Here is a 65,186-nt window from a genome sequence, read left to right on the forward strand (position 1 = left end):
AAAGTAGGTTTTTAGTGTAAAAATAGATGTGTAAAATACACATATTGATGTGAATGCTCTTACCAGATCCATTACTTCAAGTCGTTGCTGTTCACATTCTTCATTCTATCCCGCCAAATCATAATCAAAAACCCTCAATCTGTGAACTCAAAGGCCACATTTCTAAGAAATCTGCCCCACCATTTTTCCGTTTCTTCTTCTCCATCTTCATATTATTGTCCTGCATTAACATGGTCCTGCATTCTCTCTCAAAAACTTAATTAGCCGCTTGTGTTATCCAAGTTCCGTGCTTTCATTGTTTGTGAACCAAGAACCCTTTAGACAGCTCATATAATAGAACCATTCAATCATCTGAAGCCATATCATAGATCAAAGTCAAAGGTGTCAAGTGTGTAGTCGAATGATCTAAGAATGGAGAAGGAATGGCAGAAAGTGCAGTCAGCCTACTTATACAGAATTTGATCCCGTTGTTAGCCCAAGAAGTAAGATTGCTGGAGGGTATCCACGACAAAGTTGTTGACATCAAAGATGAACTTGAGAGCATTCAGTCCTTTCTCAAGGATGCAGATGCAAGGGCCGAGATGGGAGACATGAGCAACGTTGTAAAAACATGGGTCAAACAAGTAAGGGAAAAAGCTTATCACATAGAAGATGTTATTGATGAATACATACTTCATTTAGCAAAACATCACCGAGGGCAAAGGAAATGCTTTCATTTCCTTCTGAAAGTTTTTCAATTTACCTTAAAGCTAAAACCGAGACATGTGATAGCCTCCAAGATTCAAGATATCAACAAAAGTCTCAAGGTAATCAGAAAGAGAGGTGAAAGATATGGATTCAACACCATAGAGCAAGGAGGATCAACTAGTGACACTAGACGTGATACATGGCATGACCCTCGTGTGGAATCTCTTTTCATTGGGGAAGCTGAGCTTGTGGGCATTGAGTCTCATAGAGATGAATTGATTGGTCAATTGGTACATGGACCATCTAATCGTTTGGTGATTTCAGTGGTTGGCATTGGTGGGCTTGGCAAGACCACTTTAAGTAAACTAGTTGTTATATGAAAGGTTATCTAATTAGGAGCATAGTATTGGATATATATATATATATATATCTCGATGATTGAATGGTTTTTATTTGAATCTTTAAGATGTAGCAGTACTAAAAAGGGGACACACACCAAAAAAGAAAAGAAAAAAGAGAAAGAAAAAAGAAGAGCTTCTATTGCAAGTACGAAACCTTTGGTAATACCGTAAATCTAAATCTACTAATCTAGTACCTGTAATTTCTTGAAAGCTGTGCAGGACACTTTGCTTCTCCATTTCATGAATTATCTCTGAGAATTTCCAACAACTCTGGATCACCAAGCTTGTAGACTATGTAGTGTAACCCTTGAATCCTATACCTGAAAAACAGAAGGAACATGCTTGACTTTCCAAAAATCATGACCTTCATCTGGTTGCATCTACACACAACTTCCTTCGACAAATTAATAGCTTCTAGAGTTTTGAGCTTTTTAGATGGTAGATGCCAGAAGGCACCTCCTTCAGCAGTGGGGAGGGTCCAATTACAAGCTTTTCAAGAAGAGGCATGGCACCTTCATCTATTATCAACTTTTTCAATGTTCTAAAATTTCTAAGATTAATGACTTGAGTTTTTGAAAGCCGCCTCTTAAAATGTAATTGCTCACTTACATCCCTCATGAAGTAGAAGTTCCATCAAATTAGGCAAATCTTGGAGGACTTTAAAGGATCATCCATTAATCTTGACCAAAGTAAATAAATTCTAACTATACTCTTAAGTTTGGGAATCCATTCTGGTAACTTTTCTAGTCGCCCAAATAGGCAGAGAGATTGTAGGAGGGGCAAAGGAGAAGACATCGATTGTAATTCAAGAACTTCTTCTTCGCTTGTTGAACAGATTCTCAATGAACGAAGGAGACTCAATTTCTCTAGCGCAAGGCACAAAGCATCCCGTTTTCTCTCTTCAGTTTAGAGATTTCCAACTTCCTCAATTGCCTTAACCTTCCTAGTTCTGCAATAAGGGCACATTGTTGGCCTCCACTTTATGAAGCTTTTGTAAGGACCTAAATGCCCAATGCCACTTGGCACCTTTATCGATTGTCGAAAATCAATAGAAAATTCAGCATCATTGTTTTCGATGTAGGCCACAAGATATCGCAGCTTACGAAGCGCAATGATCTCCACTGGTAGTTCATACACAAGGGAACGTTTCAAATCCAAAGTCTCTAGGTTGTGCAGTTTACCTATGGACTTGGAAGCATCTGAACTTTTGTATCTCTCAAACTTAAATATTTTAGATGGAATAGGTTTCCCACCTCTTTAGGAATATAATTTATAGAAGCACCTTCAAAATCCATTATTTTCAAGAATTTGAAATTTGCAAAACAAGTAGTAAGAAAAGAAATGGACACTTCATCTACCCCCAAAATGAGAATGGAACGAGTTTGGGTACTAGTAATTGTCTCCAAAGGAGTAATTACATTATTTTGAATTGAAAGGCGTCGGGCTATCCAGTCAAAACTGGAGTAGTTTTGTAGTGAGACCAAACAAAAACTTAACTCTTCTGACCTAGAAAGAATGACCTCACGCATCATATCATGAACTCGATAGCTTCTAGTTTTTCCAGAAAAATCAATTGTTGCCACTTGAACCATGCTTCTATAAATGAGCTGGTTCAAGTAGTCTTGTGCAATATCTTCCAATGTTAGCCCTTGCTTTTCTTTTATAAATCCCTCGGCAATCCAAAGCCGTATTAGTCTTGCACTATTAAGAAAGTAATCCTCTGGAAACATGCCGAAATATAAGAAACAAGGTTTGAGGTTGTAAGGTAGATCAAAATAGCTGAGAGATAGAATTTTGGTGATATTTAAGAGACGAGGATTACTTTCTAGCTCCAAACTAAGGCTATCACGGAATTTGTGCCACTCAGAGCTAACCTTTTCTTTGGTTGATAAAAGACCTCCTATAGTTACAATTGCTAATGGCAACCCTTCACATCTCTGAATTATGTCGTGTGACAATTCAACCAACTCGACGGGACAATGCCCGCCTTCATGTTGGAACACCTTCTTGCAAAACAGTTCCCAANTTTTTTTTTTTTTTAAAAGTTTAAAACTAACCATTAATTTTATAGATATAATGTGACAAACAGGAAACATTGAAAAACAGCCATTATGGTTTTTTTTTTGGTGAATCAAAGTATCTTATATTAAAGGATTTATTCTCCACATGTAACATTATTGTGGGATTGACTTTATTTTTATTGCAACATTCTTGTTGCTTGTGTTTAGTTGTTTAAAGTTTATAATTTGCAAATAATTCTCTCTCTTCTTTTTTGTGGATTCTGGAGTTCTGACTTGTGGATTCAAGGAATCCTTATAGATTCAAGTAACCTATTGTGGATTCAAAAATTTATTCTTGAAATAGATGTATAATGTTTCTTGTGTTGACCAGCTGTGTCAAATTTGCCAAAGAGTGATGTTTCAGTCAAAATTTATTTGTTGTCTTCAGAATGGTTTAAAGTTTCTTTTCGATCGTCTTTTATAAAACAAACAACTCAATACCAACACAGAGAGCACGAGTATTCAAGAACAAGTGGCAGACAATACAAAGGAAAAGGAAGGAAGGAAGGAAGGAACCAAAATGATGTCATTCGACATGAAGTGGAACAATGAACTGCAGTCTGCAGGCGTACACGTATATGTGCCCATGTGAGGACCTGTGTTATTTGATTTCTGTTCAAACTTAAATTGTGGGAAATTCATGAATATTAGTAGTTAATATGACAAAAAGCAGTTTTGCTTTGCCTTTGTGCTACACAAGTTTTGTTGCTTGAGATTGATGATGGTTGCAATATTGCTCATCGTGGTATACTTAGATTACTGAAAGTGCATTGCTCATGATTTTCTAGCAGATTATGCTTGTTTTATTGTTGTAAGCACCGTAAATGACTTCATTGCTTTTTTGTTGCAGATTGTTAAAGCAGTGGGGGCAAGAAGTGTTTAAGATGATATTATTTCACAACTAAGTTTTGTTAGGCCCTGACAAGTAGTCAGGTATGCAATTGATGAGTGAGGATTTTTTGTATTCTAACTAAAAGTATGTTGACCGTAAAATTATAATACATTTATAGAAATTGTTGTTAGTTTCATTAGGGAAAAGCTCTCTAGAAATATGATGTCTTTCCTGGTTATGAACCGACACTTTTGTTAATTAATACATGTAACTTAATTGGCTTGATGATCTCTTAATTGATGTGAATAGAATGACAGATGGAAAAAAAAAAAAATACATATGGCCAACCTGGGTTAATATGTTAAGGATCTATAGCCAACCTCAATTGTTTTTTTTCACTAAAGATTGGTTGTTGTGTGAAACCCTTGAATGGTTGTAAGTCAATGATTATGTATGTGGCCTTTGGGCTCCATGTGACTTTCATTTTCCCATTAGAAAGGGGAGACATATCTCTATGAATATCATCATCCCAAAATTTTGAAGTTACAAACTTCCTACAAACTGCTGAATGTTCTGTTGAGAATGAATCTAATGTCTGTAGGGGTTTTCATATTGATAGACAATTCATAGTTAGCTTAATGGATGTAATATCCATCCTTTTTATTTTGAGGAAAAGTTTTGAAAAACCTTTAGTCAAGCCACATTTTTTTTTCTTTTTGGATAGTAGATGTAGATGCGGTGGAAGAAAGGTGATGACAATGTCCTTTGTATTCTTGCTGGCCTTTGAATAAGGTTTGATGTTAAGGGTTTACTTCCATAGTCCTAACATCTTAAAACTTAATACTCAGACCTTATTATATAGAGGGCACATGATTTTATTACCAAAGTCAGACTGGCAGAGATTAACTTCAAATTGAAACCCTCAACCGGAATGGCTCAAGATTATTTTTGCCCTTTAGTAAGGATTGAAGAGAATATCATCATCCCAAAATTTTGAAGTTACAAACTTCCTACAAACTGCTGAATGTTCTGTTGAGAATGAATCTAATGTCTGTAGGGGTTTTCATATTGATAGACAATTCATAGTTAGCTTAATGGATGTAATATCCATCCTTTTTATTTTGAGGAAAAGTTTTGAAAAACCTTTAGTCAAGCCACATTTTTTTTTCTTTTTGGATAGTAGATGTAGATGCGGTGGAAGAAAGGTGATGACAATGTCCTTTGTATTCTTGCTGGCCTTTGAATAAGGTTTGATGTTAAGGGTTTACTTCCATAGTCCTAACATCTTAAAACTTAATACTCAGACCTTATTATATAGAGGGCACATGATTTTATTACCAAAGTCAGACTGGCAGAGATTAACTTCAAATTGAAACCCTCAACCGGAATGGCTCAAGATTATTTTTGCCCTTTAGTAAGGATTGAAGTCAGGTTATTGTCTGCTTAGGGTTGTTTTTCAAGCCTAGCCAAGTTTATTATTGAATAGTCAAGCTCAATGGCAAGATTAACTAGATATTCAAACTTGCCTCAGCTCGTTCATAATGTTCAAACTCTAGCTTGTTAATAATCAATTGACTTGAACTCAGTTTGCTTCATTTCTCAAGTTGAGCACAAGCTCGATCCTGCAGAAAAGATTTATGCCAATGAATTTTGATTTTTGTTTTTTGGATCAAGTTAACGGGTTAAATATACTGCATTTAAAAAACTTTTAAATGGAAAAGTAACAATTTCCAAGTAATACTTAAATTTAGTACCAAAGTAATTAGTGCTATTAATCTTGATGAATTATTCTGAACTGTTTCACAGTCATCCATCCTTTTCCCATACAGGAACACCAAAAATTCAATAGAACACTAAATCATGGCTGTACTTCCAATGCATAAGTTCCTAGTGCTTTATTTTGCAATTCATTATTATACAGCCAAAAAGGACAATAGTTAACACTATTGCCTTAATCTGTATACCGAGTGTATATAGTAAAGAGCCCTAATTTATAAAATGAATAGGCTGAGGCAAAGGAAGGGGGCTAGTCAAGCATTCAACGAAGCTCACAAGTCACAATTGACAAGAGAAATAAAGCTAACTTGGAGCTCCTAACATGTCAATCTCATATTAGCATTAAATGCACTCCAAATCCAATCACCCTGAAGCATTACTTTTGATTTAACCAGGATTGAACCCCCTCAAGGTATGATGAAAAACTGGATTTACAAATGGGGGAAAGAAAGAGAAAGAGGGACCTAGTGTGTGTTTGGGAATCGTTGCTTTCTGTTTTTTGTCTCAACTTTTTAGCAAATAATCTAGTTTTAAGCTTTTTAACATATATATATATATATATATATATATACATATATGCTAGCTTGGAGCTTTTTGTAACACATAACATAAAAGTTATAAAAAAAATTATATCTTCTGATAAATACTATGCAAATAAGTTACTAAATATAAGCAATTTCCAAATTGACACCTATAAATAATCTCTCAACCCTCGCAACAAGAGGCAAGTATGTAAATCTAAACAAAGGAAACCTTGTATGTGTTTAAAAATAATTTAGTGACTTTACCATTGGAGTGGATTCTAGGATGACTTCAAACATTTTTGTGAACTTCTAGTGTGTAAGGATAATCTGTTTAATCCATGAAAATAAAAATGTTCAGAGAAATGAGCAGTTGGAGAGTTTATTTATTTTAAGGTCGTCCTTGACCTCTGAGAATACATTTTCGTTTCAGTTAACCGTTTTTTTTTTGGTTTGAGAAACTCGTTTTAGTTAACTAGTTAAGAGAACCAAGTACATGAAAATGTAGTACTACTTATATTAATTTTGATTTTGAATTTCATATGCCGGTGTTTCGAATTTTATGTACACTAGTCCAAACTCCATAGTTGACGCTCCATATACTGGTATACAGTCATTTTTTTCTGGTTCTGGAATGTGCATGAATGCCATGTCAAGGACAATGCAGTATGAGTCTTAGCTAACATCTTAATTTTCTTTACAAAAATTTTTAAAATTTCTGAAAAAAAAAAACATAATTTGTCAAAGATTTATCATTTTCCAATAATTATATATACCTTTGTGTATGTGTATAAATCACATGCACCTTGAAACATGTAAGCATATAACATATGCACACAGCAATGTAGGGTTTAGTAACGTTGATTCAAGGCATTTCAATATATATTATTCAGGTCTATCAGGTATACTACATTGGCTTAATAAATTAAATAGGAAATAACATCTACGTGGCCAGAAAAAAAATATTTTATAAACAAAAAACTCCACTACTAAGGCCTTCCACAGTGAGCACGCAAAGAATGTGTCCTTTCCAAGTTCTCCACCAATAGCATCAGTTGGCAAAGATGATCACATTTGAATCAGAACTTTGGCAGGACAGATGTTCAATGGTATACAAATGTCCATTATCTATCTGCAACTCGAAACAATGCACAAATTTGGATGGACAAAGTTAGGATCAACAAGAATAAGGGCTCCATATTCCAGAAACCGCCTCAGAAATTTTTATTCTCAACCAATTACCTAATCATTTCAGAATTGGGATCAATGATGTAACTGATAAAATAACAATAAAAACAACATGCCATTCATTCCGGGGATAAAAAATTATAGAAGTACCTCTACTCGGATGGAAGAAGTGCAATTTCAATTTCTTGGAGTGATTTTCCTTTTGTTTCCAAAACATTGCTCTTCACAAAAATCACCGCTAACACACAGAAGGCAGCAAAGATTGAATACAGCACTCCTGCCCCTATTTGCTCCAGCAGGGGCAAAAACAATAGACCAACAAAGAAATTTATAACCTGTTATGAACCCCAAAGTCAATTATCAAGATGGCACCAGAAGTTCCTGAGCTCAAAAGATGTGAAGATGATTGACCTTAAACTAGCCTATAGGCCATGGGATATTGTACAACCCAGTTCTTGTGTTTTTTAATTTAAAAAACTTTCAATAAAAAGAAATACTTAAGTGGATCTCCTGTCTAGAAGAATGCTTAATGGTGAGTCAGAAAAGTATTGAGTTCTCAGTTCAACAAAAAAGATTTTAAAAAAAAAACGGATAAAAATTATCTTCCAACAAAACCATAGAAGGAATGTTTGCAGAAAAAAATTACCCAGTGCACAGCCATGCAAACTGCCATTGCCTTAGCCCTAATCCGGCCAGGAAGAATTTCTGAAAGGAGTAGACCAGGGACTGGACCAGCACCAAGAGAAAATGTAAAGACAAATCTGCATTTTCAAATTGATATTTAGCATAACTACAAAGAATACCATAATATTTACATATCAATAGCTTCTAAATTTATATGCTTATTCTGTAAAACTTGCTTCATCAAAAAAAGATATAGGAGTTTTTTTAGAGGTACATTCACTGAGTCCAGCAACTTATGCTTGTGACCTTCTTAGAACTATGAATCAGATTAAAGAATTTTACACTATCAATCATGTCATACTGCACATGCCTCACCTACATCATGTTCCAATCTTCTATGGCTAGAACGAGATTTGGATCTAATACAAAATAGGACAGAATTTTCCTCCAAACCAGTTTGGAGAAAAAGTCCTCCAACTTACTATGTGGCAAGTCAAATGAATCCACACGTAGTTTTAGTCACATGACCTACTTAAGAATCATGTGACTTTTTAGTTGATTTAATGAATCATGCAATATAATACATGTGTATGGTCTTATAAACCACCACATAATGGACCTGGTTTGGAGGAAAAATTTTCCCATAAAATATTGGCTTATTCAAACACCTCCCTCTACATATTTCAATCATCACAGAATAACTGAAAGATACATTTCAGAAATCCAAAATATCAAGATGCCTTAGCAGCAAAGCTGCAGCTAATTCACTACTCACAGCAGCATGCCACCAACAGATAGATACAATGCTCCAGAGACTGATGCGAAAGAACTTGTTGCCATTATTTGAAGTGCCATCGACACTACCTAAAACCAAAGAAATGCGTAAAGCAAAGGTGAGATAATATGAAAATTTGTATACTACTTGATGCAAAACAGAGGTAAGAACCTAATAAACAACAAATCTGATATTTGGTAACACAGCACAACAATTGCAGAAGACACAAACTGACAATCAAATGGAACCCAACAAAGAAGATCTTGTTGAGTAGTGGTCATATTTCATCTTAAATTTGAGACTCTTGCAAATGCACAGGAGGCAGCAAAGCATAATTTACTATAGAAATCTATAACATCAGAAGTTTTGGAATTAGTACTCCCACAAAAGATTTTAAAAAGAAAAGAGCAATTTTGAGGGTGTCAGCCCTTTCACATGATTTTTTTAAAAATAAAAAAAAATAAAAATAAAAAAGAAAAAGAAAAAGAAACTACAAATAAAAAATAAAAAATAAAAAATAAAAAAAAATAAAAAGAAACTACAACTGGGGCCTGAATGAGTACTTTTAAGTCATCACAAAAGCTTAGTCACCTGTACTGACAAGATTTCATCAATTCAATTAGACAGTCATTTTTTGGACAATTTTCTTAGTTGGAAAATCATTGGTAGTTCTGCTTTACATGTATGCCCAGAGAAAACCAGTGTATTTTTAACATTCCAGCCCAAAATATCTTCCATCAAATTTCATATAAATGGAAGAGTTAGTCAGCAAAAGGAATTTATTTCATTTTACTTACCATGCCTGAAAAACTTCCAAGAAGAAGCACCTTTCTTCCAAGTTTATCCATCAACATTGTTGCAACTACTGACCCTAGTACAAAAAATACGGTAAAGAGGATGTTTGACCTTACTCTCAAGATATTCAAGTAAGATACTTGGGGATAGAGCAATCAGTACCAAATAAATTTGAGAATCCCACACATATGTTTGCAAGATCAGAAGGCACACCGAAGCTTTTAAAGACAGTGGTAGAGAAATAGAATATAGCATTTATGCCAGATAGCTGTTGTAAAGCAAAAAGGGTAGAGCCAATGAAAACCACTGCAAAATATGTATGTTATACGGAAATCCTTTAGAACAAAACATATTTATACCATGAAACTAAAAACTATGTGTAAATGAATTGCTATATCTACCTTTGAAATAGCGGCCATATAACAACTCAGATAATTTTACTGTATCCACCTCATCTCCTCTCTCTGACCTTGACAATTCTGCCATTGCAGATTTGACATGTAATCCTCCCAGAAGCCTCTCAAACTCGGCTTCGGCTTCGGCTCCTCTTCCTCTCTAAAACAAGTTCAGATAAATGTTAGTGTACACATTGCCAAATCACCTCCAATGGTTCGATGATTAACAAAAATGACAAACAATACATTGTGAAGGGTGGTGTAGACCTCCATGATAATTGCTCAGCTCTCCCTAAGGCTAAATTTTACTAAAAGTGGAGAAAATATTATTGCATTTACTTGAGGGTACTGGAGCAGGTCAGATGTAAAGAGGTGGAATACAAGATACAAGATAGAAGATAAATGTTCAATTACTAGAAATGAAGGAAAATGATGGCTAACATATATGCATAGATAGAACGGAAGCAAAAGATAGAATATGAAGGCACAATTCTGGATTTCTAGGCTGTTGCCTGACCAAATGCATCCTTATTTACGAGTGTACTCTGTCTATATCTTGGACCTTCATAGAAGATTGCACACAGTAGAAAATAAACTTCTTCAAAATATGAGAAAGTGAATTGGCTAAAAAAGTTACTATAACTATATAAAGAGTTACCAACAAAGCAGATGGTTTGGGGAGGTTGGAGAGACTGAGAAAAATAGGTCCATTGTGCTAAAAAAATAAGGCTCCAAAGTCCAAACAACTCAAATCAGAATTCAGTTCTAATTTACAATCAACCAAAAAAAGGGAATATTTAGTCAACTGTATATACACCAGGACAAAAAAGATTAATTGTATGTTTGGCTTGAATCCAGAACTACATTATGTGATATATGACCACTATTTAGATCAATTTAATTAAATTTAAATTCAAACTCAATTAAATGGGCTGAAGCTTTATATATTCAAGTAAAACACATTTACACTACTGACATATTCGTAGGATATTACATGCAACTTGTTTATCCAAAAAGACGATCACTATTTAAAATTGGTCCATGTAAGTTTGAGATATATCCAGATCTCTCAGACCTGCACTAACTCAAGAAATTTACAGCCCAGCTCAAAACAGGAAAAATGTTGAATCCAAACAAAATACTATTTAAGAGTAATGATTGACATATGACAGCAGATGACCTTGAAAAGCCAATGGGGACTCTCTGCACAGAACTCCATGCAAAGAGCAAGTAGTACAGCTGGAACAATAGATACCCAAAAACAAACCCTCCACCTGAGCACATCATCAATGTAAAATGTTATTCCTCAGATATCCAAATGGAAAATACAAAAAGTGCTTTAAAATGTTTAGATAAATTGAAATTCTTTTATAAAAATTATATATTTTCTAAAGTACTATTATTTCTCAACTTAAGATATCTTACCAATCAACTATTTCCTTGGCTGGGAGTCCAATAAAAAGAGCTCCCAAAAGTCCTAGACATGTAGCAATTTGAGTGAAGCTCCCATAAGTACCCCTTATAAAAGTCGGTGACACCTGATCATGTTTGATGAACCAGTCTTAAGAATTTAAGATTTTAAAAAAAAAAGAGACACTTATGGCATCCCTGGTCAAGTGGATGAAGCATACTTAAATGTTTAATAAAAAGTTATAAACAAAACTCTTACAGCAGAGACTGTACATAATAATCAGACTAAACCAATAACATTATTAATTAATATACCTCTGCCACATAGAGAGCTGCAACAGGTGGGCCAAGCCCCATCCCGGTTCCAACAAATAACCTCCCTAGAAGCATACCCCACAGACTATTTGTTGTTGCACTGCAAGATCGCGCTTGATTAGTTTTTATGCTTCATAACAGTTTGAATAAGTGCATAAAGATCACGTTAATCTTCAACCATATAGAAACCTTTCAGTAAGAAACATCTGGGGGAAGGAGGAGAAAATCAAACACAGATGGTTCAATAAAAATATGTGGTACTAGTTTTTCTTGTTTACATGGTGGTTATAGTGGTTAATTAATTCATCCCTTGTAATATGTTCTTCTCTATCCTTTACGCAATTATCAACATCAACAGAGAAAATGTTTCATATCTAAGAAAGAAATAATGGGCTCCCCTCAAAGCTCCTGGACTGGATGGGATGCCTCCACTCTTCTACCAAAGCTATTGGCATGTGATAGAAGAAAATCTCACTCAATCTATAATATCCAGCGTTAATTTGGGTAAGATCTTGGAATCAATCAACCACACTTTTATAACTTTAATACCAAAAGTTAAAAATCCTGAGAATGTGTCTGATTACCACCCTACAAGCTTATGCAATGTCATATATAAAATTATTAGTAAGGACCGTAAGGTGATCATAAACAGGCTTAAGAAAATTCTCCCCTCCATTATATCGGAGTCTCAAAGTGCTTTTGTCCCATTGTGGCTCATTACAGACAATATACTTGTAGCTTTTGAGTACTTACACCATATGAAATGCCAATCTAGGGGTGAGACAGGTTTCATGTCTATGAAACTTTATTTGAGCAAAGCCTATAACAGGGTAGAGTGGTCCTTTATGGGGAAAATCATGGCAAAAATGGGTTTCCATGATCAATGGATATCCCTTATCATGGAGTATTTTAGCATAGTTCCATATTCCATCCTTGTTAACAGTGAACCCCAAGGCTACATCCGTCCCACAAAAGGATTATGCCAAGGGGATCCACTCTCCCCTACCTTTTCTTGTTTTGTGCAGGGGGTTTCATGCTCTGATCTTTCAGGCTACCCACAGAGGGGACAATTGCGGGCTATCTATTTGTAGAAGTGGACCTAGAGTCTCTCATTTGTTCTTCGCAGATGATTGCTTGATCTTTTGTAGAGCTTTGAGCGGTGATTGCCAGAAGATTCAAGAAATCCTTAGCATATACAAGGCTGCTCTGGGTCAACAGGTTAACAGGAACAAAACAACTTTTTTTTAGCAATTCTACCCCTAGTGCCATCTAGGAAAAGGTGAAGGAAATGTTGGGATTCCCAATCATCCGTAAATAAGAAAATATCTTGGCTTACCATCCTTCATTGGGAGAGAAAAGTAGGTATGCTTCAATCAAATAAAGGAGAAAGTGTGGAATGTGTTGCAAGGATGGAAAGAGAAATTACTGTCTCAAGCCGGGAGGGAAGTGTTGATCAAAGCAATGATTCAGGTTATTCCCACTTATGCCATGGGATGCTTTAAACTGCCTATGGGATTATGTGATGAGATCAAAGGACTTATTAGAAGATTTTGGTGGGGGAATGGAGGGGATAAGCGAAAGGTACATTGGCTAAATTGGAAGAAAGTTTGGACCAAAAGGGAGAGGTGGTACAAGATTCAGAGAGCTAAGATATTTTAATGATGCTATGTTAGCCAAATAAGTTTGGCACCTTTGAACAACCATGATTCATTGTTCTTTAGAATCTTCAATGCGAATCTCCTTCCTCAAGCTCTATGTTGGATGCAAAAGAAAGCTCGAATGCTTCTTATGCATGGAAGGGCATCATTAGAACAAGGGATATCATTTGGAGGCTGGAATGTGGAGAGTAGGAGATGGGAAGCCAATTAACATATGGGGGGACAACTGGTTGCCATGTGATGAACCCAGAAAAGTCCTATTGGATTGTAAAGACCTGCCATGATCCTCCAAGGTGGCTAACTTAATAGATGAAGCCCAGCACACTTGGAGAAATGATGTGATTGATCATATTTTTCTCCCTCATGAAGCAAGGATGACTAAGAGCATTCCTTTAAGCTCTACCAATGTACCTGAAACTCTTGTATGGACGGGATCAAAGGATGGAAAACTCTCTGTCAAGTCAGCTTATCACATGCTAATGCAGGATTTTAACAACGATTTTCCTTACTGCTCAGGTGATTCCAGCAATAAAGCTTTGTGGATGAAGGTGTGGAGTCTACCTGAGCCAAATAAGATTCAAAACTTTATCTGGAAATCATCCTACTTGCCATAATTTATGGCATTGAAAAATCATATCCGATCCCCCATTGTGAAGGATGCAACTGTGAAGTAGAATCTACAGTGCATGCAATCTGGAGTTGTCAAGAAGTTTGAGGAGTATGGGAAGTTGTTGGTGATTATGAGACTCATAAATCCCATCATTTCCACCACTTTATTGATCTTATGGACCTGGTCTTGAAGGCTGAAGGTGCTGCTCTTGTTGCAGTAATATCTTGGTTCCTCTGGAATTGCAGAAACAAGCTTCGTTTATCAATTAATTGTGACTCACTGCAAGTATTACAACAGGAGCCATGATTATCTACAGGAGTACATGACTGAAAAGTCACCCAAGACAGCTCCAGTTGCGAACCAAAATCTGATGATTAAGTGGAAACCTCCAGATGCAGACTGCTACAAGGTAAACTTTGAAGGGGCAACCATTCAAGATATACATTGTGCAGGGCTTGGAGTAGTAATCAGAGATCACCATGGCCATCTGGTTGCTGTGCTAAGCCAGAAAATCCCTCTTCCTCATCTCACCAAAACTGTTGAAGCCTTAGCAGCATGACATGCCGCTCAACTTGTACTCAATATTGGGTTGGACCAAGTTCAGTTTGAAGGGGACGCTGCAATAATCATTAAGGAACTCCAGGCAGAAGACTCAAGTATCACAATTTATGGACATATAATTGAAGATACAAAGAGGCTTACATCCATGCTGCAGAATTTTTCATTCTCACATACAAGAAGACAAGAAAAATTCAGTTGCCCATGCCTTAGCAAGGCAGGCAAGAGTTATTGCTACCGAATATGTGTGGTTTGATACTATGCCATCTCATCACTTGAATGTACTAGTTTATGATTTATGATATAAGCCCTACTGAACTTTTTCTCAAAAAAAAATAATAATAATAATTCAACTCACACAGAATTACACAAACTACATGATGGTGAAACTATATGCATTATTGTGCAAGCAAACCACCAAAAGCTTCAATACTTAAGTGAAGAATAATAGTAAAGTAAAATGATTCAATGAGACAGCAAGTTCTCACTAGTAGGAGGTAAAATGGGACTAAAGCCTGCATACATTCATTTGAAAAACCCAGACAAGATGTTACATTAACACATTAGCATATGATTGATCCCCCCTTCCTCTTTTTCCCCTACTCTATGTGTGTGTGAGGTGGGGGTATGCATGTGCGGTCAGGGAGATTCACAAGAATATAAATATAAAAGCATTAGCATTTAAAAGTTCTGTAGTAATGACAAATAGAGTTTTATTTCTCTACAAAGATGTATGTCAAAGCAGAAAACATCTGAAAGTGCTAGACTTTGAGCAAAATGGATTCCCAGGAAAAATAAGTAAGATGTGCCTCTCAATGCAGTTACCTCATAGACGCACCAATTATCATTGGTAGGGCACAAAGTTGAAATGCCCTTCTCCGCCCAAGCCCATCTGAAACCCAGCCACTGAAAAGAGAACCAAAAAAGGCACCTCCTAAACATGTACTCACCACTAGACCTTCATTGACATAAGAGAACATATTAGACAAATTTGTTTCAAATGCATAAATTAGAAAGGTTCATCACATTAAGTACCTTCAGCAAAGGTATCCCCACTAAAGCCAAGGTCTATAGAGATGCTTTCTAGGGTCTCATTGACTACTCTGCATTAAGAAGCAAGAAAAATAATATATTATTTCAAAAAATATCAAAAGAAAGAAATAGAAATTATTATGATTTTCAAAGATTAGGGCAATACCCAAGATGGTAGCCATATAGGAATGAAGAGATAGTTGCCACTAGAATATGTGGCAAAGAGCGCTTCCATGAAGGGTTTCCGATATCTTTGCCATTCAGTAAATGTACTAACGCCAACATGAGAAATCAACCCAATTGTTAGTATCATGCACTGTAACATAAACTATTTTCATGAAAAAAAGAACAATGCTTCTAACATTTTCTCTCACATATGGTTTTTATCAACAGTCATTTTGGTTCATAGTGATAGGGACAAGTTGCATTCATTTGGGTAGGAAGTAGTCATTGCATCACCCTATAAATTAACGTTGTTATGTAAAATTTCGATAACCCAAAAAAAAAAAAAAAAAGGCAAATGCTTTATCACATGAAAGTTTTACTGAATTTAATGATCTCATTTTTTAGCTACACCAATTACTTCTATTCTATTGCTTCTTCCAACTTTCTTTCTTTCTTCTCTCATGCTATAAGATAGACAAAAAAAAAAAAACCTCAACCACTACATTATATGTTTACTTCAAAACTAATGATAGATCATATTAAATATAATAAAATTCCCAACTCTAGAGCATTTATAACATAATTTAAGAATCGATCCAAAAGGATTGAAATGAATCCCAACCTAAACACAAAAAAGGAAAAGCTGTAATTCAGTTTTGGTACCTAGCATTGAAATTTAGAATACAACAGTAAAGCTTTAGTCCCAATAATTGAAATTTAAAGAAAACATGAAAATGGTGATAGTAGAAATTTGAAAGTACCAGAACTTCCTTCTCTGTCAAAATCGTTTATATAGTCCTTCGATGGCCCACGTTTGTACATAAAGGAAGCATCAGAATGACGACCCCGCATAGCAAAATTATCAATACCTTCCCCTGAACTCGGAAGAGGATTTTCTACGAGCAACTGCAATGACAAATTAAACTCTAATCAATCAGATTGTCAATTAATTCCTAATTTACTTTCTACAAATACCTCAAAAATAATCAGTGAGAATCTGAGATTGGAATAGAAATTCAGTGATGAAAATTACATCTTAGATTGCATAAAACAGGACGTCACATTTCTAGTGTAATTTGAAGCTGAATTCATCATATTAGCAAATTACAAACACTCTTAGATCCATACATACACATATATATAATTCATGCGTGCGCGCCTTCACACACACACAGATTCATACAAAAATTCTGGTGAATGAGAAACAAAGAATTAATATACACACACATCTTAAAAATGATTCAATCAAAAATTAAAATTAAAAATTCCATTGATCGAATATTATGTTTTAGATCTAATATTAAAGAATTTCATATGATTATATAATAAAAAATAAAAAGCATTTCATATTGTGAAAAAAAAAATCGCAAATTTCAACTTATCACCGAGACTTCAAGTTGAATGCACAAATACATACACATATATATACACACATTTACACACACGAATGTATGCATGCATTGAAAAAGCACAGAGAGAGCAGAAAAAAGGACACCGTATGGAATATCAATATCATCTCCAAACTCACCATTTTGAGCTCGGTTTCAGAGACAAAACTCAGAAAACAGAGCCTCTCGCCACAGGCAAACGAATCCGAAATATTCACACACACAAAAGCACAAATACAAGGTTTAAATATCAGAATGCAGAGCTAATATATACATCATAAGAAAATGTAAATCTAGAAAGAGAAAATGACAATGCAGAGAGAGAGAGAGAGAGAGAGAAATGTGAAATTCAATTACCTTATTAATTTGAAAAGCTTTTCAGACGCAGACTTAGAAAACGATCCGATCCAATTTCAACAAAGGAGAAGAAGAGTACGCTAACGTGCGCAGGGAAAAGTCGGTGTCAGTTGGAAGGAAAAATGTTAACTGTTGTTGTCGTTGTTGTTGCGTTTGTGTTATTTGGAAGAAATGTGGGTTTGAAAGAAAGGAACGGAGGGCTAACGTGCGCATTTGCAATCTATAGTGACATTGAGAATTTGATATATATCTTTTTGAGAGTGGTGGTTGCGATTGTCTGTTAGAAGAGTTTGTTATATATATACGCTATTGTAGAGAGAAGAAGCAAAGGACGGAAGGAAGGAAGGGTGTAGTGTCTAGAGAGGTGTGTAGTAGTACTAAAGAAACCGTGGAGATGGCTACACTTGTGTTTATTCTATTGGGGTTAGCATTATCGGCTGATTTTAGCCTTTTTTAACCTTTCTTGCTCCCTCCCTCCTATTCTATTGGACTACATTTTGTTTTGGTCAAAAAAGAAAGATCTGGGCACATTCTTTTGCTTTGCATCTCAATTTAAAAAAAAAAAAATTAAGTAGTGATTTTTAAGTTCAAAATCGTAATTTTCAAATCACAAAAAATGGAATATGTATAAAACTCTCTATTCCATGCAACAACTTGTGTGTAATAAATATAACGTTTTTTTCACATTATAAAATATACATCAAAATTACACACTATCAACTCTAATCAATCAGATTGTCAATTAATTCCTAATTTACTTTCTACAAATACCTCAAAAATAATCAGTGAGAATCTGAGATTGGAATAGAAATTCAGTGATGAAAATTACATCTTAGATTGCATAAAACAGGACGTCACATTTCTAGTGTAGTTTGAGCCAAATTCATCATATTAGCAAATTGCAAACACACTTAGGTCCATAAATACACACATATATACATTCATGCGTGCGCGCCTTCACACACACACAGATTCATACAAAAATTCTGGTGAATGAGAAACAAAGAAATAATATACACACACATCTTAAAAATGATTCAATCAAAAATTAAAATTAAAAATTCCACTGATCAAATATTATGTTTTAGATCTAATATTAAAGAATTTCATATAATTATATAATAAAAAATAAAAAGCATTTCATATTGTGAAAAAAAAAATTCGCAAATTTCAACTTATCACCGAGACTTCAAGTTGAATGCACAAATACATAACCATATATATACACACATTTACACACACGAATGTATGCAACTATGCATGCATTGAAAAAGCACAGAGAGAGCTGCAAAAACGACACCGTATGGAATATCAATATCATCTCCAAACTCACCATTTTGAGCTCGGTTTCAGAGACAAAACTCAGAAAACAGAGCCTCTCGCCACAGACAAACGAATCCGAAATATTCACACACACAAAAGCACAAATACACGGTTTAAATATCAGAATGCAGAGCTAATATATACATCATAAGAAAATGTAAATCTAGAAAGAGAAAATGACAATGCAGAGAGAGAGAGAGAGAGAGAAATGTGAAATTCAATTACCTTATTAATTTGAAAAGCTTTTCAGACGCAGACTTAGAAAACGACCCGATCCAATTTCAACAAAGAAGAAGAAGAGTACGCTAACGTGCGCAGGGAAAAGTCGGTGTCAGTTGGAAGGAAAAATGTTAACTGTTGTTGTCGTTGTTGTTGCGTTTGTGTTATTTGGAAGAAATGTGGGTTTGAAAGAAAGGGACGGAGGGCTAACGTGCGCATTTGCAATCTATAGTGACATTGAGAATTTGATATATATATCTTTTTGAGAGTGGTGGTTGCGAAATTTGCGATTGTCTGTTAGAAGAGTTTGTTATATATATACGCTATTGTAGAGAGAAGAAGCAAAGGACGGAAGGAAGGAAGGGTGTAGTGTCTAGAGAGGTGTGTAGTAGTACTAAAGAAACCGTGGAGATGGCTACACTTGTGTTTATTCTATTGGGGTTAGCATTATCGGCTGATTTTAGCCTTTTTTAACCTTTCTTGCTCCCTCCCTCCTATTCTATTGGACTACATTTTGTTTTGGTCAAAAAAGAAAGATCTGGGCACATTCTTTTGCTTTGCATCTCAATTTAAAAAAAAAAAAAATTAAGTAATGATTTTTAAGTTCAAAATCGTAATTTTCAAATCACAAAAAATGGAATATGTATAAAACTCTCTATTCCATGCAACAACTTGTGTGTAATAAATATAACGTTTTTTTCACATTATAAAATATACATCAAAATTACACACTATCACAATAGTGTTGAATAATAACATTGTTATGATATTTTCCTATTGTTAGAACTAGAAAGGCTTCCACTAATAACATAATTCAAGTTTGGTTTACATTTTACCATATAAAAAAAAAAAAAAAAAGTGTTATTGTTTAACTTTAGTGTAAATTGAGCATATTGATACTCTAGGGGACATTGTAAAATGGATAAAAATATAGGGTAAAAGGTGTAATTTGTCCCAAATTTTTTTTTCCTTTTAGTGAACATCAAGCTATATTTGGATCATCCATACTAACAATTGTTATTATTATGTTTCATAATAATTGGTATTCATCAATCTATGTTCATAAAAAAGGTATGAGTTTTAAATAGAAAGTTATATAGAAAAAAATATAAATAAATAAATAAACTTGCCTAAATCGAATATTCAAATGTGATACTATGATACTAAGACTTTCATAACTTGATGACATTATTTGGCCTCCTTTATAAGAAGAATCTAGGTTTAAAACTTCTACTTATTGTAATTATTGAATGACCGAGATCATATTTTTTACTCAAGCTATCGTTGTGGTGAAACCCCTCCAAAGTGTCACTAGGAAAGCAATAATTTAAAGCAAAAAGAGGATTTATGTAGAGAAAATAAGATTGTAAATGAACCGAGTTATTTATTAATAAGTTAAACTCAGCTCGAGAAAAGACTTATTTATGTTTGTTTATTAAGCAAACCAACCAAGCTCTAGCTTATATATAAACTCGACTATTAAATGATTCAATCTCAAATAAAACAATGTATTTGTGAGCAAACTTGTGAACATGAAACTCAATTTAACTATATAACATTACATTTTTAAATGTATATTTGTCTAAAATTATACTTTAATAGGCTTGAGATTAGATTTATAAGTTTATAAATAGGTTTATTTAATGTTAAATAATTTTTATTTATTAATAGTATAAGTAGTCCATTTATAGTAAAATTTCTTAAATCTATAAAAGAGTACAAAATTTTAGTCATGGTTTTACTATATCTGGAAAATCAATCCCAAATTTCATAGTTCATTCAACTTATTAAGGTTCATCTGAAAAGGAAGCTATTGTAAAAAAAATAAAACTTAAGTATATACCTTCAGCGCTGTTTTTTAGGTTCTTCTCTTAAAATTTAACCATGTGGCTACTTAATTAAAAAATGTACTTCTACTCATAAAAAAAATTCATATAAAAGAATTTTAAAATAAGAATCTAAGAAACAGCACCTAAATACTGTATCTAAGTTTTATTAGTTAAATAAAAAATAAAAACACCAAGACTGAGCAAGGCGAGCAAATGACAAGAGAATATGAAGACAGATTTTTTTTTTTCTTTTTTTTTTTCTGACACGTACATCGACCGAGGCCTGATAGCTAATTGACAAACAATAACAGAAAAAATTTCTGAAAAATGTTGCAAAATCTGTCAATATCACATCACATGAGTCACCCAAATTTTATTAAAATCACCCACCTATCCTTGCAGGAAAGAGGTAATTCAATTATTTTATTTGAAAAAAAAAAAAAAAAAAAAAAAAATATGATAACAGATTTTTTTTTTTTTTTTTTTCTGACACGTATATCGACCGAGGCCTGATAGCTAATTGACAAACAATAACAGAAAAAATTTCTGAAAAATGTTGCAAAATCTGTCAATATCACATCACGAGTCACCCAAATTTTATTAAAATCACCCACCTATCCTTGTAGCCTCTTTCGATGTTAAAAAAACAAAAAAACAAAAAAAACAAAGAAGGAAGTGGAGTAGAGTAAAGGGAAAGAGAGTAATTTAATTATTTTATTTGAAAATTTTTAAAAAAAAAAGGGGAAAGGTTTGCAGGGATTTTAACTACCTTTAACTCCTCATTTTTAATTTTTCAAATTGAAGAGATTTGGAGAAAGAGTATTTTTTTTTTTAATTCCCCAAATTGTAGAGTAGATAGATTATTGACCAAATGAATTTCTCAATTTACCCTTTTCAAATTAACAAAATTACAAACTCTATCACCCAACTTCTTCAAGCATCAAACAATATCAAACACGATCATCCAAAATATAATCCTAATATTTTCCTCTCAATTTTCTCAGCAACCAAACAGATTCGTAGCTTCAAATTACACTCATTCTTCCAGCATTAACTGTCAAAAAATTCATCACAATAAAATAACGTAACAAAATTCAAGCCAATCATAACAACACAACATTATGTTGTTTATAGCCAACATTTCCACACGTAATCACAAAGCTTTGTGGAGATTGAGAAAACGAACGTACTGGAGAAAAGAGTTTGGATCGTATGGATTTTCCGAGTTCGACTTTTTTATCGGACCAAAAAAAAAAAATAGATCGTATTGGACCAGGTTCTGAATGAATGGGTCTGTGAGTGTTTTCTTTTTCCTTTTTGATGTCTTTTGCTATAATGGTGATTGAGGAGTATTTTATATAGAAATATTAAAATAATAATAAAAAAAATAAAAAAATACTCAAAATTCAATATTTTGTTGATTTTTTCAGTAAACAAACAAATCAATTTTTTTTTTCTTATTTTAATTATTATCAATTAAGGATTTTTTTTAAAAAAAAGCAGAAAAAATATTTAATCATAGACCAATGTTGATTATTTAATTCACATTAGAAAAAAAAATTATAAAAAAAAAATGTTACATGCTATAGTCATAATTATTTAATCTAACAAATTAATCATAGCAAGTCCATTTTCAAATAAGAGTAAATTTGTCTATTTAAATCATTTCCTCTCCTCTCCCTCCTAATTTTTAAAACATCCAAACAAAAGGAATGATTAATTACTTCCTTCTCCCTTACTAATTTTAGAAACATCCAAATAATGTGGAGGATAACCATTTCCCTCTACTCTCCTTCCCTCTACTCTCTTCCCTCTCTAAACTTCTAAACAGGCCATTAGAGAAACAAAGTATCCTCGTCTTTTTTCTTTTTTCTTTTTTTAATATGGAAATGATCCTAAATCCACAAATTGTGAACTAATAATAAATCCAATCCCATAATTTCTCATTTGAAAAGTGAAGCATTATTAATTCACAATCCATTGATAAGTTTCTATTTTTTTTAAAAAAAAAAAAAAAACGAAAGACATTTTTGTCAAAGTTTTTCTTTTTTGTTTTTAGTACAATGCTCAATATATACCACCTCATCTCTCAAATATTATTCCAACATATAAGATTTAGTATTATCTTTGACCAAGCATTCACAACAAAGTTGTTAAAAAATATAACTTTTAGCAACTCAAAACACTACTTTATCTATTTTAACATTCCACGTTATAGTACATCAAACATCAAAAATTTTATTTTAACATTCAACATATTAAAATATTATAAATAACACAATAAAATAATATATCCAACACAATAAACAATAACTACAAACATCAACTCATTAAAATACTAATTTTTTAACACCCCACATCAAACTCAAATTGTTTTAAGTATGGCTTCTTTGTTGTAGAATACAGTTTTAGGGTATTAGTTGCTAAATTGACTCTTTAGTCAATTTAGCAACCTTAATGCAAATGCTCCGGCATGCAATACCTATCTCAAAACACTCACAGTAAAGTTGTTAAAAATTATAGTTTTTAGCAACTCAAAAAGTTATTTTATTTATTTTAACAACTCACTTTACATTACATCCAACATCAAAACATCTAAAATTTTTAGCTTTTTTCATTTATATATTCTTTTTTATTACTTTTTTATTCTTTCTTTATGTTTTCTTTTTTCTTTGTTCTTTGTTTCCAACAGTGTGTGAATAAAATACTGTTTTACCATATAACTTTTAGCTACAGTGGGCTGCTAGAGATAACAGTCAACTGTAGCAATTAGTCAAAATATTTTAAGTATAAGAGTCTTGCTATAGTTTGTGTGTTTAGTATTTGAGTTGCTAAAATGACTAGATAGTCACTTTAGCAACTTTATTGTGGGTGCTCTCACATCGGAGTAGATATAGAGGTGGATTCAAGGAGTGAACTATTTTATTTTAAAATGAAAATTTCTTGGCATATATATAATTAAAATAAAATTAATTTACTTCCATTAACATAAACCACACATGAAAAAGACTTGAAAAAAAAAATGTAGGGGAGGGTTTTGAATAAGCTGGTCTTGGAGTTTTAACGGCTAGTGGCGAGAAAGGCTCAAGGTGCTTATTGAGTTGTGTAGTCTGTAGATATGCCCAGCCCTCGAAGCACAATGTTGACTTGTGCAATTATTAATAATCAACCAAGAATGTTTCCGATGAGGTGGATTTCATGGTCGATTCCTCTAACCTGAATTACTTATTGAATACTATGATCCTGTCATTTTGATGAAACTTGGGTCTGCTATCAGGCTGGTCTTACTCATTGTTGCTCACATTGTCAATGGAGCCAGAGGACATTTTGCTAGGAACTTAATCTTTTCTTTCTAACCTGGGAAACGGTCATATGGCAAGGCTTAACCTCAACAACATTGAAGCTTCGGTACAGAATGAAGCTTGAATTAACCACAAATTTTATTTTTCAATATTATTCTCCTTTTAGGGGAAAAGGGGAAAGCTTAAAATTTGTCAACAAGAATTTTACTTTTTATTTTCCATCAACTCCAGTAATTTAAATCTTGAACATAATTCACAAACATGGGTCTGGCAAGTCTTTCCAGTAGAATTTTCTTAAAATTATTGTTTCACATAATATCCACACTTTCACATCAAATGCTCGCTCACCTTTTCAATTATCTCCACATTTAACCTATTATAATACATTATGCGTATGGACAGTATAAAAAATAAGTGGAAAACAATAGAAGTTCATTTTTTTTATTTCAATTTTTCTTTTTTGCTAGAAAAGCATCTTTTCAAATCCTCCACTAGTTTCCTTGGTAGATGATTTTTTTTTTTTTTAAATAGAGAAAACTCATTGTGTATCAGGCATATATAAGAACCCTCTCACATTGGGGTCAGTCATCCCATCGTGAAACCCACCCCTATATAAGAGATTACATATGTTATATATCATTATCATCTCTACCTAATGGGGTTCCCATAAGCAACCTTATTCAATAAATGTGCTCCTCAACTAAAAACGGTCTAATCAAAAAAAAAAAATTTTAACTCACTTTTGCACTTTAAACAAAGCTCTCATTCTAAATAAATTTCTCTCTCTGCCATTTTTGTTTAATGACAGCCAAATTACTTTATGAATTAGCCATAATACATGATTTCTTGATTTTATCTATAGTGGATGTGGACAAAGGCCTTATATTTAATCAATTACTAATATATAACCTTTGAATACACACACCTAGTGTAAGAGTTACCCATTTTTTAAGTCATAGACATATACATGAGTTTTTTTTTTTTTTTTTAATATACACATAAGTGGAATTAAATAACAATTGGAATCTAATTAGATTTTCTCTTAACTTTTCCTTTAATTATATATATATATATATATATATATATATATATATATATATATATATATATATATATATATATATAGAGTTACCACTACCGATGAGTTTGGTAAGCACCATCACTTGTAACTTTTAAATACTCTTGGAAGGCAAGCAAATGCCATTTTTCTCCAATCATGACAAAAAAATGATTCAAGACCTTTTTATTTATAGTTAAATCAAATGGGAAAAAAAATTTAAAAAAAAAAAAAAAAATCTTCAAAGCTTGATCATTTGCACTAAGTTTTGGGCTATACAACAATTCCCTTGAATTACAATACATGTTACATTTAATATGCGCATGCTCTTTGTATATCTGCCGCCAAAACTCCTCAACGACATGCAAATCTAAAATGACCAAGTATAGAGGGAAAGAATAACCGAAGACCAACTGCATTCGCTTGAATATAAATTACACCATAAACATAGTGGCTAGCTGGTGGATACCACAAGGGTTGAGTTGAAATATCAAGCAGTACCCGTTGAAGAACTCATTGTCTGAATCTGTAAGCAAATAGAGACAAGAATAAGCATCTCTTTTCTTTTTCTTTTTCTTTATTTCCTTGTGCGCGCGCGTGCATGCGTGGGGGCGCTTATTTGCAAAGATCGCCTTAGATTTTGGCTAAAAACATACCTTATTCACAAGTAGGTTTACTTGTTCCCTATACATCTCCTTCAAATCTACAATATCTGCACGAAGTTCCTCCAGCTAGACATGCAATCACATATAAATGTCAGGATTTGAGAGATGAGACACCTTATTCACATGCTTTGATTTACATTGAACAAAAATAAAATGCAGTTTTGCAGAAGCAAAAATCACGAAATATGATGGAAATCCTGTGCTCAAAGCAACCACAACCCCAGAGCTCTATTTATTATTGTTGCCATATGTAGATATTATTCCAATTGTAATTATTGCGAATATTTTCACGAGGTACTCTTGTCTGAATAAAATTATTTTTACCTAAAAAAACGGGTGTGTGTGCGGGTGTGTGTCATTAGTATTAGAGGTATTTTGGGAAGTTCCCTGAATTAAAACATGAAGCAGAACACGTAAAACCTTGAGGCCGCCCCCTATTACATATTTTTTGGGTGAAATTGGGCCTCACACACAACCTTTCCTAAGCGAAAAACCGTTTGAAATGGCATATAAAATTTAAATGTAAAAGCTACACAAGCACAAAATGAATAGTGCATTGCATTTGCCAATTCATTCTTATCACCTAATAAACAGAACAGGCAGGGAGGTGATAATGCAAACATAAGTAATCAACTTTTTTCTTTTAACCAAAAAACAAACTATAACTTCTTCTTCTTCTATTTTTTTTTTCCCTTTTTTGGGTTGACTGGTGAGTTAGGCGAACATGACCAATCTATATGAGGTAAAGTAGATCCAGGGCATTATTCTTAAACCATAACCACCATTATGCTTGCAAAACAATAAGACAAATACTCAACTGTTAAAACTTATAAATACCTTCAGAATAGATGAAAGTGGCTCATCTTTAGAGTTGTAAAGTGAACTTTCCAGGAAAGCACAATACCATGATTTAATATGATGCAAGATGAGCACAGTCAATGGTTTGAAATGATGCAAAGAACTCAACAACAAAACAGACTACCATCACATTTAGTATTATTATGCCTCTCCACAACATCCAAATGTGAAAATTTATTAACCATTCTAAGCAAAGAGCCAAAGAAAAAGAATATATGTACCTCCTCATCACGTTCACCCATTAGCTCCAGTGCAGCAGAATGCCTCCTCCTTAATGATTCTAGCTCTGCACGTATGCCAGGCAACATGGAAGACTCTGCCCGTAACTTCTCACACTGTAACCAACATAAGTCCATCAACATGAAAGGACAGGAAGAGAGAAGAAGAAGAAGAAGAAGAAGAAGAAGAACGAGCCTCACCTGTGCTGTCATGCTAACCAACTCCTCAGCAAGAGAATCACGAATAGATTCCAATGATGCCTTAACCCCAAAAAAAAAAAAAAAGGACAATGAAAACTGTATATAGATGAAAACGTAAGAAAACTGCATGGTCCTTTTAAAATGCCATAACGGTTGAATGTGAACAAATGCAGATCTGCAGAGCTCAGTTCTAGAATATGTAATAAAGCAGGTGGCACAAATGAATTGTGAAATAGAATTTTAGTAGGAGCTTAAATATGGTCATACCAAACGAGATATGTATGACGCAAGTTCACCCTCCTTCTGACGAAGAGCAGCTTCAAAAGAACTAGGTGTCATGCTCTTCATATAGTATGGACTCATGGTTACCTCTCCAGCATTTCTCCTCTCCGAGAAACTGTCTGATGAGTCCAAAGATGCTTGCAGATAATAGCTTTCCTCCATGCTGCCTTGGCTGCTAGCACTTGAAAGCTTTCGGGTTAAATTGCCTGCAAAAAGTTTCAAAAAATATATATATATATATATATTAATGATCACGGACCATCGACTGATACAAAGTAAGCCAAAGCATCACACCATTCTCAAAAGCAGAATTGTGCCGTGTTATGGGAGTTTGATCAGATGCAGCAGCAGACTGGACACGAGCTTTCCTTTCCAAATCCAACCGAGCAGCTTTCTCCTTTTCTATCTCCTGTCAAAAGTCAGAATCTCAATGTAGGAAATTTGAATAACGCTATCTAGGATATAAATAGAACAAGGACATTCTACTTTGAAGTTTTTTAATTAAAGCTATGAATAAAAAGTCTCATTTAATTTATATAAACTAGAATGAGTCAGATTAGCATATCTTAATACAACTAGGATGGAGGCAGATGGAGTTCAATTTTCTTACTATCAAGTAACTTTATTAATTATATAAGAACAGGAAGCACCACCTGCTGTAGCAGTTCCCTGTGCACCAGTGCCTCTTGTAATTCTTGCTTGTGTTTCCGCCTAAGTTCCTTAATTTCTTCCTCAAGCTGGTTTGCATGACCTTCATGAGTGTCAGCTTCCTCCTTGGCTGCAAGGTATTCTTGCCTATTTTCAGCTGCTCTCTGTCTCTCCTTTTCAAGGGATCTACTTAACTGCGTCTGTTCTGCTCTAAGACATGAAATCTGCAAAAGATATATAACAGGTGTAAGCTAACATCTATGAAAAAGCTCCAATACTTAAAGAAGATAACTGAAAAAAAGAAGAACCTGAGCCTCAAGAACATTGATTCGAGATAAGGTTTGAGATAAGCGTTCATTCATAGATCGCTCTCTTTCCTCAGCAGCTGCAGCTTTGGCTTCTGCTTCCTGTAATATGATAAGAAGAACAAAATAAGAACCCGGTGGAAGTTTCATATATAATTAGAAAAAACATTCTATACACCTGAAGTCGAGAATTAAGGGATCTTTCAACAGCGGTCCAAGCTTCTGCCCTTCGGGCAGTAGTTTCCTGTTACCAATAAAAGGAGTCAACCACAAGACCCAAGCAACTGACACAATTAAAAATCAAAGGACAGTCCATGGTCCACAAATATCCCCATTGGATTTCTAAATTACATTCAAAAAAAAATATTCACCTGCATAGCCTCAATCTGCCTTAAAAGAGGTCTTGTAGATTCTGGAACTTGTGTGATCAACTCCTCACACCGGCGCTCACTTGCCTAGACAAAGAAGTCATATTAACAATCTGAAAGATGTTCGCAAAAATGAAAACATTGAAGGATACAGTTGAAGCAGAAAGGGAAAGTTAGACACACTTGATAACGTTTTTGAAGATCCTCAATATCCCTACGAAGCATGTCTTCTCTAAACACTGCCTGCAAAATTAATAATATAGAGAATTAATCATGAACAGTGGCAGGTCAGCCAGATGAAACCAACAATCCAACCAAAATAACAAAAACCTGCTGCTCCTTTCTACTTAGAGTTTGCCTTAATTCTTCAAGAGCCTGGACTAGCATAGCTTCACGTTCCTCAGCCTCTCTCAAACGACTCTCTAGTTCAGCTCTGGCTTCATTGTTGGCACGTGCCTCTGCTAATGCTTCAGCCTCCTTTGCAGCATTTAAAGCACTTGAATAATATTCTTTCTGTGATGCAAGTTCTGTTTGATGTTTTTCTATTGTTTCTTGCAGCAACTTCTCTGTAGCTGCCTTGTCCTTCTTGATACTCTCTACTTTATTCTCTTCTACCTGGATGTGGAAAAAAGAAATTACATACCATTAATAAACCATTCATAAATATAGATAATATTCTTAGCAATGGTATCTCTGGATCTTTTAAAAAGATTTTGAAGTAAGACAACATATGATTTGACAAATTTTTTTGGAAGAAAACATGTTCCTCCTGTCAAGATCCCAAGAAATTTAAATTGCTTTGGAGTATAATGTAACTGACTTCTTCAATTAACCGACCACGAATATTTAGCTATTTCTTGCAAACAGAGAAACAATCTGTAAGTTCAAACCCAACTCCTCATAGGACAGAAATATTATAATAGGCCTTCAAATTCAGTGGAGTTAAATATATTGTCTTATAAGGGAACTTTCCAGCAGAAAATAAGACAAGTGCTGAAATATGTTGGAAAGTCCATGTCTATTTTAACTTTAAGGTGATTCAAAGAAAGTACTTTTTACAGATTGATGATCCAGAAAATAAAATTTTGAGAGAATGCTGCAAGAGTTAGATTACCTGAAGCTTTGTACTAAGCCCCTTCTTCTCTTCTTCAAGCTCTCTAATCTAGCTTTCAGGAAAAAGAAGAAAAGAAAAGAAAAAGCATTTATTACATTAAAATTGGTAGGAGAAACAGAATTATAGTCTGAAAAGAAAAACGATCACTAGAACTAAAGAAATACCTGAGCCCTTAATTTCCTAATCTGAGATTCTTGAGCAGCCTGCTTTTTTGAAAGCTCTTCACCTGAGATGATACTCAAATATCTTTAGATATGAACAATAGTTAAGCAACATATAAATTAAATTGCAAATTACACCCCAAAAGTTTGAGAGTGTTTGGATTTTACACCTTGAAATTTCAGAATTAGAATTTTACCCTCTAAAGTTTGGGGTGTTTGGATTTTACACTCTGACGTTTCAGAATTTGAATTTTACCCTCTAAATTTTATGGATGTTTGGATTTTACTCCCTAAAGTTTGGGATGTGCTTGGATTTTAAACTCTGAAATTTTAGAATTAGGAAATGTAAAATCTAAACACCCCTAAACTTTAGGGGGTAAAATCTAAATTCTAAAACGTTAAGGTGTAAAATCCAAACACCCCCAAACTTCAAAGAGTAAAATCTAAATTCTAAAACTTCAAGATATAAAATCCAAACACCCCAAAAACTTTAGGAGTGTAATTTGCAATTTTTTACCTTGTAAATTGAGAATAAATAAAATATGGATTTGTATACTCTCTAATATATAGACTTCCAAATGCTCACAATAAATAAAATATGGATTTGTATACTCTCTAATATATAGACTTCCAAATGCTCACATCAGGAAAATCACATCTACAACGATTATCGTTCCTTTTTCCCCCTTAGGTAGTCATGATGGCTTGCATGTGAGATATTAACTTGGTAGGTTAGCATGGCTGAAATAGTACTCTAGTAACATATGTAATAATACTGGCCTGGAAACCAGCAAAACTAGTAAGAAGCCCTTCCAACTGTACAGAGGAAGCTCATGTAACATTAGGCTCATAAAGTGCGATAATAACACCTCTCAGCCTAACAAAAGAATGCATCTCAAAGTTTAATGCTTCACTAAACCCATAAAGTGACTGCAGCAGCAGGGCATCATATCAACTTGCCATGTCAACCACACAAAAACAATTATTTATCAGTTAGAAACATTACACACCCAAATCCTAAGACACGTGGAATTTTCAGACTACAGGCCCTAAAAGTGCTAAGAGAGAATAAATTGCAATCTGGAACCTCAAAAAATGTTTAGCACCATGAATAGATCCATATAATTGATAATAGTTCTTGAAAAAACTACCACCACAATCCTATAATTTGTAGAACTCTTCTCCTGCTGAAAAAATATGGCATAGCAAACACAGGACAAGACATTTCCTACCAGCAATGTGGTACAATCTGACACGTGCAAATGCTAACAATAAAAATTTACCCTTACTTAGCTGAAAAAGACAATATGATGAGGGTGCAAAAAAATTTCTTAAAAATTATTTTATTGTTTCATAATCACTAATTCCATATGTGGTTCTTCTACATATGTTTGATATGTATTTAAAAACATATATAGATATAGCCACGTCCTTACAATTAAGATTTGGATAGTTGTTGAATCAAAAAACTCGTTTCTGTTGCCACTATTCACAGCCAACATCTTCGGAATAATATTAGGTACTTAGATTAGGAGCTCATATAAAGGCTATTGGAGGAAACAAACATTTAACTCATTGATAGCTGTGCCACCCCACTAGCTTCACAAAAAGAAGAGAGTTCTTCAAAATCCTGTCACACAACATGCATTATTCCAGCCGCAGCCCCCAATGGCTCAATGCTCTGCGGCAATGTCCAAGCTTCCATGTGCTGCAAATCAACTATACAACAGCCTTATACGCATCTTTCACAAAATCACTATATTCATGGCAAATGCAACCAAGCGCCTCTCTCCACTCCACTCACTCTATTCTAACACCCTAACCTCAATCCAACCAGCCTCTTTCATCACCCACTATCTTGCCAGGGTCAGCTCCTTCACCAAACAAACCTCAAGTCATCCTCGAAACAGTATATAACTTTACTGTACCAAGCATGCTTACCTTCCCAGTCTCATATCCTCCTATGTTCATTTTGAGACAGAAAAAGTTGTTGACCAATGAGGTATCTTATTCAAGTTGACTGGAACAAATACCATTAGAAAATATGCAAAAACCACATGACCCTTAACAAGTTCCCAATGCAGATCATCATCCATGCCTATATTTCAAAAAAAGCCATAAATTCCTTCTTTTTCTTCACTTCGAATTTTTTTTTAATAAGTAAAAAAAAAAAAAATTAAATTAGATTTTATGGCCTATGAAATTAAAACCAGTGACCTCTCACCCACCACTGGTTTTTTTAAGGGGATGGAAGAGTCATTTGGGCTGCAGCTCATTAGCCAAAAATTTGCACCACATGCAAAGATTTGTAACAGATATTTCCTCTATAAAATATTGATGCCTCTAAGACATGCCTCTCAATAACACAAGCCCATATAATGAACCTATCATAAACAAATAACCTTCATATGCACCAAAAAACAGGATATGATGATGAAAGAACTTATTTTGTTGAAAAAGAAAGAGAATATATAGGGTACTAAGAGTTTACGCATCTGTACCTTCGGCCATAACCTGACTAATTATTTCATCTTTTTCTTTCAGAAGAACAGCTGCATCACTTTTTCTACTTTGCTCTCGCCTAAGTGTATCCCTTTCCTTAGTAAGAGCATAAACCTGTTGTCATAAATGCCACAGTATTTTAATGATAACAAATAAAACAATATGTTAAACTAACAAAACACATTCCCCCTCTATCCCCAAAATCACGTTGATAAATTATACTCTTTTGAAACCATATTTAAAACATCTGCCCCCATTTACACTTGGAATTCCAATTTTGCTGTAAACTGCATATAACCACTTTATTTTGTTATCTCATTAGCCTGTAACTATGTATAGTAGAAACTAGAAAACTTTTTTACTGACAGCCAAAAAAGGACGTAAAATAATATTAAAAAAAAAAAAAAAAACTAAATAACCTTCATATGCACCAAAAAACAGGATATGATGATGAAAGAACTTATTTTGTTGAAAAAGAAAGAGAATATATAGGGTACTAAGAGTTTACGCATCTGTACCTTCGGCCATAACCTGACTAATTATTTCATCTTTTTCTTTCAGAAGAACAGCTGCATCACTTTTTCTACTTTGCTCTCGCCTAAGTGTATCCCTTTCCTTAGTAAGAGCATAAACCTGTTGTCATAAATGCCACAGTATTTTAATGATAACAAATAAAACAATATGTTAAACTAACAAAACACATTCCCCCTCTATCCCCAAAATCACGTTGATAAATTATACTCTTTTGAAACCATATTTAAAACATCTGCCCCCATTTACACTTGGAATTCCAATTTTGCTGTAAACTGCATATAACCACTTTATTTTGTTATCTCATTAGCCTGTAACTATGTATAGTAGAAACTAGAAAACTTTTTTACTGACAGCCAAAAAAGGACGTAAAATAATATTAAAAAAAAAAAAAAAAAAGAACTGTGTCATGCAAAGAAACTTCCATACAATTACATAAAATTCATATGTAAAAGAATATATCTCTCCCATAATCTTGATTGAATCATAAATCATACAATACATCAAAAACATCTTGAACAAACTTTAATACATTTTGGTAGTTCCTCAGCAGAATCGATTTAAGACATTTTTTAAGAGATTAAAATTTCTTGTGAGGTACTTCACTAATAATTATACTTTTTTTTTAAAATCAAAAACAAAATTTTTGTGTGAAAGTTTTTTAGAAAATTGAGATATTGACTTTAAAGGCAAACCAATGAAGCACTGAAATCTGTAACTTGAAACGAGGAACTACGAAACACAGATTTGTTGTGTTCAAAGGATTCCCTTAGCTGATTGCTGAATAGGGTAACCATATGGCATTAGATATCACTCAAAATTGAGAATGGATATTTGAGGCTGAGAATTAAGGCTTTGTTTTATTTGAATGAATGGATTAGGTGAAAGATCAGAAAAAACTTAATTTTTGAAATATTATGATAACACACCTGCACTTTATTACTCAAAACAATGCAATATAAAGTTGAATCTTGAAGTTACCACTTAAGGCATGGTAAATTACATTTAATGTCAGGTATAAGAACATTACTTGTTGTAGTTCAATATCTTTTCCTGCATTCACATTACGCTTTCTTTTAACCAATACATTTAAGTGTATGTATGATGCATGATATGATATATGATTGCAATAATTAATTAAAAAATACAATACAAAACAAGAATTGCATGATAGAAAGTTAACATCTATGTCACTAAATACCACTGTTTTTGTGTGTGTGTGTGTGTGTTTGTGTTTTTGATTTGTATAAACGAAGTGGTACAATAAACATAGTTGCTATAAAACTAAGATAACATCACAGTCAGCAAGGTCATTTTGGTCATCACGGAATAGTCATATTTGGATGATTATCCCCCATTGCTTGATGTGGTGCATTTGGAAGGAAAGGAATAGCAGGAGTTCTGACGACACCGAAAATTCTATGCCTGATCCCAAGATATTCATTTTTAGAACCTTATTGGCTTGACTGTCAGCCATGAGGAACCTTTCTTTATTTTCTGTTGTTGATTTATTAGATTTATGTAACTTTTGTAACTGATTGTTTACCCCTGTATATTTCCTGTATACTTGGGTGACTCATTTTTTCTGGATTTATACAATTTTATTACTTATCCAAAAAAAATCATCACAGTCATCAGTGTATCAAAAACTTGACAAGTACACTCCCTCAATGGGTGTTAGGAGAACTTAAAATATTTAAAAATCATATATAGCATTACAAGATGAGCACAGCATGCTATTTTATGAAATATGAACATAGTTTACTCATATTTTGAAGAAATAAATATTCAAAGTTCAAAAAAGACGATTCAGCCAAGAATCTTCAATTTCTCACAAGGTTAAGACTTTTTTTTCCCTGTTGATAAGCTACACACGCACCCAGTAGGTCTTGAACCCATGACCTCAACCTCCACCTAGCAATTGGAAGGGGAGGAGGTGCCAATTGAGCTAGAGCTCATCGGCCTCACAAGATTAAGGATTAAGACTCAGCAGCTCAGCTTAATTAAATCATAAATAAAAACAAAAATTCATGAAAAACATACCTTCCTTTCAAGAGTTGCAACCCTTTGATGGTATTCTTCTCGCAAAGACTCAATTTCTGCATCATTGGATTTTCTCTGTTCCATAGTTTTCAAAAGTTAAATGTGAGTGTTTTGAAAAGAGAGGGGGGGGGGGGGGGGGCGGCGCGGGCAGTATCTTTCAAACAAGGAGTATATGATCCCTAACATGTTCAATTGAAAGATGCCTACAATCAAACAGAAAATGGATGGGAAAAGAATAATAGATATATAACAATCAGCAATAAGGAGTATCTATGAGTCCACGTTGGAAACCAAAATTCAAAAAAACCCGAACAACATTTCCAAACTTGAAACATACAATGAAAGGCAATCACAAGAACAAGCATATATAATTTTGTTTAAGAAAAACAAATTTAATAATAAGTATTCCAAAACTAAGCATTACTTATTGAATCATAAACCATCAACAAAATTAACATAGGTGTTTTAGGTAAAATTACCAATTAGAAAACACTGAAAATCTATTTATTGTGAATAAAACCAACCAACAATACAGTTATAAATTTCTTTTAATAAACTACACATGTACATAAATCAGTCAACTAGGGATGCATAACAATTCTTCAACATACATATGGACATGAGTATATCATAATAAATGCATCCCTACTATTATACATACGTACATGAGTATATCATGATAAATGCATCCCTACTATTACCAATTATATTTACAGAACAAAAGGTATAATTGCGCATACCTTCAAATCCTCAATCACAGATTTTAGTTGTTCATTTTCATTCATCATCCTTGCAATCTCATCAGCTTTTGCCTAAAAACATAAAACCAAAAAAATAAGAATCCCTATAGATATCCAATGAAAGAAACATCGACGATGTAACATAAAATGTCTTGATGCAACTATTAAAGATTGATTTGCTACTAATTCACAAATTCTTCCATTCAAGATTTATTTTATGGAGTACACGTGTAAAGTTCAATTGAAGTAAAAGTCATGTTGTTTTAAGGATCTAGTAAAGTTCAATTGAAGTAAAAGTCATGTTGTATTAAGGATCTAGTCACATGTCCGATTAAAGAAGTTCTTAATTTGGGTTTATATTTAATAAGTTATGGTCAATTTTAGATTCAGAGGCAAATTTGTAATTTTTGCAATTCCTATGAATTAAGGGTATTTTGATGGTTTAGTTGAGTCTAGAATTTTCTAAAAGATCCTAACTCCTAAGTATCTTAGGTTTTATTATCTTCGAGTCCAAGTAAGTCTTTCATTAGAATTTTAGTTTACTAGTCAAACTAAGAGTCCTAATACCTACTAATACAAGAAAGAATACTTATATATATTTGTGCTAAATGTACTCAAAGGAGAGATGGAGTGGATTGATTAAAATATTGAGTGTCTTGATCATTGATGCATGTTAGCCTCTGTGCTGGTCTAGGAGTGGTAGAACCTCACCCTCAGGTATCCAACTGGTGTAAGAACAAGGATAATCAACAGACCAGCGGAATCTTCTTTAGTTCTCCAAAAAGATGATCGAAAGTCATCTACTCACATACATTAAGGTTTAAAAATATCTTATGAGGACCTACACCGGTTATCAGTCCTATACGTGATGAGATCGCATCCAACTAGTTTTAACACTAAGAAACGCCATGAATCAAGTCTGAACCTCATATATAAGTCTTACCCTACAAGAATATTTGCGCCTCGTGAAATACCTGAGCTTGTCTAGCAGCACCTTGCAATGCAGTTTCCATCATTTTCATCTCCTTCTTCACCTTCTCCAATTCAAGCACAGTATCTAAAGAGTCAGAGACATTTGTTCCTGAGCTCAACTCTTGCTCTTTAACGTTGTTCACATTATCATTGGCTTGCTGATCCACTTCAACTGCTTTAACAATTTCATGACTTTCAGGAGAAACTGATTCAGAGACTCTCGCTGAAGCCTCGCTGAAGGAAGTACACGGGGTGATTGATCATTAGATGATTCACCAGTGCTAGCAGTCTCCTCAGTGAAAACGGAATGTAAACCAGAGGCCTCAGTTGCACCTCCGGCATGGCTATCAATTGATGCCTCAGCTTGAACTTGAACCACTGTCTCTGTATCCTCTTCTGCTTGTAACATATGTTTATCTGTGCTCTCTACTTGTGTCTTCTGTTCATCCATGCTTTCACTCATATCAACGACATTACTCGCCTCTGTGTCAAAATGGTACTACTATCAACTTGATCTACTTCAATGGCACCTGACTTGGCTTGCACCAACTCTGAATTTTCGGAAGGTCCCACTTCTAAATTCTCTTGTAGATTGCCAACAGCTTCCAATGTCTCACCATCCTGACTGGTGGGTTCAGGTTGTATAACAGGCATAGGTAATGAATCAGATTCAGCTTGGTCAGGGTTTGAAATCAATTATCTGTTCCCTCTGCCATCCCTGGACGCTCAGCATCTTTGTCTACCTCAGGTACTACATTTTCTTCTTCTGTAGTGGCTTGTTCAGATGCAGAAGGAGAGATCTGTCGTTAACATGTTCATTTTCTTCTTTTTCCTCTACTTCAGATATATGCTGTGGAGATTCAGGTTTTCCAGATGGTTCCTCAACTGCAGGTGGATGCTCAGAAGATTCTGTCTTTGGTGATGATTCTCCAGTACTTTCTTCACTTTTATGCCCCATAAGGGCCATGACAGGATCAAATAGTGCTTTCCTGTCATGCCAGAAGGCCATAAACCTGACGCTGGCAAGCATAGAGAGAGGACATAATAGTTAAAATCAGTCCAACAGACATGAGATTATATCTTAAGAACTTTTAACTAAAATAATCAGAATACTGACAGGCATAAAATAGTATAACTTCAATGTGTCCTCCTAGACAAACAGCTAATAAAGCACATCTATTTTCCATTGATTCCTGAATTTGATGCATTTGTCCTAAGGACTAGCTCCATACACATTGTGAAAGTGCAAACCAAACGCCATTTCAACATAATTACAGACACATATCAACAAGATGCATGCAACAGCACATCAAAAGAACTTGCACTTAAAGAGTAATACTAAAATTACCATTCACAAATGTTACTTCCAGCCAATGCCCCAAAAAGAGAGAAACTGATTGAACCACCACCTCACACCACTAAAATTACAAATATTGAGATCTGTGGTATCAACATCCCAATATGTCGGAGTTTAAATTTTTAAACCCATTTTAGCCAATGCCAGACACTAAACTAATGTATCTCAAAAAAAAATTATTTTTTATTTTTGTAATTCAACAACAATGAGGGAAGGGGGTTTAGAAACCATGGTTTTCCTCGTAAACGAGAGCAAGCAATGCCACTGAGCTACAAGGCTCTTGACTAGGTATCTTTAAAAATAAAAAAATAAAAATTAACTTACTTCCACAGATTCAAGATACTACATTTATCATTTCCCTTTACCGTATGTGATTTGAAATATTTTTAAGATTGGAACAATGGAACAATATCCTCTATCGGGACAGGTATTCTAGATGGCAGAAACACATGCTGGTCATTCAGAAGTATAGCGAGTTTAATTGTCACCTAGTTTTCAGAATTTAACAAAACCTTATAAATGACAAGCCTACCAACTTGATGTAGAGTGTAGATAATAAAGAAGTTAGCAGGGCGGAAGAAGTTGTATTTGTCAAAAGGTGGTAAACTGACATTGCTTAAAAGTACGCTATCTAACCTCCCTACTTATTTTTTATCTCTTTTCACCATTCCTACACATGTGGCGAACAAAATTGAGAAGCTGTAAAGGGACTTCTTGTGGGTTGACTCTAAGACACATTTGCTAGATTGGGATAAGGTGTGTATGCCTATTGATAATGGCGGTTTGGATATTAGGAAATTGACCACTTTCAATAAAGCCTTACTAGGAAAGTAGCTTTGGCGTTTTGGGATCGAGGAGAATAGGCTTTGAAGGAGGGTGGTAGCTTTGAAATTTGGGGAAGAATTTTTTTTTTTTGGGGGGGGGGGGGGGGGTGGACTTCTAAGTTGGGAAGGGGTGTTCATGGGTGTGGTTTGTGGAGAAGTATCCGAATGGGAGGGGAATAGAGTGATATTCTGGACAAACAGGTGGTGTGGAGATCTTCCACTCCATTTGGCTTTTCTGGTCATGTAAAATTTTGCTGCAAACAAAGAGGCTTCCGTAGAATCATTTTGATATGTCAAGGGGCGAAGGATGGGAGAACTTGGGATGTTTGTTTCATTCAGGGTCCTAATGATTGGGAGGCAGATGTGATGGATGATTTCTTTCGATTCTTGGCATCCAATTTACCATCAATGACTGATGGTGATCATATGAGATGGAAGTTGACAAAGACAGGGATTTTACTATCCACTCGTATTATCATAAGTTACAATGTTCTTCTTCCATTGTTTTTCCATGGAAAGGTATTTGGAAGGTTAAGACACCCCGGGTGTCTTTTCTTTGTTTGCATAGCCGCATGGGATAGGATTCTCACGAAGATAACTTGCGGCTTAGGGGTTTGACTTCGTTGACTAGTGTATTATGTATCGTTGTTGTGGGGAGACAATGGATCATTTGTTGTTATATTGTGGAAAAGCTTATTGGCTCTGGTGCTTTGTCTTTAGAATTTTTGGGATTTCATGGGTCCCCTCATGTACGATGTCAGATTTTCTATTTGGTTGGTGGAAATGGTTGGGGAAGCATTCATCTCACATTTAAAATTTAGTTCCGTTGCGTTTGATGTGGTATATTTGGAGGGAACGCAATCGTGGACGTTTGAGGATTTGGATGGATCTGATGATCAACTGCTTGCTCTCTTTTTTGGCTCCCTTTTTGATTGGGCTAGGGCTTGGGGACTCACATCTAGCTCTCTTCTTCTTTGTAATTAGTGTTTTTTTATGTTTTGCTTTTCCATCCTTTTTTTGTACTTTTGATATGCTGGTGTACTTTGCATTTAGCAGTTTTTTGAATATACATCTTTCTTACCTATCAAAAAAAAAAAAAAAAAAAGATTAAATACCAAAAGATTTAAGAATTGTGGTCTAGTTTCAATATAAGACCTTGCACTTTGCATAGGCTACTTTTAGTTATTATTGAGTCGTATTAAGGCTTCTTTTTTTTCTTTTTTTCTTTTTTTCTTTTTATAAAGAAAACTGGTTCAATTTTAATAAATTTCTACTTTAAATTTATCTAGAATGGGCTATAATGGGCTGTTCCAGATGCCCACCAGTCTTGTTATATGTTTCAAGTCCTTTTTTCTATTTGGTTTGTAAGTTCTTAATTACTTTTCTTTGTTATTAGGAATCCTAGTCTTTCTAGTAAAATGTTATTTAGAAGATAGTGACATTGATTTTAATAAATTCCAACAACTAATTTTAAGCTTTAAACTTAGGAAAACCTAAGTGCAATTGCCCAGTGTTAATCATTCTTTATTCTTGTTCTTTCTGATAATTAAGAGAATAATTTATTAGAAAGAAGGTACACTCGAATGCAAGTATACCTTCAAAATCCAATCTTAATATCTTCCATAGAATGCTCTTCTTTCTCATTCAAAACCCAATCTTTTTTATTGCTTAAAACTACCAAAACCCTTAAACATCAAACTGTATTCAACAAACCTTCAAGATCTGATCAATAAATATAATTTAGTACTAAATTCCTAAAGATCCTGCATAAAAAATTGCTATCATAGCTCATCCAGACTTCTATCCATTATTCGTTTCGCGCTTCATTGCTCGCACAGTAACCTAACCTAAACGAAATTAATCCTAATTCAATAGCACAAAATTAAAAAAAATGTGATTAACAAATCAAAGAATCCAATGACATATTAATAGAAAGAAAGAAAGAAAACCTTCAGTGGTTGATTCGGAGTTGTCACCAGACTTCTCTTCAAAACCGAGAGCATTATCGAAATTCTTCTCGATGTTCTTGACGCTCTCCTGGAGCTTATTGACGGCTCCGGCGAGATCCGGAAAGTTCCCCAACGAAACTCTCCCACCAAACCACGCCATCTTCTTCTTCTTTCTGATTCCAAACCGAAACCTCTCTAAATCGGACTATCCAAACACATCAATCAAGAAGCCCTGCATTCATTACCATAGCCAATTCAAGATTTTCAACAATAAACAAACCAAAAAAAAAAAAAAAAGTTCGGAATTGAAGGGATTTAGATTTGATCACCAAGCAAGCATAGCAAGCTTCACATCGTTGAGATCGGATTTTGGTGATGAGAATCTGAGATGGCGATCAACGGTGGAGAATTGAAATTGGCGAGAATCAAATCAACGATGTTTGCGCTTGTTTGGTTGAGCTACTGGAAATGATTTTGGTTCAAAAAAAAAATGAGAGAGAGAGAGAGAGAGAGAGAGAGAGGTGAGAGTGGGTTTTCTTTTCCTGTGGAAGAAAAGGATAGGGACAGGGAAGGGGGGTCGATCTAAATTCTATGATGGCTCTCTGTGTATGTTAAATTAAAATACGGTGTAGTTCCATGACACTCATAGTCCTAGAGTAGTATACTATTGGTGTTGTTGAATGAAGACGAACGAAACGTCGTCGTTTTGATTTATTTATTGGACAACTAAAGTGATCTATTTCAAGATCGTTAAGAGATAATCTTTCATTTTTCTCTGTCTTTTTAAAACAAACCATACACAAGAAAATTCCGGAGAAAATTTCACCTTTATTAGAAGTAGTTATAAATTATCAAAAGAACAAAAACAACGCTAGAAATAATTTAAAAAACACACCAAAATCCTTTTTAACATATGTTTATTGTTTTATATTAATTTTTATGAATAAGATAATAATTTATGTTAGGATCTTTAAGGGGGTGTTTGGTATACTCACTCAAACACATATTTTCAGTTTTTAAACAATATTACATGTATTTTCACACATGTTTTCAAACAACAAAACACATATTTTTAAGTGCATATACCAAATACTTCCTAAATTGTTAAGCTAATTTCATGATAATTTTTCCTTGTATTCTTGATCAATTGGCTTGTATTGGGTTAAAGAGGGTTCAAGCTGAAGTTATAAGTGCATGTTAAAGAATTTTGGTCAAGCAAATTTGGAGTGTTTGTCGAACTTGCTTGGCAAATTCAATTTTTGTAAAGAAGTTGGAACAATTTCGCTTGACACTTTGTTAACAAAGCTTAAGCCTTATTTCCCACGAATGTAAACACCATGAAATTCCTAGTTGACGTGTTTTAGAGTCAAGATAAGCCCTAATCTATATATCCATTTCTTTCTACCTTCTCCTTCTCTATAGCCACATATCTTGGAGAAGAGATTGATACCACCATTATCTTCACTACTTCCAAAGTTGAGTGAGTTAATTGGTGATTGGGAAATCATTGGAGCAACCACAAGTAGCCTTGATGGCCTGAAGATGTAACTAGAGCTTGGTTAGAAGGTAACATAGATAAACAACTTTGTTAAGTCTGTTGCTTGCTGAAATTTGGAGGACTCAAGTACAAGTTTGCTGCATAATTGGAGGGTTTTTTAGTCAAATTGTATTGCAACTATTTGTCTTAGAGGATCCGTTTAGCAACCTAAACCGAGTAAAAATTCTTATGCCCGATACTTGGATTCATCTCTTTGATAACACATTGATGTGTTATCTCATGGTTGCTTTTTTATGGGTTGTCTATTTTACATGCTTTTATATGTTTTTCCAAGCTATGTGTATCACCCATGCCATAATCACTTGGTTAATCACTTAAACTTGGGATTAATTGTTAGATTAACCAAAAAAAAAATTGATTAAGACATAATTTAAAATTTGGAGTCTAAATAATTGCCTAGATTAGATTAGATAATTAATTTAATTCTCACTTTAACAGTTTGACTGATCAATAATTTATTTAAATATAAATTTACTCATTATATTTCTCCTTCGAATGATCATACTTCACTCACTTATGGTTTAGACTAAATTTCATTTCTTAATTTTTGGTTTGAAAGTTAAACTCTATAACTTTTTGAATATATTAAACTCATATAGGCAAAAATTATCCTTTTTATCTCTATATTTTGGGAGAAATTTATTTTGGTCCTTATGTTTTTAAATTTTCATTTTAGTTCTTAATTTTTTTTTTATAATATTTCATTTTAATCCTTGTCATCATCTCAATTATTAAAAAACTTGACAACAATAAAGCAATGCAAAAAATTTAAAAATAAAATATAATGGTGGATTTAATGAAAAAAATAGTGAAGTTATTTATTTTTTTTCATTTTTGTTCTTGCACTTTCTTGACAACCAAACACATAAAAACAACACATTTTGGAATCTTTTAATATCTCCCTAACCAAACCCACCCTCCCTCCCCCTCTTAAATAACCCAATTTGATCTCTCTCTCTCTCTCTCACGAACTTCTCTAAAGTCATATGCATCATTATTAGGGTCGCGGGGCTTCCATATAAAGAAATTGCAGTAAAGCAAGGAAGTCTTGTGGAATTCATCCCCATTGATCCTATGATCAACGACTACTCGAAGTCCCAACCCTGGGTGGACACGAACCTCTTGGTCTATACCACGGTGATGTCTTCCTCCCTAGCAGTGAGTGAGGAGTCTTATGAGTGGTACTCCAAATGCGAAATAAGAAATGAACACTTGTTCACAAAAAGCTCAATTTATTGTAAATAATTTGCAAAAAAATATACAGGTCAATCTATTTATCCAAATGGCTAGGGAAAAGGTAAGGTGGACTCTCAGTTTTATGGCGACCAAAAAATTTGTAGGACCCTATGTCCTTTGCCCATTTGGGACAAACCAACAACCACCTCATTCCACCTATCAAAAAAAAAAAAACAACCACTTCATTCCACCTAGCCGATTTCACCGTATCTTGAATTACTTTAATGTCTTACTTGGTTATAAGCTCATGTTACTAAGCTCTACTTTACTACTACTACTACTATCATTTAAGTCATTGCAATTAACTTTACTCTAGCCTTTTTTTAAAGGATTGAGAAAGGGGAAATGTAAAAATATTAATCAAGTAATAAACTTATTATAAGGTTTTTTAATTGAATTTAAATACATAACTACATTGAATTAATTGTTATTCAAAATGATAATATTATTTGGACTTTTTTTTTTGAAGGGGAATATTATTTGGACTTTATTCATTAAAACAACGTGTTTGAATTTAATTAAGAAATATAATGTATTATTAAATGTTGGGTGGCATCTCTAAAAATAAAATAAAAAAGAGTTGGGTGGTACAGTTTTCCAATTTACTTATAGGTTTCTCCCTAATTAATTATAAGCTCACGTTAATAAGCTCGACTTTACTACTACTACTATCATTTAAGTCATTGCAATTACCTCTACCCAAACCCTTTTTTTAAGGATTGAGAAATGGGGAAAATGTAAAAATATTAATCAAGTAATGAACTTATTATAAAGTTTTTTAATTAAATTTAAATACATAACTACATTGAATTAATTGTTGTTCAAAATGATAATATTATTTGGACAACAACGTATTTGAATTTAATTAAGAAATATAATGTATTATTAAGAGTTGGGTGGTACAATTTTACAATTTACTTATAGCTTTCTCCCCAATTGCAGCTACCCAAAGATACGAACTCTCCTTGCACAATAATTTTGAGAAAATAACTTTTACACACTATCCATTAAAACAAGAAGTCATGATTTCGTTCTAAACTCATGATTTTAGATAAAAACAAGTGTGTATTAGTGTTATTTTATAGGATGTGTGTATATTACTTTTTTATTTTTATTTTTATTTTTTGCTTGAAAGGATGTTTGTGATTTAGAGTGTAACAACATTGCTCATAATTTTGAATTAAAACCATTGGATCAGTTCAATATGATCCTTGCCGTCCGATAAAATATATCACGCACATCTTACCGTCCAATATCCACAGCGTTGTAATTTCAAACAAGCCTATAAATACCTCCAATCTTTACTTTCACTCTTCCATATTTCAAATTTTCTCTCTCCAAAACCCAATCTTTTGCTCTAAAATCTCTCTCTCTCTCCGTACAGTCGGAGATTACAGGAATCCAGCGAACCTGAAAGCATTGCGACGTGGCAGTCGCCGGAATCTGGCTACATTCGACACCTTCACTGCTATTCAGGTTAAAGTTGTTCTGATAATGGAGGAAACTGAGAACTTAGATTTCCCGCCAAAACGTCCACGTTCAGTTGGAGCTACGAGGAAAACCGTTACAGAGGCCTCCGTGGCTTTCCCGCGAAAAAATCGAATTAGGCAACTTGATTTCACAGAGTTTCCGGTGAAGCCGATCTCGGTGGTGTCGCATTCGCATTTGCCTCCGAGGATTCCTCTTTCCACAATGTAAGTTTTCTGCTATTCGTTCTTTGTTTTTGTTTTTATTTTCTGTTTGGCTGCTGAGAAAACCGAGTTACAACGGCAGAAAATAAATTTTAAATATTTAAAAGTTCACAAGTTTGTTTGATAACTCCTGTTGGTTACAAATCATAATATTTAGAAATAGAATTGCTAAACACAGACTTAACTTTGAGTTCAAACAATTTTCTAATGTTCTGCTCTGTCATTTTGATGTCTTACTATTTTCCTTTACTATATTTAATGCAGAAACTCTGAGTCCCCAAGATCACGGCCACAGCTTAATATCAATGGAAGCAATGATACTCCAAAGCGTAAAAAACATTGCACTTGCAAGCATTCGAAGTGCTTAAAGTTGTGAGTGCCTGACATACTTGTACGCAATAAAAAGACTTCCCTTTTAATTATGTAATTATTTTGCTAATTGTTTAAGTCAGAAATTGTTTATAACAATAAGCAGGTGACCTGCTAGGATTTTTGCTAAATTATTGTATGTTCCACAGAAATGACGTGTAAGTTATTGGAGGTTCCTTAAAGGAATGTAGTGATTCATAAGCAACAGCTATGATTGGCTCGGTATTGGTTTGCTTTTAATTTCTACATAGAGTGTATTTGTAGTTGCTCTCTTTCTATCTCCTTGTTTAACAATGATTCATTACTCCCTAAAAAGAGTTTCTCATGGATGCATACTTGAATGGTGCAGAAACAAAAAAAAAAAAAAAAAGTGGACAGCGATTTCTGTGAATAAAAGTTAATTTTAGAAAGATTTAAAAACAAAGCCGCCCCAATTGGTCTTTTCCACCATATATATCTCCGGATGACTTTCTTTATTAAATGGTGGATGGTGAATTTGTGTTTTTTATATGGTCCAACCTTCAAAATGCAGTGCAGTGCTGTACTAGATCTAGTTGCTTAGAAAGTTCTTATCCACAAATTGTCAGGTACTGTGAGTGCTTCGCTGGTGGAATATACTGTGATGGATGCAAGTGTGCTAATTGTTATAACGATGTTGAGAATGAGGACGTAAGGATAGCAGCTATTGAAGGTATTCTGGAGCGCAACCCAAGTGCATTCAAGCCTAAGATTGCCAACAGTCCACTTAAAACACTGGATAACAGGGTATGTAAATGAAAATTTTTGAGTTCAAGAGAACTATTGTTTGGTTACTGGATTAATTCTTTATGTTTGAGCCATTTTTGGTTTTGTTTGTTGAATTAGGTAAAAAAAAAAAAAATACAGGTCAACCTATTTATCCAAATGGCTAGGGAAAAGGTCAGGTGGACTCTCAGTTTTATGGCGACCAAAAACTTTGTAGGACCCTATGCCATTTGCCCATTTGGGACAAGCCAACAGCAACCTCATCCCACCACCGTATCTTCAATTACTTTAATGTCTTACTTGGTTATAAGCTTATGTTACTAAGCTCGACTTTACTACTACTATTATCATTTAAGTCATTGCAATTACCTCTACTTGAGCCCTTTTTTTTAAAGGACTGAGAAAGGGGAAATGTAAAAATATTAATCAAGTAATAAGCTTATTTTTTAATTGAATTTAAATACATAACTACATTGAATTAATTGTTATTCAAAATGATAATATTATTTGGACTTTATTCATTAAAACAACAACGTGTTTGAATTTAATTAATAAATGTAATGTATTATTAAAGGTTGGGTGGTATCTCTAAAAATAAAATAAAAAAGAGTTGGGTGGTACAATTTTCCAATTTACTTATAAGTTTCTCCCCAATTAATTATAAGCTCACGTTACTAAGCTCAACTTTACTACTACTACTATCATTTAAGTCAATGCAATTACCTCTACTCGAACCCTTTTTTTAAGGATTGAGAAAAGGGGAAAATGTAAAAATATTAATCAAGTAATAAACTTATTATAAAGTTTTTTAATTAAATTTAAATACATAACTACATTGAATTAATTGTTATTCAAAACGATAATATTATTTGGACTTTATCATTAAGAGTTGGGTGATACAATTTTACAATTTACTTATAGCTTTCTCCCCAATTGCAGCTACCCAAAGGATATGAACTCTCATTGCAATTTTAATAAAGCTCAGTTCAACCCAGTAAATACCCGATAAACTCACACACATCACACAATCAATCAAATTGTGTCTCCGAGCCCACATAGAGTTACCAGGCCGGCTCTGATACCATATGTAATGACCTAAGGAAAAACGCTAGCCACATCTGCGCTATACCTCAAAAGGACTAGTCACAATTGAGGCTCATTGTAGTTGTTAATAAAGCTCAGTTCAACCTAGTAAATATTCGATGTGGGATTCATCACACACCCACACACATCACACAATCAATCAAATTGGGGTATTACACTATCCATTAAAACAAGTCATGATTTCGTTCTAATCATGATTTTAGATCAAAACAAGTGTGTATTAGTGTTATTTTATAGGACGTGTGTGTATTACTTATATTTTTATTTTGCTTGAAAGGATGTTTGTGTATTAGAGTGTAATAACATTGCTCATAATTTTGAATTAAAACCATTGGATCGGTTCAATATGATCCTTGCCGTCCGATAAAATATATCACGCACATCATACCGTCCAATATCCACAGCGTTGTAATTTCAAACAAGCCTATAAATACCTCCAAGCTTTACTTTCACTCTACCATATTTCAAATTTTCTTTCTCCAAAACCCAATCTTTTGCTCTAAAATCTCTCTCTCTCTCTCTCCGTACAGTCGGAGATTGCAGGAATCCGGCGAAGTTGAAAGCATTGCGACGTGGCAGTCGCCGGAATCTGGCTACATTGGCCGCCTTCACTGTTATTCAGGTTAAAGTTGTTCTGATAATGGAGGAAACTGAGAACATAGATTTCCCGCCAAAACGTCCACGTTCAGTTGGAGCTACGCGGAAAACCGTTACAGAGGCTTCCGTGGCTTTCCCGCGAAAAAATCGAATTAGGCAGCTTGATTTCACAGAGTTTCCGGTGAAGCCGATCTCGGTGGTGCCGCATTCGCGTTTGCCTCCGAGGATTCCTCTTTCCACAATGTAAGTTTTCTGCTATTCGTGCTTTGTTTTTGTTTTTATTTTCTGTTTGGCTGCTGAGAAAATCGAGTTACAATGGCAGAAAAGAAATTTTAAATATTTGAAAGTTCACAATTTTGTTTGATATCTCCTGTTGGTTACAAATCATACTATCTAGAAATAGAATTGCTAAACACAGACTTACCTTTGAGTTTAAACAATTTTCTAATGTTCTGCTCTGTCATTTTGATGTCTTACGATTTTCCTTTATTTTATGCAGAAACTCTGAGTCCCCAAGATCACGGCCACAGCTTAATATCAATGGAAGCAATGATACTCCAAAGCGTAAAAAACATTGCACTTGCAAGCATTCGAAGTGCTTAAAGTTGTGAGTGCCTGACATACTTGTACGCAATAAAAAGACTTCCCTTTTAATTATGTAATTATTTTGCTAATTGTTTAAGTCAGAAATTGTTTATAACAATAAGCAGGTGACCTGCTAGGATTTTTGCTAAATTATTGTATGTTCCACAGAAATGACATGTAAGTTATTGGAGGTTCCTTAAAGGAATGTAGTGATTCATAAGCAACAGCTATGATTGGCTCGGTATTGGTTTGCTTTTAATTTCTACATGGAGTGTATTTGTAGTTGCTCTCTTTCTATCTCCTTGTTTAACAATGATTCATTACTCCCTAAAAAGAGTTTCTCATGGATGCATACTTGAATGGTGCAGAAAAAAAAATAAAAAAAAAGTGGACAGCGATTTCTGTGAATAAAAGTTAATTTTAGAAAGATTTTTTTTAAAAAAAGCCACCCCAATTGGTCTTTTCCACCATATATATATCTCCGGATGACTTTCTTTATTAAATGGTGGATGGTGAATTTGTGTTTTTTATATGGTCCAACCTTCAAAATGCAGTGCAGTGCTGTACTAGATCTAGTTGCTTACAAAGTTCTTATCCACAAATTGTCAGGTACTGTGAGTGCTTCGCTGGTGGAATATACTGTGATGGATGCAAGTGTGCTAATTGTTATAACGATGTTGAGAATGAGGACGTAAGGATAGCAGCTATTGAAGGTATTCTGGAGCGCAACCCAAGTGCATTCAAGCCTAAGATTGCCAACAGTCCACTTAAAACACTGGATAACAGGGTATGTAAATGAAAATTTTTGAGTTCAAGAGAACTATTGTTTGGTTACTGGATTAATTCTTTATGTTTGAGCCATTTTTGGTTTTGTTTGTTGAATTAGGTGGATACCTAATCGACATGAATATAGTTTCCTTCAGATCTAAGTATCTCAATTTTGATATTATTACAGTAATAAAGTCATTACCAGAATGCTTTCATTAAATTCTTTGCGTTGGAAAAATAAAAATAAAAACAATACTTCTTTCTTTGCATACCTATCTTAATTGAACTCACAAATGAACGTCTTTGGAAGTGTTCTACACTATATTGTACAATCTCTCACGAACAAATTATTGATACAACCCATATGGTGGTGTTTGTTACAAGAACAAAACACACCATTCCATAACCTAAATGCAATAATAAAAATTGATGAGAGAAAAATGAGAAGATGGACTTTGGTGAGTGCCATTCTCTACGACACCACTGAAATTTATATCTCTAAAAACCTTTGCCTCACTTTTATAGACTTTGCTTGGGTAGTTATGGGTAGTTATTTATATAGAACACCAAGAACGACAACTCTTACCAATGGACTGACCCATTCTCCCTGTGGGTATACTCATTTGGGTTGGTCCAGCCCAAAACTTCTAACACTTTGTTTTTTCTCTAAAGGCTGAGAAAGCTCTTGGATTTCACTTTTCTTTACATACATAATTCACAGGAGATTTTGATGATAAAGTTACACACAGGGAAAGAGCGCTCTAATCACTTTGCTTGTTCTTAAAAGGGAACACAGAATTTATACTATAAATAAAAGACCATATGTTAAGAATATGTGAATATATTTTTTTCAAGTGTAGCTAACTTTATAAGAATGAGTTTTGAGAAATTATATAAGGTCTGATGAGCTTTTCCTAGATCTAAAAATTAGTTTGTGTTTCATAAAGAAATTATGGTAGGATCTTTGTATTGTAACCATGATAGCTACTAATCTTGTAGTCTATTTTTTTGGAAGCATTTGGCGTTAAGGTTCTTGGGACAAACATTGGGTAATGTTTGCTTATTCTTGTGTTCAAGCTATCCACAACAATCACGTGTACTTCATTTGAGCTTTGTCGTTCTATATACTTCTTAAGGAGATTGTGTTTGCATTGCATCCCGGTGTTCTTGTGCCAATTAGAAAAAATATAAGCAGCTTCGTGTGGAAAAAATCATCTTCAAGCACCGTCCATTTTTGTTGTTTGATTGGAAAAGAGTAGTATGATTTCACCTTTAGGATTTATAGTTGTGCTTGTGCTAATGTTTCAGCAAGTTTATATTACATTTATGTCCAGTTGCTCTTTTGAACTTCTATTTTTAAGATTGGTCTCAATAGAAACCTCCTCATGTTTAAAGTTATGTGCATAAAAATTAATTACTCATTGTCATTCTAGTAACTTAGTAAAATCAGGGAACTCTTAGCAATAAGAACAACAACCCAGAAAAAGAAAAAGTTGAAAAAAAGAAAAAGAGAGAGAGAGAGAGAGAGTAAAAGCGGACTGCAAAAATGAAAGATGTGCATGTCTTTACTCAAGATCTACCTCTTAGCTGCTTCCACTGATACAATTTTGATTTTCTTGGTAAGTTGAAAAAGCAAAGCATTGAGAGCAAGAAATTTTATGTTAGAAAAAAACATTTTTTCTCTTCACAGCTACTGCAGTTAAATCATTCATGTTGAATATGCATTTTTCATTAATGATTCATTTAATGAGGCCTATTAAGTTCTATGTTAAATTACAAGGACGTGGTTCTCTCTCTCTCATACACACACATTGAGACAAAAAGTCACTGCTCAATGCCATATGGACGTCAGTCATTCTTCTCTTTTGAAACCTCAAAAATTACAAAAGAAATAAGGAAGTGATGTTTTCATGATACCTTTCTTTAAACATCTCTTGATATTCATTTCTTTCTTTTACCCTTTTTGGTTGACACGTGTAAATTTAATATCAGATATCTTTTCTAGTTTTATTCATCATCCGATAACTGTTAACCACACTGGACTGCTCTGGAACAAGTGCAGGATGAAGAAAACGTCAGCCCAATGGTTGGGAAACACAACAAGGGATGTAACTGCAAGAAAACATGGTGCCTTAAAAAGTATTGTGAATGCTTCCAAGCTAACGTTCTGTGCTCTGAGAACTGCAAATGTGTGGACTGCAAGAATTTTGAAGGATCTGAGGAGTGCTTGGCTGTTTTACATGGCGACCATTCTAATACCAATACCTGCATCCAACAGGCCAATGCTGGTTTATCTGGTGCTTTTGACTTACCAGGCAACAGATTCTCTCCAGGATTAGGGAAAAGAAAAGGTCATGAACTCCTTGATTCAAAAGAGAAGAATTCACAAATTCAAAAGCTAACACTGCATCACAAGGTATTTTATTTTAGCATCCTGATTAGAACCACTTCTTTTCTGTTTGGTTGGTGAGAAAATGTATCTGGTTTTTCCTACTATGAGAATGCCTTCACCTTAAATTATATGGGCTTATCATTTCCACGTGGATAAGCTATAAAAGATCATTTAGCAATGAAATTTGCATGAGAAAGCTTGGCTGCCCGTGTACATGGTCTTGAGAATTTCAGTAGGCCCAAATCCACAGATAAAGTTTATTTGCTTCCAACAATCTCAATCGCTATGGTACATTGCTCCACTTATCCATCTCAGTGCTCTAAATTTTTCTGTTTTGTTCATTCAGCCAATGAATCCTCTCAGTGATTCTGATCCATTGTCGGCCTTGTCTGTTTACCCTGTTCGTCAAGTTATTGGTTCTCCTGTATTGCATTCCCCAAAGTTTAGATACAGGTTTATATATTTGCCAGTGATACTTCATTTTGTGCTTTTTGAAAATTTTGTTCTTATTGTCCATAACAACTGATATTGCTGCTTATGGTGCAAGATCATTGTTAGCAGATGTCATTCAGCCAGAAGACACAAAAAAGCTCTGCTCATGTTTGGTTCTAGTATCAGAGTTTGCTCAAATAGGTGCAGGTATATGACTGAGCTAAGAGTAAAAGAATCATAATTGGCTTAACAAAATTTTAATTTGCTCTCGGGTTATGAAGGATCAATTATGTGACTAGGAACCATATATTTTTAAGGGTTATATATATGTGTGTGTGTGTGTGTGTGTTCATTGGATTACATATTCCTCCGGTGAGTCTTGGGTCTGTGCCATTAATACACTGCTTCAAATTACACAAGTGACAAGACTGGTGTAATTTTACATATTAAAAATGTGGTAACATGGGTTCTAGCATATCCTTGATGTGCTAATTGGCATGCATAAAAAGCATGGAGAAATATGCAATTATCAGTTCGCTTGATTTAGCACCAACACTACAAGTTAAGATCCTGTTGTTAGCAATTATTAGAATACTTTGCTATGAATTTTAATATCCGAAAACAGTAGCTGATATCATTTTTTTTTTTTTTTATATCGATTAGCTGCATATAAGTTTCGAGCTAAGTTATCCATATATCGGGAAGAACTCAACCTCATGAAATACCTTTTAGACCATTGGCCACCTGTTGATTATAAATTATATAGAACAGCAGAAGGTAGGTTCTAATCTATAATATTTTATACGGTGACTCCCTTGTGCATAGTCTCTCTCTCTAACTACCAAATATAGGGATAGTGTAACTGCTTTTTCCACTCTCTCTCTTCTTCTTCTTCTTCTTCAAAAAAAAAAAAAAAAAAAAAAAAATAATGAGAATAGATTGTCAACCAAAAGGGCTGTGCCTCTGTTGTATTTAATCCATAGTAATGTAGATAAAAATTTCTCATGAGCCAAAAAAAAATTGCATAAATATTTTAGTCAGCTTGATTATCTCTCATGCTTAGTGATTCCCAAATTCCAAAGCCCTTTTACATTTGATTACATTCTCAGTGGGGTCCACCAGCACTTTCAATACAAAAGCTTAATGAGCCGAGTGAAATGGGAGTTTTGATTTCTGAGATCTGCATTAACCATTTGCAGACAATAATAGTGCGTCAGGCGAGCAAGAACGAGGACACAGTGACACTGCAAGTCTTCTTGTAGGCCAGGACAAGGAAAACTGCCAGGGAGAACCAGAAACTCAGAAAATGCCTGATAGCCATTTGAGTAGCAACGGAGCGGCTACAATTGGCACAGATGATTTTAGATCTGGTAATGCTGATTTACTGGAAGGCCTTTGGATCCTGGAATTAATAGTTTTATTGATTTTTTATGAGACTGAACTATAACTGCTTTGCAGGTCTCTACATGAAGCATGAAAGGCTTGTGTTGAAAGATTTCTTGAGTTGCCTTAAGAATCTCATCACTTTTGGTCACATGAAAGGTGTAATTCCATGCCATGTAATTCTAAACATAGAAAAATACTTCAACCAAGTAATTTTTCACATGGAAAGATATCCAATATTGAAAATCTATCCTTTTAGAAAGCTTCAACAAAGTCTTTCATACATAATTCATTTTTGTCTTGGGTGGCAGATGATTGTAGTGATTTATTTGTACTTCAAGACCAACATTGTGACCTCTTCATTTCTGATATGTGATTTATTTGTACTTCATTTCTGATATTTATTTTTCAAAGGAAAAGAATGTTAGAACATTGAATCAAATGTTATTTTTACCTTGTTTCTATAATAAAATGTAACCATGGCTGTAAAAGCAATTATGAAAGGAAGGATTGAGAACACTCTGAGATGAGCTACTTTCGATTGTGAAAGTATTTTTTCTGCCACAGTTTGGTGTGCCCAATCTTTCTCAAGATTTAACAATTCAAAGAACCAAACAAGAGGAGTTGCTAAAAGTATTTCTTTGTATTTTCTCAAATGGCATTAGCATCCCACTTCTCACACTTTTTCTCTCTCTGGTGCAAGACTTAGGATCGTGTTCTGCATCAAAATCGGAAAGTAGACCAAGAGTGTTCTACTGTCTGTCTAGACTAGCATCACCTCTGCCAGCCATGGCGCTTATGAAACTTTAATACTCTGCTCTTCTCCATGACCTGGCTCTTATAGGTTCTATTACATTGCAGGAACAAATTGCTTCCCATCGAAGCTAATTGACAATGCGAAAATGTCAGCAGCGGGATTTTAGAAAGTCAGAACTGAAGCATTAGCAAACAGGAAACAGTTGCAATGGCATCCTACATTAAACATGGTCTAGAAATTGCAGTTACTGCCACCTTTAGCAACAACCTAGAAAAGAGTTTGTGTATGCACAGTAAGTTGAGTGCATGATGTCAAACTTTGAATAAGTTTCTGGAAAAGCCTAGATAACCTGCTGATAGAGGTGGCACAAAGTAAATTCCCTGCCTTGGTTTCATTCTGGTTGTTCTCTTCCAAGTAAATAATACATTACAAAAGTGGGTCCCATTGCTAAGAGCTTCAATCATTCATGGACCACAAACCAAAGCCAAGTGTTCTTGTGAAATGATGTTAAATTGCTAAATCTTTACACAAATAAAAGAGTTAAGAGTGATTTTCTGATTCAAGAAATGAAAGCACGTCTTTAAATGCTGTGCATTGCATGGAACAGGAAAAGGAAATTACTTGATGAAAAAAAAGGAGATTGTTGAATACTTTGCATTTTTAATAATATTTGTAGAATGCTCAGAGTCAGACAATCAAAAGAATGTTTCAATCAATGAATAACATGAAGAACTCCGGATGATAACTTAGCCAATTGAATCATACCAAAAGATTTTTTTTTTCTGTCTTGATCCTCTGCCCATAATAATTATTACCATTAAGTTGATCATACCCATACACTGTTATTCCAGAAACACGTGCAACAGCTCTCCCTCCTCCGCTTTAGATGGCCATTGCATCTTACCATTTTGGAGACATCATTACATTTTGAGAACAAATTAGTCCCAAATCAGACCAAGATATTTTGGGGCATGAAACCCAAAACTATATTATTTGGGGTGGATAGAGAGAGTTATAAGAGAAACTGAGGCAACAACAAACTCCCACTAGTTCAAACATCTTAACAATTTTTCTTAACTTGCAAACAGCTGGTGACATGCAGCCCATGCCCCATACTGCCACAGAATCAGAAACTTCATTTGCCTCCCAAAAGTATGATTCCTCAGACATTTTAAATAATGGTGTGGTTTTACCATTGGGTACTACTTGCCACTTCCACTGCCTCAATAATAATTAGACAACCTGCCTCTTGTACCCAATCTTTGATATCAATGCTCATAGAAACACAATGTTGCATTTTGTCTGCTATCAGATTGTGCCTTCCTTTCTACAAAACCCAATCTACTTGGTAGTATTAACTATTTAATATTCAACCATTGTTCATGTGCTTCACATACCCATAAATCTTTGACTTTTACAAGATTCCTGACGTGTTCAAAAAATTCAAATAACTAGATGTACTTCCTTAGATAAGCATGTATATGTTATCCTCCACTCAGATTCATTCTACAATTCTTCATCATCTCCTAACTGCTTCCAAAGCAAATAGCCCGTGTTGGTACATAGACCTTGAAACCCAAAATTTTCTAATTTCTCCTCATTCCATTACCAGTAATCACCACAAGAGCATATCCCATCTTCAAAATGATGGTAGCGATTAACATCTCTGACAGTGATTTCCCTCTCTGTGATCTTCGAGATGAACTTTATTGCAACATGACAGTCTTCACATACTCGGAGATTCTTGGTTATCAAAAGCCTAGTTCCAGGAGGAGTAGAAATGAGTCCAAATGCAATTGCTAACCTTTCACTGTGACTGCAAACCATATTAGTCTTCTCATCATCCTCCACATCATGGAAAACTGATCCGGTATCTGGGACATAGCCAGCTTCTTTCATTCGTCCTTCCAGCCTCTTCAGTTCTGCATATATTGCATCAGAATCAGGTTGAGAAGTATCTCCAGAAAGGAATGCATAAACTTTATTTTTCACTTCAATCCAGCTATAAGCAGTGCCTTTCTTTATTCCCCTATCTATCATTAATTTTCTCAGCCTTGCAACTCCTTCCCATTTCCCTGCTTGAGCATAGATGTTTGATAAAATCACATAATTTCCAGAATCATCAGGATCAAGCTCAATTAGTTTCTCTAATGCTACTTCACCCAACTCTACGTTTCCATGGATTTTGCATGAATTCAGCAGAGCACCCCACACTCCAGAATCTGGCATTGCTCTCATTTGCATTATAAGATTGTAAGCCTCATCTAATCTACCACAGTGGCCAAGGAGATCAACCATGCATGTATAGTGCTGAATTGTAGGAACTATGCGGTAATCTCTCACCATTGATTCAAAAAACATCCAGCCTTCATCAAGCAAACCCCCATGGCTGCAAGCTGCTAGAACACCCACAAAAGTTATGTGATCAGGAAGAGATTTTTCCTTCATCTCCTCAAATAAATCCAATGCTTCAGTAGCATGACCATGCATTGCATACCCTGTAATTATGGCATTCCAAGAGACAACTCTTTTCTCCTTAAGCCGTTCAAACAAATTCCTAGCAACCTTCACAGAACCACATTTGGCATACATATCTACCAGTGCAGTCTTTACCTTGTCATTGGACTCAAATCCATGCCTCCAACTAAACACGTGAAGCTCCTTCCCTTGAGGAAGAGCCGCAATGTCAGCTGAAGCTGATATCACTGTCACAAGGGTTGCCTCTGTGGGTCTTAGACCTGCTAATGCCATTTCACTACATAGAGCGAGTGACTCATCAGGATGCCCATTTTGTGAATAAGCAGCAAGCATAGAGTTCCATAACACAGCATCTCTTTCTTCAATTTTATCGAACACTTCGCGAGCACTCCCCACACAACCACACTTTGCATACATGTCAATTAAAGCCGCACCCACAAAAACATCCGTCTCCCACCCAGTCCGTACTGCATGTTCATGAATGTTCCTCCCCTCTTCAATGGCAGAAAGTGCTGAGCAGGCCTTGAGCACAAACGGAAACGTAAAATTATCGGGCGCAAGCCCATATTCAAGCATTTGGTGATAGAGAGAAATTGCCGCCTCATACGGCCCATTCCATGCGTATCCCCGAATCAAAACATTCCAGAGAAATAAATTACTCTTAGGAATTCTATCAAACAAGAGGTGTGCATTGCGTAAAGAGTCACAAACGCTATAGAAATTAACAAGCTTAGTAGCTAGAAATAAATCAAACCCGAGACCCATGTGGAATAGGTGGGCATGAAGTTGTTTTCCGGGTTTGATCACTTTTCGGGCAATACACGATTGGAGGAGAGAGCCATAGTAAGAAGATGGTGACTGATGGGTGGGCAAGGCACGAAGCTTGGATAATGGATAAAAAGTTTGTTGGGGTTTGGAGTTAGTGTTTAGTTGAGGGGTTGGTGAGGGAATTGCGTGAAATGGGCATTGGGTGAACGCGTTGGGGTTGAGAAGAGAGTGGAGGGAAGATGAGAAAGGAGAGGTTCTCTTTTGCTTTGTTATTGAATGAAGTGTCATTTGATTGTTTGAAGAAGAAGAAGAAGAAGAAGAAGAAGATGGAGATTGAAGAATGACAAATACAATTAAGAAAAATCATGTAGGGGAGGGTTTTGAATAAGCTGGTCTTGGAATTTAACGGCTAGTGGCGGGAAAGGCTCAAGGTGCTTGAATATTGTAGATGTGTTTAGCCCTCAAAAAGTACAATGTAATGGGGACATTTATCGTAGTACGGGAGCATTGCTACCTCCACCCACCATAGAGCCCATCCATCACGTGAGAAAAGGGAGCAATGCTCCCGAACTATGCAATATCTATTCATTGACTTATTAGTAATCAACCAGATTTGTTGGGCATGTAAATAGGAACGAGCACAACCCACAAAATGTTTACTACTTGCAGTTGCACACATCGATATATTGTGAAATTAAATGTGTCCCTAAAATTATTCAAAATGAGTGTGTAATATTGTTGTTTCACAAAATTAAATATATAAGGCCATGGCTCCCTTAAGTAGATCCGTCCCTGGCAATGAGATAAGTATATAGGGTCCAACTCCCCTTCCATTTAAAACCCTCTAATTCTCTCCATTTTAATTTGGATAGATGACATGTGTTAAATTAATAATCTAACAATAAAAAAACAAAGCCACCTAAAAGGAAGTTTCACTCTGATAACATTCTCCTTTATTGACTCTCTTTTCCAGGGAAAAAAAAAAAATGAAGAAGATAAATTTTCTTAATTTTAAAACTACGTAGCAAAATACTCATATTTCGAAACTATTTAGCAAAATAGTTCTATTTTGAAACTCAATTTTAGTAAAATCTAGTTCTATGTAGAACTCGATATAATTAAAATCGATTTATATTATAATTAAAATCGATTTATATGTGCTTTGTGCTACGGTGAAAGTTACTGATGTGAATTTTCCGTTAAAAAAATTCCATGTAGAACTCAATTTTACTAAGTTCTAGGCAATTTTTTAATAAATCTATAATATCGAGTTTAGGGAAAATTTATTAAAAAACTAAGAATTTGTTTGGTATTGTTGTTTAAACAATAGATTTCATTATTTAAACAACATAACACTTATTTTCATAATATTTTTCCACTCACACATATTTTTATAACACTTAAATAACGTTACTAAAAATCTCTTACCACCTAAACTACTGCTCTCAGTACTAAACTATGGACCATTGCTTTAGACCACTTTCCTTCTTTACTGCTGCACAACACAACTGTCAACTTTTTTGTTGACAGGATAACAACACAACTGTCAACTCTCACTGCTAAAAATTATATAGTTTAATTAATGCAACTACTCTTTCAGCTTTTATCTTACCAAATGACATATGTTCAAGGATCTAGTTGCTCTAGACACCAGAGGTGACTTGATGCATTTGAGGACCTAAACCGAAAATTGATTATCTTATTTTAAATACAAAATTATTACAAATTAACGTGAACTATATAGAATTTTTTTTTAAAAAAAATTTATAAACAGAACAAATTTGACAAAATTTTTCATACTTGTTGATGTGACAGATTAACAGTAGTAAGTAAAAGAGTGATGTTAGTAGTAGACTTAGATGAGAATTAGTAAAAGTTTGCTAACTAAACTCTTATTATTATTTTTCTTTGTTAGAAGTGCAACATTCACAATATTTTTTACAATAAATCCTAGGTTTTAAGTTGTTTTTTGTTTTTTATTTGAAAATATCACTATAATTATTATTTTTTTCCATCAATAACAGGTTATAACAATCTGCTACTTAACAGTAATTGTAAAAGTGTCATGAAAAATATTGTGGATGTTACATTTTTCTCTATTTTTTATTTATTTTTCATCTGGTAAAAAAATATTATTTTATTTATTGATTATAAATAATCCTATTGGTTAAAATTTGAGGGCCTTTTTTTTTTTACTTGGGACCTTAGGCGACCGCATCTCTTGCTCCACCATTCAACTGGCCCTGCTAGACACTACTCAAAACGTTTGTCTTTCTTTCTTTTTATCTTTTTTATTTGTGTGTTGTGGCGTTTCTTAAATTTTGTATTTTTAAAAAAGTTTGTATAGAAATATTTTTTAATATTTTTTTCAAAGAACTCGGTACTACATATATTGAGTTGTATTTAAAAAAAAAAAAAAAAATTGTATAGAACTTGATTTTAGTAAAAGCTTCCAAGATAACCCCTATTTGATACCTCCATACTAAGTAACTGTTATAGTCCAATTTATACGGACTTGGTTTAGGTTCAGTGCATCTAATGCATTGGACCCAGTTAGATGATGACACGTGTATAAAAATAAATACATATCATCATCTCAACGGGTTTAAAATTATTGGACACTGACCTAAGTCTAACCCAATTTGTACTGGCTTACTATCTTTCCTGCTTTTCTAGGAGATCTCCTGTTCCCAAGTGCAGCTTTGGCAACACTAGCTAGCGTACTTGAACAAATAGCCAATTAAGCCTCTGCGAGCGTGAACCATTTTGGACTAGAAGTCACAGAGAATTTATATCCTAAGGAAATGATGTTTTACTTCAATTCTTTTTTATCATAATATATCTTCATTTCAGTGTGAACCCAGTCATAGATTCCTTTATTATTGTAATGAAATCTAAAAAGAGAGCAGTTTGCAAGCATTATGTCTCCGATTGAGAAAAGAAAAACTTGTACGAAAATAAAGATAACGACCTTCAAAAAAAGAAGAGAAAAAGACATGAAGTAAGGAGAAACAAGTTTGTGAACTGCCAAATAGTAAAAGGGAACTCCAAAAAAAAAAAAAAAAAAAAGCCAATAGGACTTTGTTGCAAAACATGTTAAGGTACTTTCTTTGGCAAAAATGAAAGTCATCAGAAATACTAATCAAAAGAAATTAAGGACTAACCTCTCAACCCTTACTTTCATATATACAAAGCAATGGAGAATTAAATGAATATTCATGCTTGTGCATTGACACTACATGGTTTACCATAGGGCTGTACGCGGTTCGGTACGGTCAGTTTTGAAGAGGTTTTTTGCACAACACCTATAGGGTGCAGTTCACTCTATGCTTAACCGCACCTTACTTTTGAAGGGTAAGAACTGGTCTACATAAGATGTGGTTAATTTCAGCGGTTCAGTGTGGTTAGTTTGGTTATGTGGGTTGGGTTTTTAAAAATTATTATTCTAAGTTTTGGGCTTTTGAGCCTCTAAAGAATAGCATTTGAGCCTATTTTGACTTTTTTTTTTTTAGCTGGGCATTTCTTACATTTCTTTACAAAGGATTTATTTTTCCCCTAATACTTGGGCATTTATTTATGTTGGGTATACTTCAACAATTTACTTTTGTGATTAAACAAAAAGGAAAAATATATAGATATGAATATAAGCAATAACATAAATAGATGTAAAAGACAAAAGCAATAAATAGATAATATATATAAGAAGAAATCTGCAAATAATTAAAAACTCATAGACTAAATGTGTGAAGGATGAATGATATAAATCAAGTTTTGTGTTTGACACAATCTCTTTAAAGCAAATTTTGCCCCTCACACAATTCATGGTGCTTTGAGTCTCATGGTGCTTTGAGTCTCACGGACTTCTATCTCCCAAGATAAAATGATCTACAACACGGAGAAGAAGCACACAAGGTCTGTGCTCCATGAACTAATCTATGTCTCTTTCTCTCTCTTTGACTCAAATGGTAATGCACAAAATATTCTCTCAGGAAGATTTTCTCAAAAGTTGCTTTTATGAATGATGAACTATGAATATATACATTACTGGACAGACACATTATTTCAAAAATAACTACTGCATACAGACTTACTGACTCAAAAAAAAATATTATTATTATTTGGATAAGAGGGCCCAGTCCACACATGCCTAAAGTCCAACCCAATGTCCAACCTATGAGCATATAAACTCAAATTCTCTGTCATTTCCTATGTGAGACTTAAGGATTTTCACCACTTCAATATCATGTTCAAGTGAACACATTAGGAGTCAATTTCTTATCCACTCCATAATATTTTTCTAACAATTTCCCGCATGAATGGAAATTGATAAAGCGCAATGCAAATGATAATGTAGACACACAGAGAGTAGAAGAAAAGTTACTGTATTTGGAGAAGTAGCTTTTGGCTTTGAACTTTCCTTTGTGAAAGACAATCAGATATACTAGCTAATCAGTGAACATGATGTCTTGAATTGTTTAGCCGTTTGTGTATACCATGACAATATAATTCACACAGATCCTTTTCGAACACAATTCATTCTTATAGTTTAGTTCATTTTAGCCCTAAACATATTCTGGTATATTCATGGAGTGCTCTAGAGTATTCAGCCTTAAAACTCTCATGGAAGCGGTCTACTTCACACTCATACAAGTGACTCTTATTAAGAATATCCTATTCTATCCCACTTGGATTTCCAAGATATAAGAATCATTAAAGGTAAAGCTTCTTCTGAACATCACTTACATGCATCACTATTTCATCATAGGAATGGGTAGGAGGTGTTATTTCCGTAGTGATAAAACTAATTTCCACGATTCAGTTATCCCTTTGAACCTAGATCTCGGGATCTCCAGTCAACTAGGTTGGGTTGCCATCCCGGAGATTTTTAGGTCATAGGCTTTAACCCCATTCTTTTCGATGAGCAGTTTACTTGCCCTCTACTCAAGCCTTTGGTTAAGGGATCCGCTATATTCTCTTTTGACTTTATGAAGTCAAGGGAAATAATTTCATTAAAGAGCAACTACCTCACGGTATTATGTCTACGATGTATATACTTATTGTTATACATATGACTCTATGCCCTATCAATTGCTGATTTTCTATCACAATGTATACAAATAGAAGGCACAGGTTTTATCCACATTGGCATATCCTTCAGGAAATGATGAACTTCTCCTACTTTGTCCAATGCAATAAATTCTGATTCCATTATAGACCCAGCAATGTATGTTTGTTTAGAAGACTTCCAAGATACAGTTGCACCACTAAGGATAAAGACATATCCACTTGTGGATTTCGTGTCTTTTGTGTCGGAAATCCAATTAGCATCACTATACCCTTCTAGTATAGCTAGATACCAAGTGTAGTGCAATCCATAGTTTAGGATGTAGTTCAAATACCCCAAAACCCTAACTAATGCCTTCCAATGGTCTTCCCCTGGATTACTAGTGTATCAACTCAACTTGCTGATAGAATACGCTATGTTCAGTCTTGTAATTCGTTATATACATAAGACTGCCTATTATTCTTGAATACTCCAATTGAGATATTCCTTGCCTTTTATTTTTAGTTAGATGTAAATTTACATCTACAGGTGTTCTCACTGGACTGTTATCATGTTTCCTGAATTTCTCAAAAACTTTCTTAACATAATGTGATAGAGATAAGACAAGTCCATCAGATTTTCCAGAAATCCTTATTCCTAGTATCACATTTGCAAAACCTAAATCTTTCATGTCGAACTCACTAGTCAACATTCTCTTGGTAGCTTTAACGATATCATTATTGCTACCTATAATGAGCATATTATCAACATAGAGACACACAATGACATAGCTATTTGCAGTTTCTTTAATATACACACATTTGTCACACTCATTGATTCTAAACCCATTTGATGTCATTGCATTGTCAAATTTCTCATGCCTTTGCTTTGGAGCTTGTTTTAATCCATAAAGAGATTTAACAAGCTTACACACTTTCTTTTCTTGACCAAGAATAATGAACCCCTCAGTTTGTTCCATAAAAGTCTCCTCATTTAATTCACTAATCAAGAATGTAGTCTTTACATCCATTTGATGTATCTTTAGGTTATGCAATGCTGCAATAACCATTAACATCTGAATGGTTCTTATTCTTGTAACAGGTGAATATGTGTCAAAATAATTCACATATTCGTTTTGTTTGTAACCCTTTACAACAAGTTGCCTTGTAATTGTCAATAAATCCATCAACTTTCAATTTCTTCTTGAGTATTCATTTATATCCTAGAAGTTTACAACCTAGTGGAAGATCCACTAGTTCTCATGTATGATTTTGTAAAATGGATTCAATCTTATTATTGACAACTTCATTCTAGAAAGGTGCCTCAAGTGTGGAGATAGCTTCCTTGAAGGAAGCTTTGAGGTTCATCTTCTAACATATAAGTTAGAAAATCTAGACCAAACGGTTTTAATGTTTTAGCCCTCTTACTATGTTTAGGCTTAACCTCATTCCTCTCTTCCATCAACTCTTGATCATGAGAGGTACTAGACGTAAACTCAAAGTTTCTCTTAAGAGAACTTGATTCTTGTGTGGATTTGTAAGGAAATATTTCTTCAAAAAATGCTGCATTCCTTGATTCAATAATGGTATTCACGTTCATGTCAGGAATGTCAAATTTATGAATTAGAAATCGATATGCACTACTATTATGAGCATAATTAATGAAAACACAATCCACTGATTTTGATCATACCTTTATTCTTTTAGGAATAGGGACAACCATCTTTGCCTGACGCCCCCACACATTTAAGAATTGATAATAAGGCATTTTACCTTTCCATAATTCATATGGTGTCTTTTTGGTTTTCTTTCTAGGCAATTTATTAAGAATATAATTGGCGGAAAGAATAGCTTCCCCTCACAGGTTCTGCAGTAAACCGGAACTTATCAACATCACATTCATCATATCCTTCAAGGTTCTATTTTTCCTTTCAGCAATTCTATTTTGCTAAGGTGAATAAAGTGCAGTGATTTGATGAATAGTACCGTGCTATTAACAAAACTCACCAAAAGGTGATTCATATTCCCCACCTCTATCACTCCTTAAAACCTTAATTTTTTTGTTGGTTGATTATCAAACTCATTTGTATATTGAATGAATGCCTCAATTGCCTTATTCTTTCTCCTTAACAAGTACACATAGCAGTATCTAGTGCAATCATCTATGAAAGTGGTGAAATATTTCTTACCACCTTTAGTTTGTACAACTTTCATGTCACATATATCACTATGTATTAATTTTAGAGGTTTAGCGCTTCTTTCAACT

The 65,186-nt window shown here is 34.2% G+C and overlaps 4 protein-coding genes and 1 long non-coding RNA gene across 10 annotated transcripts; 2 read left to right on the forward strand and 3 right to left on the reverse strand.

The window, feature by feature from the left end:
- Positions 1–3,267: 3,267 nt before the first annotated feature.
- Positions 3,268–4,265, forward strand: LOC111988076 (uncharacterized). Its single transcript, XR_010632834.1, has 2 exons — positions 3,268–3,736; positions 3,999–4,265. It is a non-coding gene; the product is annotated as an uncharacterized LOC111988076 (long non-coding RNA).
- Positions 4,266–7,122: 2,857 nt separating this feature from the next.
- Positions 7,123–19,352, reverse strand: LOC111988085 (probable plastidic glucose transporter 3). Of its 6 annotated transcripts, none has more exons than XM_065782966.1 (15): positions 19,096–19,352; positions 16,564–16,708; positions 15,804–15,909; positions 15,641–15,708; positions 15,431–15,563; positions 11,780–11,879; positions 11,480–11,592; positions 11,235–11,328; positions 10,061–10,214; positions 9,822–9,965; positions 9,662–9,735; positions 8,865–8,953; positions 8,112–8,226; positions 7,616–7,800; positions 7,123–7,409 (listed from the first exon to the last, which is right to left on the reverse strand). In XM_065782966.1, exons 2-14 carry the CDS (start codon positions 16,652–16,654, stop codon positions 7,618–7,620), a joined length of 1,464 nt encoding a protein of 487 aa, XP_065639038.1. In that variant the 5' UTR covers positions 16,655–16,708; positions 19,096–19,352; the 3' UTR covers positions 7,123–7,409; positions 7,616–7,617. The 6 variants fall into 6 exon arrangements, with proteins under 6 accessions (XP_065639038.1, XP_065639036.1, XP_023875614.2 ...); XM_065782964.1 differs by lacking the exon at positions 19,096–19,352 and adding an exon at positions 18,881–19,029; XM_024019846.2 differs by lacking the exon at positions 19,096–19,352 and adding an exon at positions 17,548–17,867.
- Positions 19,353–25,437: 6,085 nt separating this feature from the next.
- Positions 25,438–41,650, reverse strand: LOC111988077 (golgin candidate 5). The gene is given in 25 exon segments (XM_065782967.1): positions 25,438–25,803; positions 25,934–26,008; positions 27,022–27,135; positions 27,220–27,279; positions 27,487–27,707; positions 27,796–27,910; positions 28,155–28,373; positions 28,458–28,556; positions 28,633–28,698; positions 28,826–28,909; positions 29,006–29,065; positions 29,153–29,437; positions 29,937–29,984; positions 30,101–30,162; positions 33,118–33,232; positions 35,174–35,248; positions 35,914–35,985; positions 36,888–37,121; positions 37,124–37,351; positions 37,354–37,581; positions 37,584–37,684; positions 37,687–37,884; positions 37,887–37,904; positions 41,016–41,247; positions 41,345–41,650. Coding segments are annotated over 24 exon segments (2,973 nt in total). The 5' UTR covers positions 41,176–41,247; positions 41,345–41,650; the 3' UTR covers positions 25,438–25,767.
- A 6,592-nt stretch (positions 41,651–48,242) lies between these two features.
- LOC111988082 (protein tesmin/TSO1-like CXC 5) lies at positions 48,243–55,133 on the forward strand. Its single transcript, XM_065782968.1, has 9 exons — positions 48,243–48,557; positions 48,814–48,921; positions 49,509–49,686; positions 51,730–52,083; positions 52,406–52,512; positions 52,607–52,698; positions 53,691–53,861; positions 53,950–54,033; positions 54,736–55,133. Exons 1-9 carry the CDS (start codon positions 48,358–48,360, stop codon positions 54,795–54,797), a joined length of 1,356 nt encoding a protein of 451 aa, XP_065639040.1. The 5' UTR covers positions 48,243–48,357; the 3' UTR covers positions 54,798–55,133.
- Positions 55,134–55,282: 149 nt separating this feature from the next.
- LOC111988093 (pentatricopeptide repeat-containing protein At4g21065-like) lies at positions 55,283–58,535 on the reverse strand. Its single transcript, XM_024019856.2, has one exon. The coding sequence runs from the start codon at positions 58,163–58,165 to the stop codon at positions 56,237–56,239; it is 1,929 nt and encodes a 642-aa protein (XP_023875624.1). The 5' UTR covers positions 58,166–58,535; the 3' UTR covers positions 55,283–56,236.
- Positions 58,536–65,186: the final 6,651 nt, after the last annotated feature.

Source organism: Quercus suber, unplaced genomic scaffold, assembly GCF_002906115.3.
Source record: "Quercus suber isolate HL8 unplaced genomic scaffold, Cork oak 2.0 scaffold_322, whole genome shotgun sequence".
Lineage (NCBI taxonomy): Eukaryota > Viridiplantae > Streptophyta > Magnoliopsida > Fagales > Fagaceae > Quercus > Quercus suber.

Bases quoted from the DNA above. Each gene is read 5' to 3' on its own strand.
- LOC111988085 (XM_065782964.1), bottom strand. The intron at 9,736-9,821 runs GTACTGATTGCT...TTTTTGTACTAG, and splicing joins GGGATTCTCAAATTTATTTG to GGTCAGTAGTTGCAACAATG. The intron at 8,954-9,661 runs GTAAGTAAAATG...CTTTGGTTTTAG, and splicing joins TTGGAAGTTTTTCAGGCATG to GTAGTGTCGATGGCACTTCA.
- LOC111988082 (XM_065782968.1), top strand. From the start codon at position 48,358: ATGGAGGAAACTGAGAACATAGATTTCCCGCCAAAACGTCCACGTTCA. The intron at 49,687-51,729 runs GTATGTAAATGA...GAACAAGTGCAG, and splicing joins TTAAAACACTGGATAACAGG to GATGAAGAAAACGTCAGCCC. The intron at 52,513-52,606 runs GTTTATATATTT...TTATGGTGCAAG, and splicing joins TCCCCAAAGTTTAGATACAG to ATCATTGTTAGCAGATGTCA.
- LOC111988093 (XM_024019856.2), bottom strand. From the start codon at position 58,165: ATGACACTTCATTCAATAACAAAGCAAAAGAGAACCTCTCCTTTCTCA.